At 38.3% G+C, this 71,826-nt stretch overlaps 3 protein-coding genes across 8 annotated transcripts; 2 read left to right on the top strand and 1 right to left on the bottom strand.

Annotated features, from left to right (window-relative positions):
• The first annotated feature begins 18,182 nt into the window (after positions 1–18,182).
• LOC129776510 (sulfide:quinone oxidoreductase, mitochondrial) lies at positions 18,183–35,041 on the top strand. Of its 3 annotated transcripts, none has more exons than XM_055782194.1 (6): positions 18,183–18,421; positions 18,560–18,665; positions 33,339–33,764; positions 33,819–34,028; positions 34,085–34,271; positions 34,580–35,041. In XM_055782194.1, the coding sequence occupies exons 1-6, from the start codon at positions 18,327–18,329 to the stop codon at positions 34,879–34,881; spliced, it is 1,326 nt and encodes a 441-aa protein (XP_055638169.1). In that variant the 5' UTR covers positions 18,183–18,326; the 3' UTR covers positions 34,882–35,041. The 3 variants fall into 3 exon arrangements, with proteins under 3 accessions (XP_055638169.1, XP_055638171.1, XP_055638170.1); XM_055782196.1 differs by lacking the exons at positions 18,183–18,421; positions 18,560–18,665 and adding exons at positions 28,264–28,493; positions 28,593–28,685; XM_055782195.1 differs by lacking the exons at positions 18,183–18,421; positions 18,560–18,665 and adding an exon at positions 30,080–30,351.
• LOC129776511 (uncharacterized) lies at positions 23,087–30,421 on the bottom strand. Of its 4 annotated transcripts, none has more exons than XR_008743110.1 (3): positions 30,090–30,421; positions 29,379–29,814; positions 23,087–26,307 (listed from the first exon to the last, which is right to left on the bottom strand). XR_008743110.1 is itself a non-coding variant. In XM_055782197.1 (2 exons), the coding sequence occupies exon 2, from the start codon at positions 29,413–29,415 to the stop codon at positions 28,411–28,413; it is 1,005 nt and encodes a 334-aa protein (XP_055638172.1). In that variant the 5' UTR covers positions 29,416–29,814; positions 30,090–30,421; the 3' UTR covers positions 26,316–28,410. The 4 variants fall into 4 exon arrangements, 1 of the variants encoding a protein (XP_055638172.1); XR_008743112.1 differs by having other exon boundaries at positions 29,453–29,814; XR_008743111.1 differs by having other exon boundaries at positions 29,572–29,814.
• A 5,623-nt stretch (positions 35,042–40,664) lies between the features above and the next one.
• LOC129776512 (seipin) lies at positions 40,665–44,412 on the top strand. The gene is made up of 4 exons (XM_055782198.1): positions 40,665–41,147; positions 43,435–43,580; positions 43,671–44,012; positions 44,069–44,412. The coding sequence occupies exons 1-4, from the start codon at positions 40,867–40,869 to the stop codon at positions 44,296–44,298; spliced, it is 999 nt and encodes a 332-aa protein (XP_055638173.1). The 5' UTR covers positions 40,665–40,866; the 3' UTR covers positions 44,299–44,412.
• The last annotated feature ends 27,414 nt before the right edge of the window (positions 44,413–71,826 follow it).

Genomic DNA, 71,826 nt, shown 5'->3' with positions numbered 1-71,826 from the left:
CAATTCAGCTACTCTACGGACGGCAACGGCTGGAACCAATACTATCGATGCCACTGACTGCACAGATATTCTCTGTTCCTGCTTCGAGTAACGTAAAACTGCGGTCCAATCACTTTGATCACATTGTTATTTTTTGTACATGCAAACTGAATGAAATCCAAGTTGAAAAATAGATTAAACTTTCCTTTTATGAACTTGAACATTATTTCCTAGCGGAAACATGCTTAAAAGATTGTATCAATTAACATGCTCATACTACCCCGCAAGTGGCCTATTTTGCCCCGTAGTGCTTTCGATCGACGGAAATGGAACATATTTTTTAAAGTGTACATTTTCCACATAAATCTTTTTCAAAGCATATTCATACAATGTACATCGATCGATAAGGTTTCGAATCGTGAGTTTTTAACATGTAGCATAATTTATAAACGTTCCTACATGATTTAGGACGTTTCGCTCTTAGGGGGACCATATTGCCCCTATCTACCCTACATGTTTTTCCACTCACCATGTCAGAAAATGTCTCTACACCTCGATCAGCGTGTCCGGCAGCCTGTCACAACTTTCAAATACTTAGGGTTACATTCAGATTCGTGTCTTTCATGGGATTCTCATATAGAGCATGTGTTGGAAAAAATTTCGACTCTATGTTATTAATTTTCCACCATCAGTGGTCTCTTTGTCTGAGCCTGCTGACAGGAGGATAAAAAAAAATTTGGGTTCTCAAATGAGATCGGCAAGGGAGCCTGCCCGTTGATCTCAAAAGCCCCTACCAAACGCCTCCACGTAGATCATATGATGACGTTTTGTTTGATCGGGTATGAACTGGAAACACACACTTGGTCTTGACTTCGAGATCAGGTGTCGGAAGTGGGTAACTGAGGGGGTGCGAGTGAATCAGACCTATCCCGGGGAAGGCTTACCGGGTCACTGGTGACTTAGGGGTGCGTCTGTTCTTCATGTTAGGGGTAGCTCCCCGAAAACGTCCTCTAGGTGCCTGAGGAGCTGGGCAGCACCGAGCCCCAATAGTGTTTGTAACTTCTGCCACAAGAAACTGACCGTAGTACATCCAAAGATAGTTGAGTGCTTCATCAAGGTTCTAGGTTTCTTTTATTATAGGGGTGAGGAACGCTCTACCAGCCTTATCTGGGAAGAGTTAACCCAGACGTCAAATGGGGCTCTCACCCACTAAAACCAAGCCCTCTACTCGTTGCCTCATTCCCCCTGGGACCACATCTAGGCGACTACTTAAGGTGCGGTTGTGCTTATGCTCTTTACGAGTCTTCAACGCTGACTAGCGTTGATCCTTCCTTTTTTCTTTATATTCATTATTCATCATTCGTTGTTCTCCACTGCGCGTCTGTCCATTTCGCAGGCGTCCATTTGCCCATCTAGACGTGAACCGATTAGGAATTGCCCTCCAACTTGACGCGCAACCCGTCACACCCACTCTCGCGAGCACCGATTAGTTAGTACGCGGGATTTCTCACCTGTCGAGACGTGAACCGATTAGGGAGCGCCCTCGAAACGTTCGCAGTGTTACTACTTCCAGACCACGATCGTCATTTTGCTGTTCTCCGCGACAGTATCCGTTTACCTGTCGAGACGTGCACCAATCTCAAGGTACTACGTGGTCCACACAATCTCTCTGAACAGGCCACCTGTGGCGTCACCTTCCTCTTGCCGAAAGACAGCAAACACGTTGACCCATCAAAGTTCTAACCGACAACGTGCCTATTGAGTCGGTGCAAAATACTAAAGTTTTTGCTCACTGCGAACATCACATCCTCGCAAATGAGCAGAAAGAATGACAGAGAAATACGCATGGCTGCAAAGACCCAACCATCATCGACGCAACTATAGTCGGGAAAGCGGAATACAATCAGCGGAACCTCAGTATAGCCTATATCGACTATCAGAAGGCTTATGACTCCATACCTCACTCACTAAATTTCTCGTCCGGGTATTGAAGCTCTATGAAATTATGCCGTCGTCGTTAGGGTTCCTGCAACATGCGATGAAGCAGTGGAGCACATCTTTGTTCCTCATTAATGTTGAAAATGTGTTGCAGTCTAGAACGCTGCAGGTGAAGAGGGGTATATTCCACAGCGACTCTTTCATCCCACTTCGGTTTTGTGACGAGAGCATCGCAAGGAAGCCTGGCTCTGATGGTCCGTCAGTGCTGCGCAACACAAAAGTGCAGCAAAAGCTGAAGAGGGAGACGGAGGCAAGGTAGCCTCATCGCCACAACGCCCGCTTGACCATCAACGGTTTGTCGCAGGTCAAAAACGTCTACTACTATGAAATATTTCCTGATGAACCTGATGTTGATCGCTGCCAAAATAAACTTCAAGATTCATCAGTTGGATGTGGTAACGACATTCCAGCAGATATATCTTGGCAAAGATGACAGTTACTCTGATCAGCCGGAAGAATTCGTGGAATATTCTTCGATTGAGGAAAGTACTCTACAGTCTAAAGCAAGCCAGTAGTTTGTGGAACCAGATGCTGAGTTGAAGCGCATCGGTTCGATCCGCCTATAACACGTGCGTGTGCTACAATGTTGAATGCAACATGATGCTCATTATGACTGTGTACGTGGACGATGTATTGGTGTTTTCAAACAACCAGCAATGGGTGGACATGGTGAAGGTTTGGCTAGTAAAATCTATGAAATGCGAGTGACCGTTTGACACAAAGGAAGGTTACATCAACTATTTGCTGCTGCAGATGTGCAATTTCGAGAGCCCGAAGGACGTTTACAGTACCTGAGGCCGTCTACAAGTCCTGACTTTTGTTTTGCAGGCAACATGCTAGATTCCATGCTGTTCACACCATGATCTATCTGTTCATTAGTTTTAAACTGAGACGAGACTAGACAATAGAGGGGTCGATTCCAGACTAGTTTTTGGACCTGTCAGATTGGTCAATTCTAAAGGGTTGCCAATATTCCAACTAGGGGAAATCAGGGTAAAACTGACACCCAAAGTGTCCCACATATTTTCAAGATCTCCCATGTTTCTCTGCCTTCAAATCGTTTCAAAACCTCTCTTAAACTTTTGTTGATCATTTATTGAGCAGAAATCGATTTTTTATAGAATACAAAAAGTGGTAAACAGTGGTAAAAGTAGTGAAGTGTATTATCCATATTTAATGCATTATAGGCATTTATAAACAACAAAACCACCCGCCAACTCACAGAAAATAGCGAACAATTATCTAAGATTGATTACGCTTACAAAATGTTTACTAAATTTTCCGGAATTTTTAAAATTTCACTAGTGAAATTTTACACGGACTGCTTCCATTTTGCTGATCGGTTTTGTTTTGTTGTTTGTTTTGACAGAAACGCAACATCAACAACTGTACGGTAACTCGAAACGTAAGAAATAGCAAGTGTATACAAATGACTTCTGAAAAATTGCAAAAAAATTGCTTTCAACTAGAAAAGTCAGAGGGTGTCGGTCTTACCTGAATTTCGCCTACTTGTTACATTCACCCCGATTCTAAATTTCGCCGGATTCGGCCTCGAAACCATTATTTCGTTCGAGTTATGATTTCGCAATCCTTATTTCGAACATTTTGACCATTTAGTGTTCAAGGAGAAGCAGTTCGAACGAAATTGAAAAACAACTCGAACGGAATACAGAATGGAAATTTATGAATTCGATCGAAATATTTCGAGTCGATCGAAATGTAGAATCAAGGTGATTAATATTATATGAGGGGCTCAGAATGAAAGGCGAGTAAGTGAGTTGATCTATTTCTCTTCGTCAACTTTTTCTTCAGTTAAAAACTCAACTGCAAAAACGTTCAAATTTGAGTTTGCTGTAGAGTCGGATAGATGAGGTTCTGACCTATCTTCCACATTGTCTAATACAGCTGTTTGCAGCTAAGGTATGACCCAAAAGAGAGAGTCGTTGTAGAGAAATCGATGATGTTACTTACACCCCTTTCATTTTTAGCTCCTCATATATAATTCCATTTACACTTCACAAAGCGGTTAAAAGCCTCGGTGTTTGGTATCCTAGATATATGAAATAAACTATATTTGTTTCCAATGTTCCAGAAATGATTCTACACAGAAGACGAGCACTGCGGCTCAACTTTAAACTCTGAAAATAACAAATGTATGTATGCATTAACCGTTGAATATCAACATCAAGCACTTGAGCAAGCAGTAAGGTCACGGACAACGACGACATAAGTCCAAAGGAGCATAAATGTAATGATTCTGAGCATGGAAATAATTTTTTTTCTGGAATTTTTTCAAATAAATGTATAAATTTTCAAGAGTCGACTAAATTCTAAGCTCGATTTTTGTTGAAATGTTAAGAGATATGACGCTTTCTTTTCGATCATAAAAATTAGAATCCCATACGAAAGTCCAAAGTAAGGACAAGTGTTAATACAGACCACTATAGTGGCAACGATAGTTTACATATTCAATTATTATTCAAATGTACGAATAAATACGATACAGTTTATCGATTGGCATGTGCATGCAAATTTAACAGATCGACTTTTGTTCTGGTCGGCAACTATTAACAGATTTTTTTCTTCTATCTGTTCTTTAGATGCTCATTTAGCTGATTTCTTTTCCGATTTGTTACGTGAATGTGTTTCAGTTAAGATTCATTAGTAACAACTTTTAATGTACGTTGAAAACAGGAGGTTTTCCAGATTAAAATGCATTTCTAGTTTTATATTTTTGAAATAAAAAATCTATAGTCAACCAGTCATATACTACTATCCCCTAGGGCACATATTCCATTCCAACACATACAGAACACGACAAAGGTCGCACTGAATGTCCAAAGACGTCATCTATTTTATTTCAATATGAAAGTATCTATAAGCAAGCAGTCGAAACACCTCCGTTTATCTCCGTATTTTCGTGAAGATCCTCCGCTTCATTCAAAATGGAAAAAGACACCGAATTGAAACATAGGAAATTCAAATTGCGTGTGGTCGTAAGATATGTTGATTGAACTCTTTCTATTGTTACAACGTTACAAATTGAAATGGTTGATGTACTTTTGTAGAAACTTTGTCTTCCGCAACCTTTTTGTTTTCATTGGTACTCGAGATAGATTAATAAGAAACATGAAGATAAGGAGCTATCCTGTTGCATGCGAACTTTTAAGAAAACCGCTTTGTACTTGATTAAACGATGAAATATGGCTTCACACTAAAAGCGATGCTATGTTTGTAGTTTTCGAGTTTGAAGGGTTTCTATCGTTCATTACTAGATATATTCCAATCTCTCCCAGATATTGTATTGAACGCAGCCCGTGACAGAATTGAAACGTATGATAGAAGATGGTGTCCGCGGACGACATCTACTGCGTCTTGCGGGATGGATAATCGCTTTCCTGCTGACTAGCAATTGACTAAAATAAGTCAAATGCTAACGAATCGAATATCGCTGGGATGAGTTAAGTATAAACAGTGCAAAGTGGAGAAATTCATAAAAGCGGTTACCGGTTGGAGACCGAAGACAGATTTTAGATTCATTGGAAAATGACATACATTCTCATCGACAACTTCTCATGTTTTATTCAGATAAGGTGAAAAAGTACACATTCCACTTATCAATTCTCAATAAACTCAAGTAACGCATTTTGATGTCATTAAATAGTTTTCAGATTAACGCATCGGGTCAATTCGTTCCTACCTGTAATTCCATGTTTTTCAGCAACGTTTTTTATTAGGTTAATGAGCCTTTCACATTTATTTGCTATATTATTAAGAAATATTATTTTGGAAGAGCTTATAAAGCTAAAGTATTTTTGTTTAATCGAATGTTGTATTGTAGCGTTAGATATGATTCTTTTGAAAATTGGTACAAATATGGTACCATAAATTGGTGTACCGGTAAATTTCTTCGGTTTTACAACGCATTTTTGGTGGAAGTTTATGGTGACCATGGTCCAACTGAGCGAACGTGTCAGACGAGGTTTGCACGGATTGAAAGTGGTAATTTTGACTTAAAAGACGAAGAACGTTCCGGACCTCCAAAAAAGTTTGAAGATGAAGAATTGGAGGCTTTACTTGATCAAGATGCATCACAAACGCAACAAGAACTTCCAGATACACTTGGAGTAGCTCAGCAAACCATTACCGATCGTTTAAAAGCAATGAGAATGATCCGAAAGATAGAGCATTAGGTGCCGTATGAATTGAAGCCACGAGACGTCGAACGCCGTTTTTTCATGTGAGAACAACTTCTCCAACGGCATGAAAGAAAGTGTTTATTTTCATCGAATCGTTACTGACGATGAAAAGTGAGTCCATCACGACAATACTAAACGTCGGGCAACGTATGGATACCCTGGCCATGCTTCAACATCGACGGCGGCGCGGAATATCCACGGTCAGAAGGTTATGCTGTCTATTTCGTGGGACCAGCTGGGTGTGGTGTGCTATGAGCTGCTAAAACCGAATAAAACCATTACGGGGGACCTCTATCGACGACAATTGATGCGTTTGAGCCGTGCACTGAAGGAAAAACGGCCACAATACGAGCAAAGACACGATAAAGCTATATTGCAGCACGACAATGCTCGACCGCATGTCGCGAAACCGATCAAAAAAATACATGGAAACGCTGAAAAGGGGAGTCCTATCCCACCCGCCGTATTCTCCAGACATTGCACCGTCCGATTACCATCTTTTTCGATTGATGCAACATGGCCTGGTTGACCAGTACTTCTCCAATTTAGATGAAGTCAAAAATTGGATCGTTTCGTGGTTAGCCAACAAACCGGACGATTATTTCCGCAAAGGGATCCCTGAATTGCCAGAAAGATGGGAAAAAGTTGTGACTATCGATGAGCAATACTTTGAATATTAAAATTGTAACCATTTTTGCAGAATAAAGCATTAATTTTTGAAAAATAAAAACAAAAATCACATATAATCAATACGAGATACGAGTGCCAAATAATCATTTGGTGATTGATTGAAGGTTAGCTCAAATGAGAGGCGTATTGACACCAATAGAAGGTGGATTTTATAATCCTTTAAAACATTTGAATCCGTAAAAATGTACTATAAAACTACAGTAAGTCAGGAAAAAAAACTTATTTGCTTATTTTGAAACATTCGAGTACCTGATTTGACACCGGTGCGCTGAATTAGAACATTCAAAAAAGTGAACAAACCATGATCATATTTTCGACTGGACAAACCAAAATCATTTACCTTAATTTAGTGATATTTTTCATTCTGTTGGCCAAATTTAAACTTCCGCCAGAATGCAGAATTGTGTACGTCGATGACCTCCGAACTGCAGAATTTGATCGATGTTTTCTACAAATGGTGTACATGTGTACATGGCTTAGCGTCAGCATTGCGAAGTGCGCAGTGATCAGTTACAGTAAAAAACTCCGATACAAAATTCAATGAGTGAGGATCTTCAAGGATCTAGGCGTCCTTTTGGATAGTGGACTTACCTTCCAAAATCACTACAGTAATATCATTGCTAAAGCGAACAAACATGTGGATTTTATGATTGTTTGGCTTATTTACTCAGATTCCTAAAATTAACTTAAATACCGTTCTGAATCATATTTCGGACGCTTAAGGCATATGATGCAGAAAACAGGTCTAAACTTTAGGCACAGGTATTATTTGGTTGATATTTTTAATAAATTAGTTCAATATGCTTTTGAACTTTTTACTTTGGTACCTATTCGATTGAAAACATAAAAAAAATCATCCAGTTTTATGGGCCTACCGCAAGGCTCCTGTACAGTTTTTACGTCAATGATATGGATGATTGTCTAACTAGAGACTGCACGCTGAGACCACTTGCAAACGATGGAGTCATTTCCATCACGGGTACTAATCCCGTTGTACTGCAAAAGTCGTTGCAAGATACCCTGAACAATCTGTTCACGTGAGCCCTTAAGCTGGGTATCGAATTCTCTACGGAGAAAACTGAAATGGTCGTTTTTTCTAGGAAGCACGAACCCTCCCAATTCCAGCTTCACCTATCCGGCAAAACGATCATGCACTCTAAGTTTTTCAAATACCTGGGTGTATATTTTAATTCTAAATGTACCTGGGGAAGACACATTGCGTATCTGAAACAGAAATGCCAGCAAAGAATCAATTTTCTCCAAACAATTCCAACCAAGTTTGGTTCCCATACTTTTGCAATTCTTCTGTCATTTTTTATCTGTCCATGCGACAAAACAATCCATGGAATCCCAGATCACCTACGCTCCGATTCTATTCTGCCGATATTTCCGGCAGAATATGGGAAAGTTAGATCTGATAAAATGTTCTTTACTGACGGTTCATACATAAACGGGTCCACTGGCTTCGGTATCTTCAATGAAAATTCCAGTGCCTCTTTCAAACTCAAAGATCCTTGTTCCGTGTATGTCGCTGAACTGGGTGCGATATACTACGCACTAGGGATCATTGAAACATTGCCCATCGACCATTATTTTATTTTTTCAGACAGTCTCAGCTCAATAGAGGCAATCCGTTCAATGAAAGTTGATAAACGCTCATCTTATTTCCTAACAAGAATAAGACATCTATTGAGTGTTTTGGTCGAAAAATTATTCAAGATTACCTTAGCATGGGTTCCCTCTCATTGCTCGATTCCGGGGAATGAGAAAGCGGACTCGCTAGCTAAGGTGGGCGCTTCAGAAGGTACATTTTTTAAAAGGCAAATTGCTTATAATGAATTTTTCCACATTCCTCGTCAGCACACGCCCGTAAATTGGAAGCGCATGTGGAGTGAAGATGAGTTCGGTCGTTGGTTACACACGATTATCCCTAAGGTCTCGACGAGTGCATGGTTCAAGGGAATGAATGTAAGTCGTGATTTCATTCGCGCGATATCTCGGCTTATGTCCAATCACTACAACCTAAACGCGCATCTTTATCGCATTGGGCTCGCAGCAAGCAATCTATGTGATTGTGGCGATGGCTACCACGACATCGAGCATGTTGTCTGGTCGTCTATCCGGTTCCATGCTGCCCGCTCTCAGCTCTCCAGAGCATTGAGGGCACAAGGCAGACAATCGGATATCCCCGTCCGGGATATCTTAGATTACCGGCAGACAATCGGATATCCCCGTCCGGGATATCTTAGGTAGCCGTGATCTTGATCTTCTGCTTCATCTATACCTGTTCCTCAGAAACGCCGATGTCAACGTTTAATGATGTTTCCTTCGTTGTGTCCCTGTTTCATATCCCTCCTATCCGATCTATAAACTTTTACTTAGTCGCGGCAATACATACACAAACTCTTTACAGATACACGGGCCGAAGGTTGTGCAGTCCACTGATGATTCAACAAGAGCCAAAGGTTGTACCGCTCATGACAACTCTACACGAGCTGATGATTGCGCCGGCTAGTGATCATTCTATCCTGGATTCCTCGAGTCGAGAAAGACACACCACGCTAGATATGGGATGCAGACTAGGGGGGCGTTGCTAATTAACGGTCAGCTGCATCCCAATAGGAAGTATCCCATGTCGGGCACACGTACAGAGCACTGAAGACTGCAACATCCCAATTATGAGAACACTTGTAATACTAACCTCGAGCCAACCGCGAGTAATCGGTTACATATTACTAACATAGTTGTAAGCAAACATTGTCAAAATATTGAACTCCCGGCCCCGTTAGGCTGACGCCATATGAGCCTTAATAAAAATATATATTTTTGGATAAAAAAAAATAAAATAAAAAAATCATCGAATAAAATGCTTTTCAAATGAAGCGAATAAGAATAAAATTTCGGACAGATTGAATTCAAATTTCGGACACTTTATTTTGTAATTTTTTGGATGAAGATAACATTACAGTTGATTATATTTTATAGTCAACTGCGAAACACTTACCAAGACATTCACAGTAAACTGTTGACGATGGTGAGAACTGATGAAACACGGGAGAAATTTAAATATTTATGAACGGGTAAACTCTACCCGCTCCCGCTAAAGAAACGTCAAACACAAACGATAATGAGTAGTGTTGTAAAATTTCTGCCGATTATGTTATAATTTAAATGTAGTTCTCATGTGAAATGATAGAGAAACCAAGGGATTACTCTAAAGAAGCAATTGTGATATTAATTTCATAGTTATATCATCAGTGCATTAAGCATTTCAAGATATTAGAACAAAGTTTTTTTTAAATTTTAATGATGTACAAGCTTGCAGTGTATCAACATCTTTGATAATATCTTACTGTGTATACCTAGCTGGCCTTCTGTTTAAATTGTAAATAAAAACAAAAAAGAGATCTACAAAGAGCAGCTTGATATAAATTTTCGTCTGCAGGAAATAAGGTTCTCATTGTTATCGAGTAATTTTTTGGGGTAGTTTTCGTTACGTGAAAGTTTTGCCATAACTTTTCTTCCAGTTTATCGAATCAGCGGTGAAGTTTTCTCATTTTTACTACAGAAAAATTTACGAAAAAAATACTAATCAAGTCGGATAAGACGGACACCCCACCGAAGGGAAAGTCAAACAATGATTATCTCCTCCTTCTTTTTTAACAGATGCCCCCTAACTACGTGTGCAAGAGCAATCAGATATCATGGACGAATCAGCAGAGCGGTTTATGAAATGTAATCCGAATTTGTCATTCCAAATGCCGGAAGCTTTTTTAAACATGAAAAGAAGAAAAAAAATTACAAGCCCTTTTAGGTGATTTTAGTCAAGCTTTTTTGTTCGATCATTTTTAAGGCCTATTTGAAGACCTCCAAAACTTATCGAGTACATAAACTTGAATTTTCAGTTAGCGTCCATTTTTCCCGTCAAGAGTCCGTCTTTCCCGACTCAGTCGAGAATATGATCATGGTTTGTCCACTTTTTTGAATGCTCTGATACAGCACACATTTGTCAAATCAGGTATTCGAAACATCATGCTTGCACACCATTTGTATCAGATTTACATAGCTAAATCATTAAATTAACGCATTATGATGAACTCAATTCTGATCATGAGTTGTCCAATTCAATAATGTTGTTTTGTCCAAGGCACCTAGAAGTATGCAGTTTGTTCATTGTCTCCTCCGCGCATAGCAGAAATAAAGTTTCTCTGTGTAGAGCGTGTTGAGGAGAACACTTTTAAAATACCCAAAAAATGCAATATTCTGAAGAAAAGCCTAAAGAAAGCCTACTTGAGAGTTCGAATGTTTTCATTAAAAAATGGTGATTTCTAAAGCCGGAAAAATCATGATCATTTTTTGGACAAACCATGATCAGAGATGGTCAAACCATGATCATAATTTCTCTTTGAGGAAAATCGTTAAAAAACATAAAAATTTGAATAATTTCAACGCCTTACGGTAGTATTAGCAGCTAGAGACTTAGAGCTTTTTAACAAACCCAAACGTATCGATTATATGTGATTTTGATGAAGAAAAATTGATTTGCATTTACTAGTTGCGTAAAAACACCCCAAATCAGACAAGATCATTTACCCTACTATATCATGTACCAAATTTTCTCATCTTTCAAGTGAAAGCAACAGAATCGACTTCCGTAGCGTACTTTTCTATGTAGAGCCAGTTTGAGGCAACATAGTTCGAAACAAGAGAAAAAGTTCTATAACTCTGTCATTGTTGAAATTCGAACATATGCGTAGAAGGATTTTGTTCATCAAATATGAACGTCTGTTACATCCTGAGAGAATCTAGATTAATTTATTGTTACCATGTGAGAGAGGTGTTTTCTGACTTTAAGGAATCAAAAATCAAATTCTTCTTTTTTAATCAAAAAACGAATAATACATGCATTAAAAACGAATAAGAAAAAAAAATTGTTTGACTCGATTATATACAGTGAAAAGGAATCAGAGACTGTATATAATCGTGTCCGCGCTGTATATGTTTTTGTGAAATTACTTAAGGTGTCCGTTTTCACCGCCCTTCCTCTAACAAATGTGTATTCTATGTAACCAAGGTAGCCTCACACGACGGCATTAAATTTCATACAGTTGATGTTGAAAGTTGATGGGTCTGAGCCTAGGGGCACTGACGGGATCTTGAAACAGGACTGTGATTGTGTGTAGTAAAAGCATTTGAATTGTGTTTTTTCATTTTCAAAGTTTGTATTTTTTTTCTTTTTTGATACATCAAATGGAAGCCCTGAGAGAAGCCGTTTCCTGTATCCTTGAACGGGTTAGATGAGATAACGTGGTAGAATCCGGAACCACATTCCGTTCAAAAATGTAAACAAAAATACCATAAACCCTTTCACGTACAAGATCGAGTCTCACTCGATGTGGAATGATTGTGCCATAACGTACAACATCGAGTCTCTCTCGTGGTGCGCTTTCATATCGCAAGCGACTAAAGGCTGATTTAGACGATGCCAGTCAGCGCTCTAGTTGAAGTATTCAGTGAACAGAGAACAGACAATCTGTTCAAGTTACTTGTACCAGTATCGAACAAGTTATTGGCCTCTAACCTGAACAGAGTGTCTGTTCTCTATTCACTTCAACTTCAACTAGTTCAACTACTTCAACTGGAGCGCTGACTGGCATCGTCTAAATCAGCCTTAAGACGCTCAGTAGAGAAGTGAAATTAATCGATGCGTGACCCATCGAAGCGTTCGCATTTGGTTCGCTTTTTCGAGAATTAAATCGTACGAGATGGGGTTAAAACCATTACTACTCTTTTCTTCTGTTTATTCAATTATGCAGAAAAAGACTAAAAGTCATCGTGTATCATTTTTAAACACAAGTCTAAATAGTTAAGATTTACTTATGTGTATGTATAAGCTTAAATCAAATAGATATATGACTACAGAAATATGTTATAGATAAAAATAGCATTTTCTCCTTCGTCGCCACATTGTCCGGAACATTGTTCGTAATAATATTATAGGCCGGTGATGTATATTGAGTATTCTATGATCATGAGTACTCTCTTGGGAAGTTCGTGTAGCTGCTGTCGTGAATTGATCTCATTGGGCGCTAAGTTTTGCTTATGTGTAGGAAAGGGAAAGGAGAATGGGCAAGTTCATTCGAGGAAGTGAGAATAATTCATCATACGCATCAACTCATATTGTGAGCTAACGCCCAAATTTAAGCAAAAAGATCGCTGTGTAAATTCATGTTTTAAGCAAAAAAGATCGCCGTGTAAATTTCCTGTCTAATAGTATATAACACAACATATATCGCAATAACAATTTTACATTTTTCGTAGAGTGACCCCTCTATATAGAAATAGAGACAGAGACATAGTCCTATTAGGGATTGCATTACCGTGCCAAAATTTCAATAACCGGTTATTCGGTAATGAAAATTTCATTACCGGTAAAACCGGTAAATTACCGTTAAAAACATACTTTAAAATACCCAATTTTCTTGAAGAAACGGCTTCTATTTAGAACAATTAGTTTTTCAAAAAACAGTCTGCATGTTTTTGTTGGTTTAAATATTACTTAAGGACACAGAGAATGTTATTTATGTCGTTTTCTAATCTAGATAGGATCTCATAATGTTGGGCGTACAGTACGAAGAGTACCAAACACCATTGTCATGCATTTGCCTCTGAAGGACCATTTATATGTTGCTTGTAGCTGACTTGACAGTAAGCAGCTACTGAGTGAACTCGCTTGACAATCGGTTGACTCGCCTTGTCTGTTCACACAGTGTGAGTTGCTGGCATATAACTAGATACAACAGCACGGGGATGCCAGATGAGTTTTCAAATGTCCATCAAATAATCAAAAACAGCAATCAGGCCCGAATTTGATAGATAATTGATCCGAAATCGACTTCTCTATTGGCAGTTTTCGTCCCAGGTTTTCAGTTGCATTTATTATTACACAGTTTTATAGCGAAATACACATTTTATAGTGCTAAGTTTAGTGGAAATATAAAAAATATATAGGAAAACAGTCAAACGAAGGTCAGGGCCACGTGCTTTAAGAAGTCAAAAAACAAGAAGTATGAAATTTTCATTCAAATTTTAACAGTTTAAAACTGCCTTCGAACTTACTGATCTGGTAGAGAAATCAAAAATGCTTTTTATATTCTTTATATTCCTCACAATCACGGATGCCGCCATTTAATATAAATATTCTATTTTCGATTAGATATGCCAGGTATCTTTCTCAAATATCCTCGCACGGTATCTCTTGTGATGTCTACACTCATGGATGACTTATGTTCTTGTTTCCAAGAAAACTATCTCAAAAAGAAAGCATACTACGCCAGCGTTCAAAAAAATTAACAACGATTTCGTTTAGAAATTATTTATTTTTTCCAATATTTGTCAAGTGTGTTAATATCTTCGCATACTTTTAAATATCTTCAAAATGAAGACATTTCTTTACATTTGGCATCCCTGATTCGAACGCTAAATGCAGTTTTTGAGGGATGCGAGTGCGAGTAAAATAAAAAAAAACTTTGATGAAAACTTTGAAAACCTCCCAGCCGAATAACACATGACACTAACTGGCATGATGCGTTCGCACTTTGTGAGTAGCTATACAGCAACCAGAACTGGCATCATCCAATTCCCTTATCGCTGTCAGTTCTTCATTGCTGAAGTTTATCTTGCATTTCGTTTTCAGATCGAGCAGCGATTTTTTGAACTGAAGTTCGAAGTTCGTAGGTCGGAACTTATAGATCTTATTTGATTCTCGAGTAATATTTCAAAGCGGCATAAAGGCAAATATTATTTATGGCGTAAAAAAAATTACCGAAATTATCGGTTATTGATTGTAAAATTACCGGTAATTCGGTAATGAAAAATGACCCGATATTACCGGTAAAACCGGTAACGGTAAAACCGGTTAACAATCCCTAAGTTGTATGCCAATAATCCTCGGTAGAAAACAACCAAATACCATTGGTAATGCAAATATACAAATGTTTTGTGTATATTGTCACATCCTTATCAGAAGTTAGTATATTTCACTCGATAACATGTAATCGAATGTAAACTTGAATGTTGTTATATCTGAAGACTGATGAGAAAAGCGCATATTACCCAATTTTATTGGTGCCATAAGGCAATATAGAGGTAAGAGTTTTGATATACCGTCGATGGAGTGAAAATGGGTTATTTGGGTGAAATTGGGTCAAAAATTGAGAAAGTTACTATTAGTAGAGGAACTGGTACAAATTCGGTACCCCTTGGGTAATTTGGTGCACCCCCGGATCTCCGGCGGTAATGAGCGCACTCTGGTGGTGAATAAAAAAAGTGTTCTAGTAATCTAGTAACAAACGTCAGATGCCAAAAACCCAAAATATCTGTGTTTAAAAAAAAAATCAAGTTTTGTTGTTTTTGGAATCTCGAAAATTTTTCATGTGCGTCTTGAAAAATCATTAGCTGATTTCAAATATTAAAGCTGATTTGGATCAAGAAATTGATGTTCTTCAACGAATTCGAGTAAGTGTATCGAGATTTTAATCACAAATTTCATAGATTTCATTCCAAAGTGAAAATTTTGTATGCGGGTAATTTGGCACCCCAGGTAAAAATAGTGTTGATGATACACTATGCTAAGTATTGCATGCCCATGCAGCAAAATTTTACTTTACTTTTTTAGTTAGAAATAAATCGAGATGAAATTTGTTCACTTTTTCTTGAAAAAATCGTTTTTTTGTTCCTCTTCGTTTTGTAAAATTGCATGCTTTTCGTCAAAGTTGTGTTAATTTACGTAAGATAGTGTATTTCACTTCTATTTTGTATGAAAATGTCAAAAAATACATTTTTCAGTGATTTCCGGACGATTCTTCTAATTTGAAAAAATAAAAAAATGGGGTGCCAAATTTATACCCAGATATCTCGGATACTCGAATTTGAGTTGTTTCACTTCTATGTTCATAGATCCCTTCATAAGCTGACGTAATATGTAGAAATTCCGAGCATTGGCCAAGAGCTAAGTCCAAAAAAACAAAATGGGGTACCGAATTTGTACCAGTTTCTCTAATATCTTGACAAATATTGCGAATATTTTTGAGCCGTTTATTAGCAGACATATTTCCACAACTTCCAATGCTTAATACTTAATACTTAATACTGTAGTACAAATAGTTATCATTTAATAATTCATGAAAGTTTGATATGTAAATAGCCATAAAATAATACCCCAGAAAAAATCTCATGCCCAGCATTATACAGAAATACTAAATCTGTAAATATTGGATAGAATTGTTCTTTAAAGCCTTGCCAGATGAGTCATTACTGATTTTGAACATATTTTTTTTCCATTCGAATTTCAATGTTTTCGAAATAATCTCTTATTTACACTGAATGGGGTGAGAATGGGTCAAGCACAAAATTGAATTCCAAGCCAAACCGATATAGTGATTGTCGTATTGTCGTATTTTTTATTTTTTTCATCGGGGTGGCCATTTCCACTCTATGATGGTCCGAAAAATCAACATTTCCCCCTTTTTTCCAAAAATGACAATTCTTAATAATTGATAACTTTTGAGCTACTGGACTGATTTAGATAATCGATATATCAAATTGAATCCAATGAGCTAGTTTTGTTTGAAAAATATCACACTTGGAAAAAAACATATTTTGTTTTCGTAATTATTGATTGTAATTGTTTTTCATAGTTTACATGGTTTCGGAACTAAGATCACCATATTTATTATATTTTTCCTTGAAAGCTGAGGTTCTTTTTGCATAACATATGCGAATATCAGAGAGGTGTTTTTTTTCGTTTTAGAGTGATTTTGCAAAGTTAACATGTTTTCAATTTTCGTTCAATATTAGGAATTCGAGAATCGAACCCGAACTTCCGACATGTTGACATGTTAGGTGTGACGCTAACAACTCGGCCACAGGAGCACCTAGTTCAAAAGTTATTAATCTAAAAAAAATGGAAAACAAGGGAAAAATTATTTTTCGGACCATCGGTTAATTTTGAAAAATCATAACTCAACAACACAAAATAACGCATCTCTGAATTTTGGATATGTTATCTGAAAAAAATCTTAGCTTTGAAGAAAAAATATGAAAAAATATAGTACCCTTGGTCCCAAGATAATGTAAACTATAAAAAAATACAATCAATAATTATATGACCAAAACAAAAATTTCTGCAAAAGAGACCAGCTAATCGGCTTCAATTTGATATGTCGATCATCTGAATCGATGCAGTAGTTCAAAAGTTATAAGCTTTTAAAAAAAGTAATTTTTGGAAAAAAATGAGAAAAAAATTATCTTTCGGACCACCCTAAAATGGAAATGGTCACTTATTGAATTTGATATGAAGATCATCCGAATCGGTACAGTAGTTCAAAAGTTATGAATGAAAAAAAATCATTTTTTGGAAAAAATGGGAAAAATTTGATTTTTTGGGCAATTCTAAAATGGAAATGATTTCACATTGATAAATAATATGGGTCTAATGTTTTGCGATAAAGAACAAAATTACCACGGCTCTACAAGAACCGCTATATCGGTTTGACATGGAATGGCTGTATATAAACATTTACATCGCACTTCTAGGTGTATTGACACTATTTTCGTAGCCAAGTAGTCAAGACACCTATATGTTGTTAAATTATCTTGAAATTATTGAGAAATTGATTTCTAAACACAATTCTTAATAGAATGTAATATTCACTACTTTAACCCATTGTCATCCCCTCTGAGGGGTGAGATTGGGTCAACTTTCATTTAATCGTAGTGAAAAATTCTGTGAAAAATTAATATTATTCAACAATTCCTTGAACACTTACGAGTGTTCATCATTAGAGACAATTTCTACGTAATCAGAATTGTGTTTTACTTTAATTTATGATAGTTATTCAACAAAAAGTTCGAAAACCACGTTTTTTGACCTATTTTCACCCCCACCGACGGTAACTCAAATACGTACATTTTCGCCGGGAAACGGGCTTGGGCTTACGAATTATGGTTCTACTTGACATATATGTTTAATAGTACGGCAGAAAATGAATATCACGTCAATTGTCAATGAGATTGTTTTTCAACTGGGATGACGACCAGTTAAAGTAGGTCCAGTTATCGAACGATCACTGTACTAGAAATATTATGAACTTGTTGCAATACATACCATCTGGCGGAGAAAAAAACAAACAGCTGAAACACACAAATTATGAACAGCGCTATCTATGGAGCTAAATGAAACGATCAAACCAAAGCTCCCAAATTCACCACGATTTATATACTTTGAAGGTCAGCTGTGATTTTCGTAATGTTTTCATAAAGAGTTCGCAAGAAGCAAAACCCAAAAACATACACTTGAGGATTAGTTCTTCTGTGTTGTTGCACGATATCGAAGTGTTTTCTCAAATTGTCAGGTCGCTCTCTCTGTTTCTGGCTGTCCAAGTATCTTTCAGGTTCAAAATGAATGCAGTCAGAATTCAAGTTGTTTTGAGAAGTGGAGTTCACAATTCGATAAGAGCATTCGGCACAACCAGTGTGACAAACGATATCCACAGGTGTGTATTAAACACATTGCAATTACACGTAGATAAATGCTGTTTTGAAATTCATACTAACGAATAGATCGTAAAAATCTACGTTTTTCTATTTTGTAAATGGTTGCAATGGTTGGTTTTATCCGTACAATTTCTTAGATGCAAAGTTCTTGTGGTTGGGGGCGGTGCCGGTGGTTGTTCGGTAGCGGCCAAGCTTTCCAGCAAATTAGGACAAGGGAAGGTCATTATCCTGGAACCATCCGAGGTGAGTATTGTGTCTAACTAGAAAGATCAATCCGAACGATTAATTATTCATAGAAGATTGGGAACAAATGGGACACATTAAACATAAATGCAATTTAATGGGACTCATTTCGATGTGTTTGTAACAGCACAGAGGTCATAAATTCTCTGTTTGCTAATGAATTTGTGGATGGAGATATTTGCAGCGACTATTATCAGGAACAGAGGATGAATTATTAAGCTATTCACCACGCAATATCTCTTGGATGCATTTTTAATCGGCCTTTCGAATGAGAACCAAAAAAAAAGCACTTATTTGCTTAAACATTTTGGGGAGCAGGTGTGAAGGTATACCGTTTTTGCTGAATCATGCTTACTTTTCGTTGTCCGAAAGAAGTGGGAAGTGATACAACAAATATATCTGCTTCACGATCTATTTTGTCTTGCCATTCGTGACACTTCGTTCATTATTATTGCTTGAATATAGCAAATTACTCTCACAATTTTAATTTCATATGAAACACGTTCGTGAATTCAATTCATTATTATTTTGCTCTTGCTTTTTTTCTTTTTCTCTTGTGATTTGTACATTCTATTGTCGGTGCACGTGCAGTACCACTGTTGAACCGTCCAGAGCTAAGGAGACAGGCACATTCACGAATCGCTGCCCGTAAAAACCCCGTCCCGTTGTACCGCCTGGAGAGCTCCCGTTAACCTAAAATTCACCTAAGAATCATGATAAGGTGCGGCACTTATTTCCTTCATAAGCGCTAAGCTCCGTTACAAGCACTAATTACCGTAATATGCTCTAAGGGAGCATAAGAAAGAAATATGAGCTGAGTGATATTACATTGGTATTTTTTACGCGCGTACCCCGCGTAAAAACCACCTAAATTGGAAAATCGGCGTTTGACTGTTTAAAATTGCAATTTATTCCATTTTTCATAGGCTCAGTTACATAAGTTTAAAGAAGTCTAAATCCTAACTGTATTGTTACTTGAATATATAAACATTTTTTCCTGAATTCTAATGTTGAAAAGGTAGGAAACCGACTACTCGCGGTCGTCTCGAACATAAGTCGAAACATAAGAATATTGTAACAATGTCACCCAATTCAGTCACATTCAATACTGAAACCAATTCAATAATTTATCCTGCTGTTTATTGGAAGGGAACTAATTTCTCGCGAAGAAAGGAATGGAGGGTATAATAATATGAGGTCTATCACAAACGAAGATCGATAGCTTTAAGGGAAACATATATTTTGAACATGTAATCAAGGTCTAACCGAGCCAACACATACCTCACCGGCACATGTCTTCCTCGGGTCCGAAGGGAGTTTTCTATATTCTATCTGGCGACAAGATACACCTCGCACGACCAAACGGCCACAAACGTAGAGGTTATTGCCGGCGTTATTGATACGAAAGAGTAGAGCATCGACCAACAAACGGTGATTGGGCATGAATTGAGAAAAGATGCGAATAACCTCTGCTAATGAATCACTCCTCACATTACCCCGAATTGAGCAATATGAAGGGACCCAGACAAAGGGTATGACATTACAGCGGCTGGATAAAGCACTCAAAATTTCTAGTATCTTCTCAAGGAAATACGGCGAGTGCTTTTCCGGCCTCATTGAACGGATAGTTTCGACAGAGCTAAGACTATCTATTTAATGTAATAGTGTTCAACAGGTCGTGAGGCGACGCTGTCTGAGGCGACTGAAGACTGTGAGAAGTGCTAAAAATTTCGTTGAACACCCCAAATCCTGTGGACTCGTTCATAGAGAACACATCAGTAGAGTACATTTTATTACAATTGATAATCTGGAATTCCATGCATTTCCTGCTTCATGGACAGATCAGAATGCACAGAGGAATTGAGGTTATCAGGAAAACAGACACGGTTGGGAATATACGAAGAAGGATCAACCTGCATGGAGATAAATTCATGATATGAACTCATGAATCCAGCGTGAAAATTTAGCTCGATTAGCTGCTCAAAATTTCCGATCACCATTGGGTTCTTAACCTTACACCGGATGAGGAACCGAAGAGATAACAAATTCAAACGATATTTTAGTGGGAGACTTCGAGACTCATGGTATGCGTTGAGGGCATACATCCCAACGCATTACGGACACAAAGATATTGAATTCGCTCGAGTTTAATGCTGTGTGTTTTGGCAGCTGATTGAAAAGAGAAACTACCATACTCCATCACTGAGAGAATAGTTGTTCGATACAACATGATAAGATCTTCTGGATGGGCTCCCCACCAGATGTCGGTATTTGTACGGAGAAAGTTTATTCTTTGTTGATATTTTTTTACTCCGATACCCAATGTGGGCCCCCAATAATATTTGAAGTCGAACCAGACTCCAAGATACTTGAATGACATAGCATGAGTGATCGGTTTACCCAAAAGCTGATGCTTTGGTTTTGCTGGACCATGCTTCCTAGAAAAGACGACCATCTTTATTTTCTCCGTGGAGAACTCAATCCCTAGACCAATGGCCCAGGTTGGTCAGATTCGTTTGATCCTACGCCAGACACCACTCCATCATCTGCAAGTTGTCTTAGGAGGCAATTGTCAATATCGCGTACGTAGCAGTTGTACAAAAGGGGTCTTAAACATGAGCCCTGAGGGAGGCCCATGTAAGAGACCCTACTCACTGGGAGAAAAAATCAAGTGTTTCTCACAAAGCTATTATTGAATAGAGGTGGCGAGCCCCGAGATTCTCGAAAACGATCGCGTTAGCAGACCGTTACCTGGTATCTAGTAAAACGGGAATTCCTTTGTAAATTCATGGCTAATGCTGATATAGGTATTGGGTTCAATTCCTGATCGGTCGAGGATTTTTTCGGGTTGAAAATTTTCTTGACATACATTGGGATATGTAAAGTAATGGGCCTGAAGAATCGGCTAGAATTAGGCTTGGGTTTGCTCAGTTGCTAGAACTCGGAAACGATCGCAATTACAGGCCGTGGCAGGGGATCTGATAAAGCGGGATTTCCTTTGTAAATTCATGGCTAATGCTGACATAGGCATTGGTTCATTTCCCGATCGGTCTAGGATCTTCCCGGGTTAAAAATTCTCTCAACATGCCATGGAATGAATACTTTAGATAAAGGCTTAAATTGTTCTTTCGATTAGTAATCTATGCCTGCTGGATAACCAATCCGTTTTTTTTCTATTTAGTGTGCTCACTGATTAGTATGATGTAATAAAGAAATACAGTAATTCAAATATTATCCAAAAGATAACTCGTCCTACTTAAACCTTTGTAGGGGAATGAGGTGGGACCATCATCATCTTAGAGTGCAATTTTTATGATAAAACCTCTATGAAACAGAATCAAAGACCCCCTTCATGTCCAAGAATACTGAAGCCATTGGTTTTTTTTGGGCGTAAGCCATTCGAATTTCTGAAGATAGCAACGCAAGACAATCATTCGTCCCCTTGTCCCTGCGGAATTCATATTGTGTATCTGAGAGTAGGCCATTCATTTCAACCCATCGATCAAGATCATTTTCTCCAACAATTTCCGTACTCAAGACAGTTTTGCTATTGGGCGGTACGACTTGAAGACGGGTGCTTGTTTCCGGGCTATAACTTGTACTTGTCTCCAATCATCTGGAACAATATTATGCTCCAGAAACTGATTAGATAAATTCAACAAGCGATGTTCCGCCACGTCGGGGAGGTTTCTCAACAAGTTGAACTTAACTTTATCTGATCCTGGAGCCAAATTGTTACAAGAAAGGAGAGCAAGAGAGAATTCTACCATCGAAAACTCGGAATCAAGTTCGCACCTATCTTGTGGTATATCTCAAACAATTTTTTGAACGGGAACGGAATCGGGACAAACTCATGTTTCGAGCCACTTTCCATATTTTTTTTTATTGACGTTTCTTGTGACAAACCTTCCACGAAATTTCGCACATAAGCACATTTTTACTTTTGATCAACTTTTTAAATTAATTCTCGAGGGCGTTCCAAAAAAACTTCAAATGCATTCGATATTCAACATAAAGTTTGAAAAACTGGCTATTTCACCATGAATTAGGACGCCTTTGACGAAAAGTAGAACCTGTATGGGTTTCGTTTGAGCGCTGTCGTAGATCAAACGAAAGACGAAGTTATATTCTTCCAAAGGTGGTAAACTATTTCTGAAATTGATGGCTAGATAAATCGTCTCCGCATATTCTTTCCAATCAATGTGGCTTGTGAAGTCATATGCCATGTGTATAGATTCAGAAGAATTCAACCAATCGGTAATAGGCAGTGGTAATAGGCCACATTTTTATCTGTAACAGAGGGATTAAAAATCTTTCTCATCTGTACTTGTTCTTCTAAAAATATGTACCAAACATCTGTACCATCGAAAATATTCGTTGTAGAGAAAAACATATTTCAGTAGCATGAACAAATACTCATTTATTTACTACAAATACTACATTTAATTTGCAAGTCATTTTCAAGTGTTTGATGATGCTTATACATAGTTTTTATGAATCTAGATTGCATACTATAATATATTAAAATTTTTGAGCTTCCACCATGATGTTTAATCAAATCTTTTGATCTCAAAATAGCGTTTATCGTATCGTTGCTGAGCCGATTTCGAAACTTATGTTTGTTCTGATTATATTTAGAAAAAATCACTCGACAATTGCCGAGGAGTGAGGCATAGTGAGAGTGTTACAAACAAGGCATATAAGCGCCGAAAATTCGAGTCGTCAATTCTTTTTTAGGCATAAAATTTTTATCCACCAAACCTGCACATGCTCGTTTTCTGAAACTGTGATTTCCTTTCGGAGTAATTTCATTTTATTTTTTATTATCTGGGGTTTTACATTGTCGCAGCCTTGAGCGTCGAATCATCAAATTCGAATCCTTTTCTCATTTGTATGATCAGCTCCACGAAATAACTGCGACAAATATCCCTTGAAATGATCTACCTTTCGCTGTCCATTGTTTTGATAGTTTCTTCTGCTGCCATTCCAACCTGAAAATTCTTATTCTTACATTCTTACTGAATGACCTTTAAATTTAATAGCATCGGACATTAAAACAGCGTAAGATTCTTCACAGATATTAGTGAGAATAATCAAATGAGAATCTCACAGCTTTTCATGTAGCATCGTGAATTTAGGTTTTTCAGCCTGGAACAAACGATTCCTTCTGTTGATCTGGGGCAAAACATAATCCAAAAAAGCAACTGCGGCGAAAAAGTCGTCATGTACATTAATGTTGCTTTGTTCAAATGTAAGACATTTCACACGCGGAAAAAATCTGTACCAGTGTGTACTTTTTGACGAAAATCCGTACTCTGTACCGTACAGTATCTGTACAAAAAATAACAAAAAAAAATCTGTACCTTCCCAGATAAATATGTACGTGTGGCAACACTGGTGATAGGTATTTTAATTGGCAAATCATCACTACCGTTGGGATCCTGGATTATATTTCATTTGCAATCTAACGAGCAAAGCAAAAGGTCAAGTGCACTTAAGTTGGCTGGAGGTTTAGGTACACGTGGTTTTTATGCAGTGTTCAAAACTGTCATAGTTTAATAATAATACAATACAAGTTAACAATACAGAGGTCTTTGCCTCTGATGTTTACATGACAAGCAACAGCTTCGAGTCGTTAGCTGGCAGCGAAGAGAAGACATTGTTTGTAGTTAATGGTTGTTGTTGTTGTTGTTGAACCAGTGGAGAAACGCCTTTCAAAATTTCCGCGCTTCGAACGTTTCTTCAAAGAGCGACTTCCCTGCGAAGTTTCACAAACTGAGAGAACGTATGGGAACACTTTTGCAATGTGAACACTTTTGCTCAGTCGCACTGCAGGGTTCGCCCATATGTTGCACTTCGCAAGCGGCACAACCCTGCTTGTTGGTACAATAAGCTGCTGTGTGACCAACTAACTTGCATTTTTGGCGAATCATGGGCTTCGACACGAAGAGTCGCACCGGTAGCCTCAGTTTGTCCACCATAAAGTAGTGACACGGGCATAGAACACAACTACAGAAGGGGAAGACGAGGTCGATGGTTGAGCGGGAGAGAGAACAGCAGGGTTAGGAATCAAGATCAGGGGTTGAGCGGGAGCGGAAGATGGAGGGGTGAAGAGGAAAGGTTATCGAATTTTCTTGAGGAACGCTTACTGAGATGGGTTGACTCTTTCTCTGAAGAGACATCTTCCAAGGTGGGAACGCGTTTAAGCGAATTTCCAGCTCCCATAGCTAGGGAGGGGAAGACAGTTGATACAATTTCCATGTCCACGGTTTCTCTCCCTTTTGTCATTCTTGAATGTCGCAGATATACACTTTATCGTAATTTTTCGAAAGTTTGTTTTTTTTTCTTAACCATAACATAATAAACTTTACTATACTTATCGCGCACACCAGTAATGATGATTTGTAATTTGTAACGGTAACCCAATTCGAACCGCGTGTCGATCGTTCGGCACAGCTGCAACGGTATATCGCACAACTAAGCCTGCAAATGACGGATCTCTATAGTAGCATGTCCGAAAAAGAACCTAAAACTATTGAGAACCAGTGGCTCCAAAGCCCCAAAAAAGGAGGATGGTTGTATGTAACGCCAATGCCCATATAGTTATCATTCCAAACTTCAGGAGAATATTTTGATATTAGTAGAAAGTATTTCTTCCACTAAACAGCTTGAAATATTTTCATCAGAATTTGAAATCAATATTAAATCAACCTTCGAAGAAAACTGTCCACTGAAGCAAAAAACTTCAAGTAAGGATGCATCTTGGTGGAACAAAAAACTTGAAAGGCTTAGAAAATTGTTTAGAAAACTCTTCAACAAAGCAAAAATTACCTCTGATTGGACAGATTACAAAAACTGTCTGACAGAATATAATAAAGAAATCCGTAAATCTAAGAGAAGGGATTGGAAGTTCACCTGTGAGCAGGTAGAAAATTTACCTGTTGTAGCAAGACTTCATAAAGCCCTTTCTAAGGATCACACTTTTATGTTTTCACACTTCACGGTATACTTCGGAGTTTGATATAGATTTATAGAATAAATATACGTGTGTTGGCTTCCAGATCACTAATAGTTATGACCCTAATTTATTATTTATCTTCCGATACATTTCATCGTTAATTCGTATAACGGCTTATGGGATTGCTCATTTTACCGAGCGCATTAGGAACACCGGTAAGTATGCGGTACGCTACAGTCCTTCCTGCTCAAGTACCTTGCTATATACATGACAAAATTCTAATCCGAGAATAGCTTTAACTAATTTTATTTTTAAATTTACTAACTACATTTTCGAATGTATTATTTACACAAAATTCACTGAGAATCGAACGCGCTGCGCGCTTGTTTATCATCAAACTCAGAATGCTCAAATTTACGTCGAACTTTTCGAGCGCGACTCCTGGTCATGATCAGGCTATCGCTCGTTTCCTGTTGTTTCGTTCTGGTTGTGTTCAGATCATTCATCACCTCTGGGAAACCCAGGAAAGGCTCCTCTTCGGCCTCGGATACCGTATAGCCGTGAAAATCTCCTGACTCTGTCCGACGGCGTTTCCTCGGATTGACTTCCGGAAGTAGCACTAACGAGCCTCGGACCTGAGAATGAGCCAGTTTTAATTGATTTCGGTGTGCCATGATCGTCGTCCTGTGGAGGGAAATTTGAAAAATGTTCTTAGATATTTGTTTAACAAATTTCACCTCAATCCATCTTTGAGGATCAGTCTTCTTATAATTTTTGTAGTAAAGTAGATCTCCTGCGACTAATTTACTAAATGGATCTGGTTTAGAAGGAGATACGATAGGAATGTCAGTATGAATCTTGTTTTCTAAAAATTGTTTGTATTCCTTTTTTGGATTCATCAAATCAAGCAGTATTTTGGGTTTGTAAGATAAAACTTTATGTGACGGCGGACCTCCATCTGCAGTGGCAATTTGACCGCGATAATTAATAAGGAAAAAAATAATTTTGCTGTTCAAATCTAATTGTCGCAACTGAGGATCCAACAAATACTTTTTAAAAGCATCTTTGACAACCCTCACAAGGCGTTCAGCTTGACCGTTGCTACTTGGATTGTACGGTGGACTCTTCATCACCTTTACTCCGTGTTTTTCCAGAAGTGATGCGAACTCCCTCGAGTTGAAGGGTGGACCCCCGTCAGTAACCATTATATCGGGAAGCCCGAACCTAGCGAAAAGAGTCATAAGTGAATTAATCACTCGTTTTGCTTCCGTCCCATGCAACATGACCTCTATTTCCACCCACTTTGAGTAGCTGTCTACGATTAACAGGAATGTTTTACCTTCAAAATGAAAAAAATCAGCATGCAAACGGCTAAAAGGTCTAGACGTAGGTATCCATTTGCTATGTTCAGGCTTGACTGGAACTGTACCCATTTTTATACACGCCTCACATTTCTTCACAAAGTTTTCAATGTCCATATTCATTCCCGACCAAAACACTGTTTGGCGCGCCAATTGCTTCATCTTAACTATACCGATGTGGTTCGCGTGCAAAAGCTTCACAACATCTGTTCTCAAGATTTTCGGTATGATGACCCTGTCTTGATAAAGAAGGCAACCCTTGACCACCTCTAGATCAGTTCTTATAGAATAGAAATCCTTATACAAACTGGGAATATTTTCAGGCCACTCATTCCCAACAAACCGCATCACTTCTGCCAAACGAAAATCTTTTTCAGATTCTCTAGATATCAAGGCAAAATCCAAAGGAAAGGCGTCCGTGAAATTCAAACTCTTTATGTTACCAATATCTAGACTCTTAGGAACTGTTTGCTTTAATGGAAAACGCGAACAAAAATCAGCGTTACCCATGTGTGTCGATGCTCTATAAGCAATTTCAAAGTCGTAGATAGACAATTCCATGATGTACCTCTGGAGTCTAGTTACAAACAACGAATTGCTACCAGATTTACCAAATATTCCTACCAAAGGTTTGTGATCGGTGTATACTTTAAACTTTTGGCCAAAAAGAAATTTGTGGAATTTCTTAATCGTACACACTAATGCTAAAGCTTCAAAATGAAGGATGGGGTAACGCTTTTGTGCAGAGTTTAGTGAAAACGATGTGAAGCATATGGGTTTTTCTATCTCATTAACTTCATGGGCTAGAACACCACCTAATCCGTAAGAACTAGCATCCGAGACTACAATTAGCGGCTTATTTGGATCGTAAAATTCCAATAAATCTGCATTCAACAATGCATTTTTGCTGAATTGTAAAGCTTCGTCACAATCATCTGTCCAATCAAAATTCGCATTATTGGCTAGCAGAGCATACAGACTCCTTAACCTAGATGATAGGTTGGGAACAAATTTATTATAAAAATTAATCGAGCCCAGAAAGGCTCTGAGTTCAGCAACATTTGTAGGAGCTTTTGCTTGACTAATCGTAGAAATTTTTTCTGGAGATGGTGAAAGTCCCTTGTCTGTAACAAGATGTCCTAAATAGGGCAGCTGTGTAACGAAAAATTTGCATTTCTTGAAATTCACTTTGATATTTGCCTGAGAAAGTCGCTCCAGAACCGAGCCTAAAATATTTACACATTTTCCTACAGTTTCAGCCGCGATAAGGACGTCATCTAGATAACAACTAACACCTTCCAGTGCACGCAGGACCTGGTCCATAATCTGTTGAAAAATTGCCGCAGAGCTTGAAGCTCCTTGCGGAAGTCGATTATAAGTAAATAATCCTTTCATAGTGTTGATGACTGTGAACTTTTTGGACCGCTCAGAAAGTATATGCCCCCGCCAAATCTAGGCAACAAAATACCTTACAGCCTGCCAACGAAGCGAATATATCCTGAGCTAAAGGTAGTGGATATGTATTAGGCACTATTGCTTTATTGATAGATACTTTACAGTCTATTACCAACCGTATATCTTGATCCTTTTTTACTACCACTATTACAGGCGATGCCCATTCGCTAGCCTTTATGGGTGTGATTACCTTCTGCTGTTCCAACATCTCCAAGTGTTGTTCCAGTTTGTCCTTCAATTTGTAAGGTACCGTATATGCTTTTTTAAAAATTGCATTAGTGTAACCACTACTATCCCTCGCTTCAGACGGAGATCTATTTCTAAAACTAACTCGCCTATCATTCCCGTAAGTTATTCTGCCTCTGTACCGCTTATCACGACTATATTCTCTGCTACTTTCTCCATACTTTTTCCCTAGTCTGTTTTTAACCGAATGCACTTCTTCTTTTCTGTATTCACTACTCATTGCCTTAGTTTGTTTCTTTGCTAATTCACTGCTAAGCAACTTCTTTTCTATCACGTCCAGTGTCAAAATTTCAGACATAAGTAAGGATTTCTGCAACTCCCGATCATGCAATCCCATAATTAAACGATCCCTAATTGCCGTTTCCTTAAATTGTTGAAAATTGCAAAGCTCTGCTTGCATCTTCACCGACAAAATAAAACTTTCAGCAGATTCTTCCACTTTCTGAAACCGATTGTAGAAATAGAACCGCTGCATCATATCGGGGTCAACTTTGTCAAAACGTTCCTTCAATTTTTTTACCATATCTTCATATTTCAAAGTCGCGAGCTCAACAGTCGGAAAAATAAGTTTAAGTTCATCGTAAACAACAGAGCCGTTAAGAGCTATCAAAACCGATTTCTTGTTCTCTTCCGTCCATCCGTTAAAAGAGCTAAGATGCTCCAAACGCTCCACATAATTCGTAAAGGACGTACCTTGCACGTAATGGTCTAGCGTTCCGAATGAAGGCATGTTGCAAAATTTGCAAACAACGGAAAACAAAACTCACTTGATACACTCTTTTTGTTTTATCGATATTAGAACCCAAACAGTTGCACTTATCCACTAACTGTTGTTGTTTACATTGGTGAGTGAGACACAGCCAGTGAAGCCTTTCTCACAACTCACTCAGTCACAGCGAGAAATATTTTCTCCAGCCTGACGTTTCTCCCGTTTCTCCCAACACTAGCTCACGCTCTGAAGTTCTCTGCTCACACGAATGGTAACACACTCTCCGCTGATCACTTGTCAAATGGTATCTCAGTGTTGTGAGTAGCCAATTCTCGCGAATGATGACAATTATTGCGATTTCGAACAATGGTCCCACGGCAGAATGTAAAATGGCCAAATCGGTGGGAGCGGGGAAGATTTCTGTGAATAATGGAAATAAATAAAATGGCCAAAGCCAATTAATTAAACAATCAAACAAAAGAAATCTTATGTTTTAAATATGGCTATAGAAACGAATTTCACTTATTGAATTACACGTCACACTGGACGCTAAATATATATTACGCAATTGCTCGCAACAGGGCTCTTATTTGCTCAAGGGTTTTTTTTGCCCTTTACAAAAATACTCAAGCACACTGTCTTTGTACAAGTTTTCTAGAGTTTACCACTCTCTACAAAAACTCTGCTCTACTTACTCAGCTCACTCTGAAATTTCCTTGCTACAGGGATTATTCCGTATGAGAGACACTTTTCCTCGTCGCCAGTTTTTATGTTTTCACACTTCACGGTATGCTTCGGAGTTTGATATAGATTTATAGAATAAATATACGTGTGTTGGCTTCCAGATCACTAATAGTTATGACCCTAATTTATTATTTATCTTCCGATACATTTCATCGTTAATTCGTATAACGGCTTATGGGATTGCTCATTTTACCGAGCGCATTAGGAACACCGGTAAGTATGCGGTACGCTACACACACCAACAGACTTGGCAGTCTGAAAAAATAGAAACGGTCAATATAAAGCCGACTCCCAAGAAACACTTAGCATCATGATGGGAACACACTTCCCAGGCTCAATCCAATTGACTTCCGGACACGCACAGGTCTTCAATACAGCTCAATCTTGTCCAATCAGAGACAAGAATAGAGCTAATGAAATGGCTAGGGCGGTCTTTACGAAGTCGAGGGTTGAGTTGCAGCAGAAGGTTCCTGGAAGCCCGAAATCTACAGGACCAAACGGAATTTATCCGGTGCTGTTACAAAAAAGCAAGGATATTACATCCCTCTTCTAAAGGAAATGTTTAGAGCTAGTATGATACTAAGCTATATTCCTAGTAAATGGCGAGAACTCCGGGTTATATTTATTACCAAGGCTGGTAAACGTGACAGGACGACTCCCAAAGCGTATAGACCAATTAGTCTAACATCTGTCATCTTAAAAATGATGGAAAAGGTCATTGATCTCCATATCAAATCATCATATTTGAACAGGAAACCATTGAACTAATTTCAATTTGCCTACCATCAAATAAATCAACTGAAACAACGCTTCACACGTTAATTTAAACAGTAGAGAAATATTTTGATGCTAAAGAAATCTCACTTACAGTTTTTCTTGATATTGAGGGAGCATTTGACAACGGATCTACTCTAACAACGAAACCAACTAGAGGTTGCCCTCAAGGAGGAGTTCTGTCTCCTCTGTCGTGGTCCCTAGGTTCCGACGATCTTCTTAATAACCTAGCTAATTTAGCATACGAAGTCATTGGTTTCGCTGATAACATAATCATCTTAGTGAGGGGTAAATGTGAGTATACTATTTCCAATAGAATGCAAACAGCTTTCAACTACACACTCAAATGGTGCCACTTATAAGGACTTAGTGTTAATCCTTCAAAAACAGTCATAATTTCATTTACCAGAAAAAGAAAGTATAAGATTCCACCTCTTAGATTGGGAGGTGTACAATTGGAGCTTTCAAAACGAACCAAATATTTAGGTGTCATACTTGACCAAAAACTAAATTGGAACGATCAACTGGATTATGCAATATCTAAAGTCCAAACTGCGCTCTGGAGCTGTAGTAGTATATTCGGAAAAAAGTGGGGACTAAACCGAGAATGATTCACTGGACTTACTCGGCAATTGTGGCCTAAACTACACAAATATCAGCTCAGGAAAAGCTCGATAAACTATAACGTCTGGCATGCTTATCAATAACTGGAGCAATGCCCAGCGCATCCTCCAAAGTTCTAGATGCTCTTTTATACCTTCTACCCTTGCACCAATATGTGCAACTTGAAGCGGAAAATGTGCTCTTAGGCTGAAACGTATAAAACATTTTCTAGAAGGAGATCTCACAGGGCATTTACAAATCCTGAAAGATTTTCAACTGAACACCATAGTAAGCATGAACGAAGACTGGATGGAAACAAAGACTAACTTCAGTGTTCTCTTCAAAGTGATTGAATTCAATCGCAACGAATGGGAAGAAGGTGGTCCCAAAACTCGTCTAGGATCACTCGCGTTTTATACCGATGGATCTAAAATTGGTAAATCTGCGGGAACCGGGGTTACTGGACCAGGAATCGACATGCCAATTCCAATGGGACAGTGGCCTACAGTTTTTCAAGCAGAAATACAAGCTCTTCTAACATGTTCAAATATACTAGAAAGTACAGGTATGCCAATATCTGTATCTTCTCAGATAGCCAAGCAGCTCTTGATGCAGTAAAAGCTAGTTTGGGAATGTATTCTATCCTTAAAACAACTAGCTGCTACTAACGTAGTTAATCTATACAGGGAAACTTCGATATAACGTACCCTCGTTATAACGTACCCTCGATATAACGTCACTCGATATAACGTACATTTTACCTCGATATAACGTACACATATCCAAAGTGTAAAGGAAAAAAATATCAATATTTTTTCCCTGATAGAACAATGAATTATCTGTATTGTGATGCTAAAACAAGTTTTGTACATTCAATCAATCCCGAAATACAGCTGGTTTTGTGATTCCGGATTCTAAATGAATCAAGCTTTAATCAACAGTACGAAAGGAAGCATCATGAGAAAGACTGGCTTCATCTTCTGATTGAAGTTATTCATTAACTTTAATAAAACAGCAACACAATAATGTATTACAGACTACGTTTGTGAGTACTTTATTATGCTTCGATATAACGTACAATTCGATACAACGTACAATTTTGAAAGTGAAATGTACGTTATATCGAAGTTTACCTGTACTAGGTGCCTGGTCACTGCGGTATAGATGGTAATGAAAAAGCCGATCTCTTAGCAAGATTAGGATCTTCTACTAAATTCGTCGGGCCTGAGCCATTCTGTGGATTATCTACATCATGCATGAAATCTGAGCTTAAAACCTGGGAAATATCAATGATTGAAGCCAACTAGAGGGCTCTATCAATACCAAGACAAGCCAGATTATTCATTACACCTTGTAACAGAATTACACGCAACCTACTCAGCTTGAATAAGGCAGATTTGAGTAATGTACCGGTTTATTAACAGGCCACTGTCCGAGCAGGTATCACCTAAAAAAAATCGAAAAAGTGATAGATGATAACTGTCGTTTCTGCAATTTCGAAGCTGCAACTTTGGAACATTTATTGTGTCAATGTACACTAATTCGGCGAAGACTGCGGATTCTTGGAAAGGGCCGTTAGGTTGAAACAATTACTTCACCAGCCACGAAACCGGTAACGGAATTACTTCGACGATATAACAGACGTGAACAACATGACGTCCGGCGGCTTCGGACTGTCGAAGACGAATGAAATTTATTCCTTAATCATTGTTGTTGAATACAACGATAGTTTGCAGTTGATTATCAATTCAAGCTAAATTACCGAAATAATTCAACCTACATCAACGAACGTATTGATCAATGATAATTATTCTTCATTTTAGCGACATTATTACCAACCAATGTTTACATTAATCGGTGGTGGAATTAAGAGCCTTGAGGACAGCTTCCGCCCTATGTCGAAGGTTTTGCCTGCACTTGCGAAATGGCTTAAAGACTCAGCCGCGAAGTTCGAGCCGGAGAAAAACACAGTCTTGACGGCAAATGGCGATAAAATAGAGTATGAGTTTTTGTTGGTAGCCATGGGATTACAGTTAAATTACGACAAAATACCTGGTCTCGTTGATGCCCTAGCGATACCGAAGGGCAAAGTTTGTTCAAATTACTCCCCCAAGTATGTCAATCGAACCTTCGAAGCACTGAAGGCCTTCAGGACGGGCAATGCCATTTTCACATTTCCTAATAGTCCGGTTAAATGTCCTGGAGCGCCACAGAAGATCCTTTACATAGCTGAACACTATATGCGAAAGGTAATGTTTTATTTCACAACAAGAACACTTTGTACTAAAAGTTGTGTTTTGTAGTCCAAAAAGAGGCAAAATGCAAATATGGTTTACAATACATCACTCCCGGTACTGTTTGGAGTTAAACACTACGCGGACGCCTTATGGAAAGTTGTAGAGGGACGAAACATAAAAGTAAACCTGCGCACCACTCTTGTTGAAGTTTACCCCGAAAGAAATCAAGCCTTGTTCCAGAATTTAGATAAACCCGAGGAAACCTTCACGACCGATGTAATTGAGTAGGTAGTTAAGCACATATACGACATTAATGATCAAATGTATTTCAGTACGAATTTTTACACGTTACCCCACCAATGAGTGCTCCTGACGTCCTGAAATCGTGTGAACCCCTAGTGACGGAAACAGGGTTTGTGGATGTGAACAAGGATACACTTCAACACGTGAGGTTCGAAAATGTTTTCGCAATCGGCGATTGCTCGGCGTCACCAAACTCCAAAACGGCCGCGTCTGTTGGTAAGTGTCCGAGAGTGTTAGCATGTGTTCTCTAGCGGAATATGCTCTATAGAACTAGCCACGACATTTGCATATACGATAAGACGATTTGATAAATTCATTGCATATATGTAGTCTGACAATAAGGTGACGAAATTGAGTTTCGTCTGAACGATAATTTGAGTCAATAGTTCCTCTGGGGTTCCTCTAGTTCGAATATGTGAAAAAATATAAAAAATTCTAACGATCGCTAATATTGACTACCGAGACTGTGATTCAATGCGCAATCGATTTTAACCAACAATCATTACATTGAATTTTCATTATAGCTGCCCAATCGCAAGTTGTTTATAAAAACATGGTTTCGGTGATGAATGGCCACAAACCAACGAGGGTTTTCGATGGATATGCTTCCTGCCCGCTAGTTACCGGTTACAACTCATGTATATTGGCTGAATTCGATTATAATCTGAACCCGTTGGAGACGTTTCCTGTCGATCAGAGCAAAGAGCGCTACTCTATGTTTTTGATGAAAAAAGATGTGATGCCGCCACTCTATTGGCACCTTTTGCTGAACGGATTGTGGAATGGGCCAGGACTCGCCAGAAAGCTGATGCATTTTAAACTGTGAATCGTGAATTTAATGTTAAGTTATGAAAGTGAAAATCAAGAGGAAGCAATTATTTTAGTCATTTGAGAGAGAAAATATTTTATCTATTACGTGTCGAACAGATAAGAGATATTTTGAATATGATATAAGAATGTCGTCCACATTATTTCGAACTATTCAATCAGGCTGTTTTCAGTGTGCAGATATCACATCCATAAAATATTAAAGTTATCTATTACTGTTCATAGTGCTCTAGATATGAACTGTTTGGCAGAATCGATCTAATTAAATTTTTGTACTGTTATAAATCACATGGAGAATCAAAGAAATATAGTAATCGTTCGCTAGCTGGTCCTGGTTTAACAGGTCTGCTTTTTAACTGGGTGAACGTTAACTAAAATGGAAGATTTGCTGTGAGGGGCATTCGTATGTAATTTGGAATGTTATGATGTTAGCGTCTCACATTGTCATGCCGGGTGTTCGGGTTCGATTCCCGTTCTGGCCGGAGGATTTTTCGTCAAAGAAATTTCTTTCGACTTGCACTGTGGTCACGCGTATTCAAGAGCTTGCCCCTCGGAATACATTCAAGGCGTGTTATTTGGCTTAAGAAATCTCAACTAAGTATTAATAAATGACGCTAATTAATGCATACGTTGAGACGGCAAAAGTTCCACAGGGAACGTTAACGCCATTCAAGAAGAAGATGAGGTTAACATTTTCGAACCTCACGTGTTGAAGTGTATCCTTGTTCACATCCACATCTGTTTCCGTCACTAGGGGTTCACACGATTTCAGGACGTCAGGAGCCCTCTTTGGTGGGGTAACGTGTAAAAACTCGTACTGAAATACATTTGATCATTAATGTTGTATAGGTGCTTAACAACCTACTCAATTACATCGGTCGTGAAGGTATCCTCGGGTTTATCTAAATTCTGGAACAAGGCTTGATTTCTTTCGGGGTAAACTTCAACAAGAGTGGTGCGCAGGTTTACTTTTATGGTTCGTCCCTCTACAACTTTCCATAAGGCGTCCGCGTAGTGTTTAACTCCAAACAGTACCGGGAGTGATGTATTGTAAACCATGTTTGCATGTTGCCTCTTTTTGGACTACAAAACACAACTTTTAGTGCAAAGTGTTCTGGACATTATTTTCGCATGACAAAAACATTGATTAAATTACAGAAAAATAATTTCCTCAAATTATATTTCATACCTGTTACCAACAGTGTTTACATTTTTTTTTCATGCCATCATAGGTCTCAAACTATCACGAAAACCTTCCCCGGCCCCAAAAACCCCTACATACCAATTTTTATGTTGATCGGTTCAGTAGTTTCCGAGTCCGTAAGAATCAGACAGACAGACAGAAATTCATTTTTATATTTACAGGGGGAAGGGGGCTAAAGGGTGTGTCACATCAAATTGCATCACGAAAAAAACGCTGTAGAAATTTAATTTTTAGGAATTATATCTTCAGCTTTCGCTTATAATCAGATAAGAGTGTATAGATCACGTTGGCCATGCTTCACTGTAAATTTTTCGTAAATTTGGAAAAATGTCGTCGAACGAAAAAGAGCGTCGTGAATTAATCCTGTGCACTCATTTCGAGAATCCGGAGTTGTCACATCGGGACATCGGTAAGATGCTGGGAATCGTCCAATCCACGGTCAGCAGAGTACTAAAACGATACTTCGAGAACCTAACCATCGACCGGAAGGTGAAGAGCGGCAAAAATGGATGCTCCGTCAGTGAAAAAGATCACAAGCGCGTAGTTAAGCAGTTTAGACGTGATCCGAGAAGTTCGGTCCGGGATGTCGCCAATAAGCTGAATTTGTCAAGTTGATTCGTCCAGCGGACCAAGCAGCGGGAGGGCCTGCGTACATACAAGGTTCAGAAGGCTCCTAACCGCGACGAAAGGCAAAACATGGTGGCGCGAGCCCAGAAGCTGTACACCGAAATGCTGACGAAGCCGCATTGCCTGGTAATGGACGACGAAACCTACGTCAACAACGTCGACAAATTCAGCGTTCCAAAGGAGATTCGCAAGCAGAAACTATCCAAGTTTGCCAAAAAGTACATGTCCGAAAGTGCCCGAGGACTGTCCGAAACCGCCCCACACATGGGGCACATTCGAACAAAAAGGCAATTTTCAAAAATCCGAATAAACCATTCGTAATCGTACCAACGCATACATCTACCACGCTCATATGGCACATTGATGTCCAAATGACAACCAGGATGAATTGAGGATTTTTTTTTAAGTTTACAAAAAATATTAAAAATCATGGAAAAAAAAAGGTCCAAATGTGCCCCCCTCTCCCCTAGATATTGTTCGATAGCATTGTACAATGGTCCAGGATGTGCATTTAAGTGGAAATTTGCATTTTGTGCTCGACATTTATTCTCTAGACAAAAACTGTTTTTGACAAAGTTTTTACATTTCGTTTTACAAAACAGCGCCCATTTTTATGTTATCGAAATAGGGTGACCAAAATTGTCGATGAAGTAAAAAAAAACTTTATTAGCTTTATAGATATAGGTAAACATAGTTCGACAATATAAGTTAATGATGAGTTTTCGCCTATATACATGATTTTTTTACTCAAACACAAAAAATAACATACAAGGTCTTCCAGATTAAACGCTCCCGCAACAAATTTTCATAACTTCTACAAAAGTGAACCGATTTTTATTTAAAAAAACAAAAATAAAACTTATTTTAGGACATTTTCGATGTGACCACCCTCGAGAACGCGTTTTTTTTAAAAGGTGAACAAAATTCATCATGCACAACTCTAACATTACGACTTCGATGCCGTTGAAAATCCGAGTTATTTCATCTTCAAGTTCCTCCAAATTTTGTGGCTTAATTAACATAGTGACGGCCCTTCACGTACCCCCAGAGGAAGTAATCGACGACAAGAAATGTTGAAATTCTTACCCTAGGAGGACAAAGTTTCATTAAGTCTTCGGTTGCTCGATTAATACGATTTCAATAAAAATACACGTTCTTGTGAATTCTACATCTTGACACTAAAAACCATCCAATCAGACTGAACGAGTAGCCGAATATTATCGTCCCGAAGTGGGGAATGCAGTGTTACCATCGACGGAGCGAAAGAAAATATAAGGAGTTATTCGTTTTTTTTGCGAGAGCGTTTAATCTGAAAGACCTTGTAGTTTTGAAAATCACATATTATATAGAATGAAATATGTTCTTTCAAATTCTGTCAACGAACATTTTTTATGTTTGCCCCAGAAAGATTGACAAACAAATGAAAAGAGCATATTTTTTAGGAAGAAATATCAATAACTTTGAGTGAATTTGAGATATTGACAAGTTCTGAAGAAATGTCAATAACTTTGAGTGAATTTGAGATATTGACAAGTTCTGCATCACAAAATATTTGTATTAGTATGTTCTAAAAGTCTTTCGAAGATAGTTTGTATGTAGAATTTGAAGTATAAAAATTAAAGAAATAAACCAGTTTTTTACATGGTGACCCTAACGCAACTTAGAAAAGAGGTGCTAGATCAGTTATATCAAGAGATAGTAAAAAACCTTGTTCTACAAAGATGTCTCAAATAACTGGGGATACAACATTGTCGAACTATGTTTACTTCTATCTATAAAGATAACAAAGTTATATGTTTTATTTCATCGACAATTTTGGTCACCCTATTTTTGATAACATAAAAATGAGCCGTCTATCGTATGTAACAACTCTGTCGAAGACAGTTTTTGTCTAGAGAACAACTGTCGAGCTCTAAATGCTAATTTCCAAATGCATCTCCATTGTGCCATTGTGCATTGGTAGCCAGGAGGATATCCGTTCCCGAAGCAACTGATGTATGTTTGCGCGCATTCTTCACGTGCTCCTTATGCAAAGATGTAGGTCAACTAATAGGCTTGCAACTTCGGAACGGAGCATCGGGTAGATTTGCTGGGAAAACTACAGTAAAGTATACATCCCAGAGAACATTGTAAGCCAAAAATATTTTTGACGTAGAACTACGTCTTTCATTAAGGGTGCCAAATCAGAAAACAGGTCACGTTTTTATGAAATAAAGTTAACGTTAATAACTATTTTTGCCGCGAACGGATTTTGGCGATTTACATACCAAACGAATCGGAAATTCTCTAAGATTTGTTTAATATACTAGACATTAGAATCCCCTGGTTTGTAAATGGTTAAAATTCATGGAAACTTTAGGCGTTTCCATTTTCCCATACATTTGTTCTGTCCATTTGTGTGCTGCCCCGAACAGAGCTGTAAATAACGAGCAACTTATCGACGAACAACGAAGGGGAAATCGTAGGAGTTAAAGTCTCTGTGAACAAAGGAAAAGTAGAAGAATGAAGTGGAATACTTGCCTAGAGTATAAACAATGGATCTCGCTGAGGCAAACTTTCATTCGGCATCGGACTGTTGAGCTCTCAGTTCACTTTGATTTCGCTGCGCTACGATCTAAGATTGGACCCCACCAGTGGTAATCCAACTTGGATATCGTCGTTTAGCTTTTCTGTTCGTTTTTCGCGTTATTCATATCGTGTTTTCCTTTCCGCGTCATAAATTGGACACTTCGCGTAGTGTGTGATGAGCAAGAAGAGGAAAGCTGACGTTATGACGAAGCAGGCGTTAAGGTTGTGCGCTAAAAAATATTTGGGGAATACCAAGCATCTTGAATGTCTTACTAGAATATTATAAGTTATTTGGGTTCGCGTGCCAGTCGCAAAACTGCCTTCAACTAGGATTGCAATTGCGCTAATCTCGATCACAATGAAGCAATGCTTCTCTTTTCGAGGTTATTGTGGTTAACAGAAAGAGTTCGTTTCATTTATTGAATCCACTGGAATAGCGTTCGAGGTAAATTTTCAATGCATTGACATGAAATTAATTGCGACATACGATCAGCTAGTGTATTGTTTTGCGAGGACAAGAATGAATGATCAATCAATTATCGTGAACTGATTCTACAATGAAAAAACCATTTCAGAGATTTTTTTATTAAGCAGTTGTCTCTAATGTTTCACAGCATTATAGAATAATATCCGAAGGTATAAACAAGCGACTTATATACAATAACAGCGTAGTTCTACGTCAAAAATGCGGTCGTATCTTGGGCACAACCTCCTATAATTTTTTAGGTTTTTTTTAACCATAGTGTACTACCCACTTAAGTTTGATTCATATCTCTGAGTGACTCTTGTGTATTTGGCCAGAGCATAGTGTTGTTTTGAATAAAAAATGTCCCTGGATATATTTTATAATCCATGGTTCCAGGTTAGTAGGATCTAGTCTCCACTACCAGCTCCATTGGGTGATTACAAATTGTTAGGAATTTTCCCAAGATTGAAGGTCACAGCAAAAAAAAAATTGGGAAGCTGCAAGATTTGTAAAATTTGACCGTGTTTTTTTTTGTGCACGTGGTATATACAGCCCCTAACGCAATTAGTTTTATTCGTGAATTTGGTATGATAAAACTATTTTAAAAATTAGTATGAAAGACATAGTGTAAATTATATTCAGTTACAGTCCGCGAATAAAAAAAAAGATATTTGTAACATCCTTTGAATGGCTCAGTAATATTGTTTTCATTATTCATGATTCACGAACAGAAAGTACCATCCTCCTCATGTTGTGAATGTTGACGTTGTTGTAAAAACTTTTGAACTAACGAAGATAACCGTATATTTCCATATCTTTCTCTAACATATCGCAACTGTTGATTATCCTATTGTTAAGTCGGCTAACGTATTGATACGTATAGCTTATCGATAATGTTAAACTGTATGAGTGCAATCGCAATTTCAGTTTACCTTTAGACTTCGAACATAACTGAAGTGCGTCGGTTGTCGTTGTCAACTTGCACGCTGTGGAATGTTGCGTAGATTATCAGCTGTTTATGTTTGAAACAGATCTGTATAGTGACGACATCCATTGGAGCACCATTGCAACAAAACACAATTTTCGGTGAAACGCGACGAGTTCGATAGTGTTCAGCGATGAAGATCGGCAACTTAATACTAAGTATATTGGATCCCTTCAAAATAATTCGAAATTATCTGCTAAAACCCTTAGCGGTTACTGGAATAGTATTCGCTGAAGAGTACCGACGAAAAACAAGTGCTGGTGCGAAGTTGACAAAAAATGTAGTCTTGAAATTGATAGTGCTAGTGTTGCTCGGACTATCGGTAGTGTGGGCCTCGATATTCATGTACGCGTACTTCTACTACACATACATGCCAACCGTGTCGCATATCCAAGATGTGCACCTCAGCTATAGGTATGATCGAAAAAATATCGAAGTGAAATATTTCATTCAAGATGTTTCTACACTGGGTGGACACTAGGCGTAAACAGTAAACTATATAAGGGGCACAGAATGCAAGGGATGTAAGTGACATGACCGTTTTCTCTTCATCAACTTTTCATTTAGTTAATAACTCAACTGCAAAAACTTTCCAATTTAAGTTTGCTATAGAATCCGATAGATGAGGTTCTGACTTATTTTCCAGGTTGGTAACTACAGCGGGGAATGTTTTTGCAGCCAAGTTATGACCCAAAGAGATAGTCGATGTAGAGAAATCGATCAAATCACTTACACCCCTTTCATTCTAAGCCCCTCATATGTTAACTAGCTGACCCGGCGAACTTCGTCCCTTCAAACATTCACGTTTTCTTACTAAGCGTAAGTTCATGAGTCCAATCGCAGAACTGTTCATTGATTGATTTTCTAATCTACCCTTTCAAATTACCTTTTACTATAAAATTCCTAGTACTTCTAGCAAAACTCGTCATTATAAAATCAGATTATTTTCAGACACAATTCTCGTTCAAGATCAGACCCCCTCGGAGAGACGGGTGGAGTGTCTATTCGCCATAGAAACGTTTTGTGTCCCCTAAAACCTTCGCATGCCAAATTTGGTATTTTCTTGATTAGTTTTCGAGTCATGCAGAAATTTGTCTTTCATTTGTATGGCAGCACCCCCTTAGAGAGGGGGTGGAGTGTCTAAGCACCGTGAAAATATTTATTGCGCCCTAAAACCTCCATATACCTAATCTGGCTTCGTTTGCTTGATTAATTATCGAGCAATGCAGAAATTTGTATTTCATTGTATTTGTATTTTTGAAATGTTATGAAAATTGACATTATTTTCGCATGACAAAAACATTGATTTAATTACAGGAATATAATGTCCTCAAATTATATTTCATATCTGTTGTCACACTCAACGCGAAACTTCCATTGGAATCCTTTTGTTTAACCAATTTCATGATCAACGCGAATCAAACAATTCATTGAAGTTCCCCTCGATTTTATTTGGACCAGTTAAAACGCAAATGTCGATAACAGGCCTTTTCGCCCAATTAGTGAATGTTTACTGTATATTGGCGGAATTCGCATATTTCACTCTATTGTCTGATTGTCCGTGAGATTTTTAAAATTATGTTATTCTTTGTACATGAGTAAAACAAAATTGTAAAAAAGTAAATCAAGAGCTTTTGGGTGAAAACCCATCAATAACTTTGAGTAGGATTAAGATAGGATTAAGTTCTGCATCACAAAATGTGGGTCTTGATAAACTCTAAAAGTCTTATGAAGTTATGAAGTTAGAGCAAAAAATACCTATCTATAAAGATAAGAAAGTCAGATTTTTTATAGAAATAGATAGAAAAAATCTTTGTTGCGCAAAGTTGTTAAGAATAAATGGGACTACAACATTGTTAAATTATATTTTTCTCTATCTATAAAGATGAAAAAAAATAGATTTTTTATTTCATCGACAATTTTGGTGACATATGAGCGCTCTGTCATATGTAACAACTTTGTAGAAGACAGTTTTTGTCTAGAAAATATCTGTCGAGCTCTAGATGCTAATTTCTACCTCAATCCACCTCCTGGACCATTGTGCAATGCTTCATAAATATGTTAGGCTGTTGTTGTTGACTTTTTTATATGTTCATTGACTTGAACATTTCATTAGAAAAAGTGGGTGCGTTATATCTATGGTATAACCGCAAGGTTGGGGTGCGACTACCGTTGGCTTAGTAATCATTTATTTGTATTGATTAAATTATTGATTGAATGAAAAAAATGGAACCCGATTGAACTCAACATATTTGCTGTGTAAGTAAAGAATTTGAACAAACGCCATGTAATGTAAGGCTCCTTGATTTTGATGATTGTGTTACGGAACACACTTCGGTGGGAACAAAAGTTGCTCCAACTTGCTTGTATTTGTAATGCCAATTTCCTCAAGCACCTTGGTTTAGAAGTCTGTGTTGGGGATACCGTAAATCGGGCCAATCAAAACATGGCAGTTAGGGCGTTTGGATAGCCCTTGACGTTTTACAGTTATTCAATTGCTTATCTCAGTAAAAATAACATTTTATTAATTGTGATAGATGCGTAGAAATATTTCCTATCAATTGATGCTAACATCTTTCCAATCTATTAAGAAATGTTCGAGTTATAAGCATCCGAAATATTAAATTTTTTCCTAATTTTACATTTATTGATATATAAAGTATAAACATTCTTGTATTTCACATCAATTGTATTATTTCAGGGATTGTTCCTCAGAAAAGGAATGCTTGCAATATCCAACAGATACTGTGATACTAACGAAAAATCAACAGCTTCTGATGGTGGGCCAACCATATCGAGTGATACTACACATCGAAATGCCAGAATCGGAGCAAAACGATAAGACAGGTAATATTTTCTTGTAAGAATATTAAATTCAATTTTGAAATGTTAAGTTAAAGAAATTATGTTCAACCATTCAACCATCGAAATTTCAAGGTATGTTCACCGTCTGTGGAACAATGCACGACCATTTGTATGAGTTCTCCATGAAGTCCTGTCGACTCACAATGATACACTACAAATCGGGCCTGCTCAAAATGCTCTCGACGATCTTTTTGACTCCCTTCCTCATTCTGGGATACCGAGAGGAAAAACAAACGGTATCGGTTGAGCTCTTCACCCATTTCGAAGACAGTCAGGCACATCCAGCTACCAGCGTGGATATAAGAATTCTCTCGCGGGACATTCAGTTCTACTCAGCGCAGTTACACATTACAGCAAATTTTTCTGGATTACGGTACCTAATGTTCAATTGGCCAGTTTTATCAGCTTTGATTGGTAATATTCGTAAGCATTCATTGTAGATAATTTATTGATGGTTCCTTTTCCCACAGGAATTATTTCTAACTTGTTTTTCATCGTGATAGTTTGTATTCTTAGCTGGTATCATTGGGACGATACTGAATGGATAGTCGAAATCAAAGGCAAATATCAGCAAATCGTGGGGAGAGCAAAAGCCATAGAAGGACCAAAACAACCGGAAAAACTACTCGGAGACGACAAAAAAATCTATGAAATTGATGAAATTTCGGGTTTCAAAGAAGATATAGACTTAACGAATTAACGCAGAGGATTTTTCTTCGCAGTTTATATATTAGTTTTTGTATTAAATGTTGCTCCCTCAAATATACGCATGCCAGGTGGAAGCAGATCTATACATATATGAGTTTGATATGCACTTCTTCTCGGACATACAATACCTAACACATAGTTATACAGTTATCTGCCGTACGGTTTATTTTTTTCTGACTCATGGTGATAAGGTAAAGCAAAACTGATAAACGAACCGAGCGGAAACAACAGAAAAATATTCAGCAATTCTTTTCCATTAATTACATCGATTAACATCCTTTCTCAGGATCGGAATACATGTTATAGATTGCGATTTCTTCCTTCCTTTCGCTGCCAATTCGCCTGTCTCTTCACTGCCAGGTAACCCGGATTGTTCAGAAACCTATCAACTTGCCTGTTGGCCTGCGGTGCCAAAATTCCTCCGAGCGTTGAGTTCACGGGTGATGAATTCCATGCTCCGACGCCCTCATTTAGACAATTTCTTCATATAAATTAGGTTCATTCTGCACCCCTAAAATCGTGCACCCGGGGGCGGTCCGCCCCCTCCGCACTCTACAGTCGACGCCACTGCGAATTAGTGAAGATCATCGTTGGTTCACTCGGATCAACCATTTGAAGCGTCTTCCAGATCGCAAACGCTTCGGCAGAGAAAGCCGAGCATTCATCCGGTAGACGATACGCTTCACTCTTCTTTTTACTCCAGTAAGCACAATTGGCTTCTCCCTTATCTTTCGATCCATCCGTGTAAATATTCCTTTAGTCTCAGAAAACTTCGAAGTGAACAAGAAACACTTGTGGTGCCACAGACGAGCTTGTTCCGGAAATTGTTGGGCCGGTGGTGAAACGCGTTTCAAAATTTTCGCAAAAGTGCACTTTGAGCGTTCCTTCAAAGAGCACTTCTGTTTCTCCCAGCGACTCTTGCAATTTTCACCTGCTGAGAGCTCGTATGGGGTTCCTCAGCAATATGGACACTTTTGCTTAGTCGCACTGCAGAGTTCGCCCAAAAAGTAACACGGTGACCTTCAATTTGTCCACCATGACATAATCAGGCAGAGCGAAGCCAGTAAAAGTGACACGAAACGAGCCGGACGGAGTAAATTTAATTTTTGACGTGAACTACGTCATTTCTATAGTGGGTGTGTTACAACCCCTCGGTGTTGTGTCGCTCCTCAGATATCTGTGCCTCCAATCAAAGCCGCACGCCAATGCCATACAAATCTGTATATAAGCTGGCGCCCTAAAACATACTTCAAAACCATGGAGCCTGGGGAAATCGACATTGCATAATAGATGCAAGCTGCGGGTACTTTTGTACTCGCTTTTGTTTTTGTAAAGCGGAGTGTGTCTCATCACAGACTTCAAAACCATGGTGCAGACACCCCAGAGGGGGCGATGACCCACTGGAGCGCCAATATCCCAGAATTTCCAATAACAATTTTTTCCCATATTATATTTCATCTTTCAATTGAGTAAAAAAAACATTCGTCATGAGTAGCCGCTTCTGTCCGTACATGAAACTAATAATCAATAACAACATTATGATCCAGAAGTGAACGACGCGCAAGATACGCTCCAGGAATGTAGGGGAAGGGTGGTAAAGCCGGACACATTTAGTGAAAATTGATTTTTGTTCTTGAATGTCACAGAAGGTATATAGCTATTTCACTACGAATCGATAGTCTATGTCTCTGTTAATAATATAAATTGTTTCTGAGATAAAAAAAAATCGCTAAATTGATGTGCCCAGCATGGAAAATATAAGAAAGATTCGAGAAAGACGGACACTTGAAGGGAAATACCGTAACCGTTTCTTCCATCCGCTGGTTCGTCCATGATTTCTGGTTGCTCTTGCGAACGTAGTTAGTGAGCAACTGTCAAAGAAGGAGAGTATATTCAAATTGTTTTCGAAACAACATGGTCGTCTTTCCCTTCGGTGGAGTGACCGTCTTTCCCGACTTGATTAGTATTTTTTAACATCAATATTTCTGGAGTAGAAGCGAGAAACTTTACCGCTGATTCGATAAAAAGAAAGGAAAATGACAGTAAAACACTCAAGTAACGAAAAATACCCCAAAAAATTACTTGTGAAAAATAAGAACCTTATTTTTTGCAGACGCAAATTTATGTTTTTATATTTATTTTTATGTTTTTATTTACGATTTTAATAAACAACCATGTGTAGCATGTGTCAAGTTGAATAGATGGAATTCCGCCTTAACGAGTGAAGATAGTTTTCGGCTGGTGCTTATCTCTGCATTCGAGAAAATAATATTGCAGTTGGAACAGCGTGAATAAGCTATATTTTTCATTTATAACGGGAGACGACTAACATCTATGAGCATAGATAAATTAAAGCGTCAAATTTCGGATGTTGTATCAGAGGTTGAAGTGTTCAAGACGTAGATGAACGACCTATTCCTTGACCTGAGCTCTTCGACGCCTGCAGGCATCTTGAACTTTATTCCCAGATATTCTCTTGAAGCAGTTTATCCTAATATCGAAACGGCGCTACGAATCTCCTGACGCTTCCTGTTACAGTGTCATCTTGCGGACGCCGTTTCAGCTAGCTTGAATTGATTAAAAATTATCTTCGTTCTAAAATGAACTAAAACCGACACAATGACTTGGCAATTATTTCGATCGAGAATGAATCGCAGGCAGACCATGATTTACATGCAATTGACGAATAAGCGAAGCTGGTTATGATTTTTCTAGCCTACTGAATACGAATAAACAGCTCAAAGTGAACATTGTTATAAGTGAGTAGTTTTCTTAAAATAACACTATCTCAAAAACAGTGAAGAAAAGTGATATTTTCAAGGCGCCGTTTTCAGAGTTTGCTGCGGGCGCTGTCTACCCTCACCACGCCGCTGGTCTGGGGAAATCTGCATTGAAAATAGATGCAAGCTGCACTTTTGCACTCAGGAGCGCGGGTACAAATACCGTTCTGAATCATATTTCGGATGCTTAAGGCATATGATGCAGAAAACAGGTCTAAACTTCATGCATAGGTATTATTTGGTTGATATCTTTAATAAATTAGTTCAATATGCTCTTAAGTTTTCTACTTTGGTACCTATTTGATTGAAAACATAAAAAAATCATCGAACAAAATGCATTTCAAATGAAGGGAATAAAAAACAAACTTCGGACACTAAATCAAATTTCGGACAGATTGAATTCAAATTTCGGACACTTTATTGTGTAATTTTTTGAACGAAAATTACATTACACTTGGTTATATTTTATATTCCACTGGGAAACACTTACCAAGCAATCACAGTAAACTGTTAACGGTGATGAGAACTGGTGAAACAAGGGAGAAATTTAAATATTGATTAACTGGTAAATTTTACGTGCTCACGCTAAGCAAACGTCAAACACAAACGATAGTGAGTAGTGTTGATAGATTTTTGTATGATATTTTGATATGAAATGATAGTGAAACCAAGGGATTACTCTAAAGAAGCAATTGTGATACTAATTTTATAGTTATATCATCAGTGCATTGAGTATTTCAAGATATTAGAACAAAGTGTTATTCAAGATAGCATAGGAAGATAAAGCCCCCGGGTGCATGATTTAAGGGGTGCAGAATGAATCGAATTTATATGAAGAAATTAGATAAATATGATTGATTCCTTTTCTGGCGGGGGAGTGTGGGTGCAAATCGACTCTTCCGCCCGGGTGCGAAATCTTCCCTCGTTCACTCTTCACTCGTTTGTATAACCCCTTCATAGTTTTTCTTCTTCATGGGAGAAGTCCGAGTTGGCAACAGTTCAAGACTTTGACTTCCATCTAGGGGAGCTTCTTGAACTCGCCAACTCCTTTACTCTGTATAGTTTCGCACGTCAAACCCATTTCAATTATCAACCAACCACTAAATCTAAATCTCTCACTCTTTCTTCCTTTCTTTCTCTCTCTCTCTCTCTCTCTCTCTCTCTCGCTCCGTCTCTCGATACCTTGAGAAAAGCCATTACACTTGTTTTCCTTATTTACACCTTCCTCTCTTCTTTGTTTTATTTAATTCCTCACTTTAATTCTTTCTTATTTTTAAGCTATCATTTTCTTATAATTATTTTGATTAGGGTACACCGGAGCAAGTTGAAATTCGGAGTAAGTTAAAACAGCCATAAATTTTACTAAAAATGATGGATTGATGTGATATATTTTTTCAGTAAACATCACCTTTCAACCCACCTTATGAGAGCCATTACCAAAATATTGGAATGCCTCAACGCAATCCGTGCCTCTGGTAACTTTTTCTCGTTCGTGAAATCTAAACAAAAATTTTTGCGTGCTGACTCAATCAGTCCGAAAACAATGGTTTTTTGCTCAAATATTGGGAGAACTGCACGTCGAGTAATATATCAGATTATCAGATTATTTTCATACACAATTCGCGTTCAAGATTTTTCAACCACTTGCAAATAACATGTTTCTCCTTTACATGAAATTAATGTTTGAGGGGAAGGGAGAGGGGAAGAGTGTCTATTCACCATAAAAACGTTTCGTGCTCCCTAAAATCTTCACATGCTAAATTTGGCTCCATTTGCTTAATTAGTTTTCGAGTTATGCAGAAATTTGTTTTTCATTTGTATGGCAGTCTACCCTAAGAGAGGGGAAGGAGTATCTGATCACCGTAAAAACATTTATTGTACCCTAGAACCTTCACATGCTAAATTCGGTTTCGTTTGCTTGATTAATCTCGAGTAATGCAGAAATTTGTGTTTCATTTATGATATGTTTTTTTCTTTTTTCGATATTGAATGTTGATCATTTCGAATTATTTTTAAAATTATTAAAATAAACTACCTACTTAACCTAACCTTAACCTAAATCTATGAAATTACTAAACTCCGAACAATCATATGCTCAGAATAGGAGCACCTCTCTCCAAATTTCTGAATATATTTGTGGAACTTCACTTTCAGAATATCCAGGCAGGCCCTTTCGTGAGATCTAAAAATAAGATGGCTCTCTAGAGTGAGTGACTTCTCTGCACCATTCGATAAGTGAGTCACCGAACCGAATTCTTACGTTATCAGCCGGAATAAGTCTAGGAGATCGCGAATGCGGGAATAGAAAAGCCTGAGTCTTCGCCGCATCGATAACAATTTTCCAACTGATATAATACTCTGATAGAGCATCCAGTGCACCTTGCAATTTGCGGGTCAGACCACCGATGACGCGACCTCGAAACAAAATCGCAGTGTCATCGGAAAATTGGGACAATATCCCATCACCGGGAAACGATGGGATGTCCGCAGTATATATGTTGGTTGTATCAGGCTATTCTCACACATCTCACGTGTACCAAAACCCCTATTTCATATGTAATTCCTTCAATTTAATGTTTCATAAATCAGTTGTAGATAGTGAAACCGCACATTAAACTCATGATAGTTCGCGTTTCAACTTACACCCCCTTGCGGGACAAGTTGAAACAATGAATATGAAAACAAAACATCTTAAAAATTTATATTTTTTGAAACATCCAGTGTGAATCTCTATTTTTTATCGAAAGTTATGTATATGCTGCAAATAGATTTCAATTTATTGATTCAGTTATTTTTAAAGAAAACTTTCAAGTTCAACTTCAAAAAAACCGTTGTAACTTGCCCCTGTGTACTTTATACATATATATATTTCGGTGCGTTGTTTGGGATGTAAAATAACAGTATTACGATAGTCGTCTTGTGGGATAGCGGGGTTGCTCCCAGGATCTGCAAACCGCACCATAAAAAAACAAGCAACGCACGATACAAATTCAAACCGGACTACTCGGCATATACCCAAGCGTCGAAAATGGACTAATGGTTGGAAACTCGGACATGGAATCGTCGATTTATCAATTTCATTGGATGTACTCGTGTGCTTTCCGAGCAATTGAAGAACTGTTAGATTGACATGTACCTACGTTACGTGATGGTCATATCCATCTACCAGAACTGAGGAATCACAAATGAGCTTGGCACAGCTTTCATTGTGATCGGCGATACGCAGAAGTGGGTTATTATCGGTTTCGCCACCACTAAGAATATATGACCGTACGTAGTATCTTCTCCCATCACAACTTCCCCCATACGATACGATGGTAAGCACTTCTCAGACTTAGCTGACGTCAGAACCTATCGAGATGCTAACATCGATTTGGGCCACAACTTAGAGATGGTGAAGATGCGTCCGAAATTCTCCGTTGTAAACAACATTCGGTATCGATATCAGCGACGGTAAAATCTCACGTGATTGAAGAAAGCAGATGACTCCGAAAACATCGGAAATTCACTCAAAACTACGCTGCCGCTAGAAGACAAACCTCACTATGCCCCTCTTAAGGACTGTGTACCAGCAGTACCAGCAGGTGTTACACGAGTTGAACGCTGCACGGGAGCTAATGCGGCATCAAGCCACCCGTCATAACGTGGAGCGATATAAACTAATAGCAAACTCAGCTCTTCCTGGAGAAAATGAGACCCCAGGAAGGGATGGAGTGAGAAGAACCAAAACAGCTACACGGATCTAATGACACGCGAAATTTCTACTGGAAACCCAGTGTATCCCGTCTACGGGTTAAGTTGAGAAAACCATCAAACAGTCAAAGAACGATAAATTGACTGAAAAGGAAAGGAGCGGAACTTATTTACAATAAATGGGCCCAGAAAAGTTGGCTAATTGTCTACATCGACTGGTTGCCAGAATTTGAGAAACAGAAGAGCTACCGGAGGAGTAGAAAGAAATAGGAGTTATTTCTTCTATCTTCAAGGAAAGCGGAAAATTAGACTGTGAAAACTTTCGTGTAATCGCCGTCTTGAATGCCACCTACAAAGTGCTTTCCACAATTATCTTCAAATCTTGTTCCTCTAGAATAGAAATATAGGATACAGTGCTCTTCCCTGCTAATAAAAATTGCACTAGAGCAAGGATTCTCAAACTACTTTGGGCAAGAGACCCCTTTTCCAGAATGAAGTGATACCATCGACCCCTACAGTCAAATTTCTTAAGGGAAATTTTCTTTGTCATATTCATACAAAATACTTACCAATTCAAAAACATTGCGGTTAGTTGAGTGAGTAAACTTGACATCATTTTCTCGTCAATAAATAGACATAATGTTTATAGTTTATGGAATTAAGTATGCATTAAAATTGTCTATTTGCGGATGGCGATGGAAAAATACTACGAAAGATATTTGAATGTAACGAATTGTCCTCAAATTCTACGTTTATTATTCTACAGAAATGCCCCAACACCCTGCCGGGCAGGCTTGCGAGGGTTCGGCGGACTCTCAGCCATGGTCGATGAAAATATGGATGTCGGAATATTATTCAACTCTTTCGTGGCCTTGGCGCTCAATTGTTTCTCCGTTTTGTTCACAATATTGTTGGAGTAGACCCTTGGTTTGAGATTCGCCCAGAAACTTTCTACCGGTGGATGCAGGTAGACTATCCATATTAGCCAGGATTTTTGCTGGTTACTCCAATCACCCGGTCCAAGGAGCGAAATGATGAGACCGCTTTGTCTTCGGTGTTCTTCTTCAGCACAGTCGGGCGGCCGGAACCTGGTATCCGTTCAACACTTTCGCCTTTCTTCAGGAGGGAGAAGATGTTGTAAATGCATTACAAGGAAGAGGATATTATGAATTGCTACGATTGGCGATGCATAGGTGGATTCATCACCAGGTTGCAGAGAAATATCGTTAAAATCAGTCCATTTCTTCAAGGCATCCTTACTTGAGCAACGACTGATGGTACGATATATTTTGCTAGAAGACATATATTTTGCCGCTAGAAGACAAACCTCACTATGCCCCTCTTAAGGACTGTGTACCAGCAGTACCAGCAGGTGTTACACGAGTTGAACGCTGCACGGGAGCTAATGCGGCATCAAGCCACCCGTCATAACGTGGAGCGATATAAACTAATAGCAAACTCAGCTCTTCCTGGAGAAAATGAGACCCCAGGAAGGGATGGAGTGAGAAGAACCAAAACAGCTACACGGATCTAATGACACGCGAAATTTCTACTGGAAACCCAGTGTATCCCGTCTACGGGTTAAGTTGAGAAAACCATCAAACAGTCAAAGAACGATAAATTGACTGAAAAGGAAAGGAGCGGAACTTATTTACAATAAATGGGCCCAGAAAAGTTGGCTAATTGTCTACATCGACTGGTTGCCAGAATTTGAGAAACAGAAGAGCTACCGGAGGAGTAGAAAGAAATAGGAGTTATTTCTTCTATCTTCAAGGAAAGCGGAAAATTAGACTGTGAAAACTTTCGTGTAATCGCCGTCTTGAATGCCACCTACAAAGTGCTTTCCACAATTATCTTCAAATCTTGTTCCTCTAGAATAGAAATATAGGATACAGTGCTCTTCCCTGCTAATAAAAATTGCACTAGAGCAAGGATTCTCAAACTACTTTGGGCAAGAGACCCCTTTTCCAGAATGAAGTGATACCATCGACCCCTACAGTCAAATTTCTTAAGGGAAATTTTCTTTGTCATATTCATACAAAATACTTACCAATTCAAAAACATTGCGGTTAGTTGAGTGAGTAAACTTGACATCATTTTCTCGTCAATAAATAGACATAATGTTTATAGTTTATGGAATTAAGTATGCATTAAAATTGTCTATTTGCGGATGGCGATGGAAAAATACTACGAAAGATATTTGAATGTAACGAATTGTCCTCAAATTCTACGTTTATTATTCTACAGAAATGCCCCAACACCCTGCCGGGCAGGCTTGCGAGGGTTCGGCGGACTCTCAGCCATGGTCGATGAAAATATGGATGTCGGAATATTATTCAACTCTTTCGTGGCCTTGGCGCTCAATTGTTTCTCCGTTTTGTTCACAATATTGTTGGAGTAGACCCTTGGTTTGAGATTCGCCCAGAAACTTTCTACCGGTGGATGCAGGTAGACTATCCATATTAGCCAGGATTTTTGCTGGTTACTCCAATCACCCGGTCCAAGGAGCGAAATGATGAGACCGCTTTGTCTTCGGTGTTCTTCTTCAGCACAGTCGGGCGGCCGGAACCTGGTATCCGTTCAACACTTTCGCCTTTCTTCAGGAGGGAGAAGATGTTGTAAATGCATTACAAGGAAGAGGATATTATGAATTGCTACGATTGGCGATGCATAGGTGGATTCATCACCAGGTTGCAGAGAAATATCGTTAAAATCAGTCCATTTCTTCAAGGCATCCTTACTTGAGCAACGACTGATGGTACGATATATTTTTTTTCCAAAATATGTATTTTAATCAAGGCTCACATGGCGGTAGCCTGACGGGGCCGGAAGTTCAATATTTTGACAGTTTTTCTTATTATCTATGTTAGTAATATGTAACCGATTACTCGCGGTCGGCTCGAGGTTAGTATTAGAAGTTTTCTCGTAATTGAAATGGTTCTGTCTCCAATACTCTGTACGTGTGCCCGACACGGGATACTTCCTGTTGGGATGATGAAGCTGACCATTAATCAGCAACGTCCCCTTGGCTTTACCCCATATTTGGCGTGGTGCGTCTTCTCGACTCGAGGAATCCAGGCGCAGTCATCAGCTCGTGTAGAGTTGTCATGAGCGGTACAACCTTTGGCTCTTGTTGAATGATCAGTGGATTGCACAACCTTCGACCCATGTGTCTGTAAAAAGTGTGTGTATGTATTGCCGCGACTAAGTAAAAGTTTATAGATCGGATAGGAGGAATATGAAACAGGGACACAACGAAGGAAACATCATTAAACGTTGACATCGGCGTTTCTGAGGAACAGGTATTGATGAAGCAGAAGATCAGGATCACGGCTACCTAAGATATCCCGGACGTGGATATCCGATTATCTGCCTTATGCTCTCAGTGCTCTAGAGAACTGAGAGCGAGCAGCATGGAACCGGATACACGATCAACCATTATGCTCGATGTCGTTGTAGCCATCGCCACAATCACAAAGATTGTTTGCTGCGAGCCCAATGCGATAGAGATGCGCGTTTAGGTTGTAGTGATTGGACATAAGCCGAGATATCACGCGAATGAAATCACGACCTACATTTAATCCCTTGAACCATGCACTCGTCGAGACCTTAGGGATAATCGTGTGTAACCAACGACCGAACTCATCTTCACTCCACATGCGCTGCCAACTAACGAGTGTGTGCTGACGAGGAATGTGAAAAAATTCGTTATAAGCAATTTGCCTTTCAAAAGGTGTGCCTTTCGAAGCGCCCACCTTAGCTAGCGAGTCCGCTTTCTCATCCCCCGGAATCGAGCAATGAGAGGGAACCCATGCTAAGGTTATCTTGAATAATTTTTCGACCATGCACTCAATAGTTGTCTTATTCTTGTTAGGAAATAGGATGAGCGTTTATCAACTTTCATTGATCGGATTGTCTCTATTGAGCTGAGACTGTCTGACAAAATAAATAATGGCAGTGTTTCAATGATCTCTAGAGCATAGTATATCGCACCCATTTCAGCGGAACACGGAACAAGGATTTTTGAGTTTGAAAGAGGCACTGGAATTTTCTTGAAGATGCCGAAGCCAGTGGACCTGTTTATGAATGAACCGTCAGTAAAGAACATTTTATCAGATCTAACTTTCCCATATTTTTCGGAAAATATCGACGGAATAGCATTGGATCGTAGATACGATATATTTATTCAGCTATGTTGTATTGAAATTGCCATGCGTCTATTAACAATTTTATAGTATTAGCGGAAGTTACTAATGTAAACAAATGTTTCGGTATTAACACTCCTATACTCGCGCATTGGTCTGTCAGACCGAGAAATCAATAATTCGTTCATTTCTCAGAGAATATCAACACTACGACTTGGCGATTCTCTCTAGCTTCGTTATTCGTCGTTCGTCATCGTTTAGCGTATCGCATGTGTTGGTACAAAGGAGACGTCTTTCACTTTTTTAACAATTTCGGTCTGACACACCGACGCGAGTATAGGAGTAACTTTTTTGGACAAGTGCCTTTTTCATATTCTAGAATATTGATGAATGAAATGTATAAATTATTGTTAGTGGCGTGGAATATTTTTGAATATACGGCATAAGATCATTACCGAACTATTATTATTTGATTTCAGTCACTTTTGTAACTGGATTGAACGGATCCATATATTAACTATTCGTCGATATATTCGTCGTTAGATTCATACATTCAAAACCAGAATATAAATGTTTGACTTTCGTATATTCGCTGAATATAATGATCATACATACCCAAACACTTGTGGAAGAATTGTAAACAGTAAACTAAAGGGTGTGTCACATCAAATTGCATCACGGAAAAAACGCTGTAGAAATTCGCCCAGTAGACCGATCCTTTTGAAAATTTTAGACAGTAAAATAAAAACTATTAAACAACTTTTGGCATTTTCTTTTTATTCATACTTCGAGCCCAAGCCCATATGCTCGCATCTTCCTCTTTACCCCGTCCATTAGGTTCTGTACAACGTCAGGTTGTAGTTTTTTTTGAACAGAAATCCATTTTCTCTTGAAGTCCGCAGGTCCGGAGGACCTGCTTCATAATCGCCCAATATTTCTCTATTGGGCGAAGCTCCGGCGCGTTGGGCGGGTTCATTTCTTTTGGCACGAAGGTGACTCCGTTGGCTTCGTACCACTCCAACACGTCCTTTGAATAGAGGCACGAAGCGAGATCCGGCCAGAAGATGGTCGGGCCTTCGTGCTGCTTCAATAGTGGTAGTTAGCGCTTCTGTAGGCACTCCTTAAGGTAAACCTGCCCGTTTACCGTGCCGGTCATCACGAAGGAGGCGCTCCGCTTTCCGCAAGAGCAGATCGCTTGCCACACCATGTACTTTTTGGCAAACTTGGATAGTTTCTGCTTGCGAATCTCCTCCGGAACGCTGAATTTGTCCTCTGCGGAGAAGAACAACAGGCCCGGCAGCTGACGAAAGTCCGCTTTGACGTAGGTTTCGTCGTCCATTACCAGGCAATGCGGCTTCGTCAGCATTTCGGTGTACAGCTTCCGGGCTCGCGTCTTCCCCACCATGTTTTGCCTTTCGTCGCGGTGAGGAGCCTTCTGAACCTTGTATGTACGCAGGCCCTCCCGCTGCTTGGTCCGCTGGACGAATGAACTTGACAAATTCAGCTTATTGGCGACATCCCGGACCGAACTTCTCGGATCACGTCTATACTGCTTAACTACGCGCTTGTGATCTTTTTCACTGACGGAGCATCCATTTTTGCCGTTCTTCACCTTCCGGTCGATGGTTAGGTTCTCGAAGTATCGTTTTAGTACTCTGCTGACCGTGGATTGGACGATTCCCAGCATCTTACCGATGTCCCGATGTGACAACTCCGGATTCTCGAAATGAGTGCACAGGAATAATTCACGACGCTCTTTTTCGTTCGACGACATTTTTCCAAATTTACGAAAAATTGACAGTGAAGCATGGCCAACGTGATCTATACACTCTTATCTGATTATAAGCGAAAGCTGAAGATATAATTCCTAAAAATTAAATTTCTTCAGCGTTTTTTCCGTGATGCAATTTGATGTGACACACCCTTTATAAACTAATCAGTAGCTTATGGAAATTTTTAACAATTACAGTTTCGGGGATATAATTTTATAATAATCGACAAGAAAACAAGAAAAAGAGAAGGAAGCTCCTAGGAATCCTTTTATATCATCTTTTTATGTCCCATCTAAAAAAGGCATTAATTATTAGTTTACCAAGAAAACAGAGACAAAGAATATTAGAAATATGCAAACTTTATATTCCAGAATCTTTATCGTCTGGTAATTATCTAGAAGGTCGTTATACATTCTTCTATTCGATAAAAGACCCGAAAAACACACAACTGCATGAAATGTAAAAAATAAGTTTGTTTCGAGCATGCAGTTATGCTATGTTCTGATTCCTACTCCAATGAAACCACAATCGACTAATACGTTTTTATGTTATTTTATAGCTGTTTATACTTCCATGAATCATATTCAGTTGCATACTTTTCCTTAATAACAGTGAAAAATTCGAATTTCGTTATTTGTGTTGGAGTATCAAAAAATACTCAACTTTAAAGGAGACTGAATTATATGACTATTAGAACATAATAAAGACGAAGAAAACATGTTTTTTTGAGTTTTTTCATTCAATCATGCCCGCTTCTTCAAATAAATGCCAATATAGCCTGAAAAATACACAATGGCAACATTACAGAGAAGTTCAATTTTTGGTCTGTAACATCGTGCGCGAGTATACGTGTTATGATTTTGCACGCGAGTACAGGAGGGTTAAAGTTATTACAAGATGACATTGAAATCTTTTGTGTAATCATTTACAATATGCACTGCAAAAAGTTACTGTCACTAATATTGCAATCGGCAGTGTTTGTGGAAAAAAAACTAATTACACTTCCTGTGGATATTACTGCAGAAAATGTTATATCCAGTAGGACCGTAAATAGTACATCCTGTGGTCCGGGAGAAAGTGAGAGAGAGATTCGAAATGTACACAAGCTTACAAAATATAATCAATGTGAAACCCGAACAGATCAGCCGACAGTAATACGGAAGTGTGCCAACCGTTTAAAAATAGAACTTTTCTTCTACTCTGTCATTGCTGCCGCCCAGACGGAGCTTGGTGTCAGTGGCGTGGTGTTGATTTTGAACTAAGAACAATTTTTGATTGTCTGTGCGATTTTTCTTACATGCCTCTATTCACCAGTGAATCCGTGTTCGAAATTTTTCAAGCCTCTCTGGTAGTTTTTTCGTGCTTGTATGCGAATTTATAATGTAGAAATAGACGATATGAATATGACGATGATGACGAACGTCTTACAAAGATTATATCACTTGTCCACTGAACACGTGTTTCAATTTTATTATTTTTACTTTATTTTATACGTGTGATGGTTTGCTCGTAGTTTTATTGATTATTTTTGTTTTATCTTCTATTCTGTTCAATTTAACGACGGGAAATTTATTACATATACGAACACGTTATATTAATGTTCTCAATCGTGATTTTAGAATATGTGCCTATTATGAGGCTCGAATATAAATAACACATTCGCGCACACTCCAAAATAACATTGCGATAAATGTGAGATGCTCCGCATTTCCTTGAAAAATAAATGTTCTCTTACACTGTATTTGTGTTCACTTAGAGAAAATACTGTCACATTTGAAACGTAATGGAATATGTTATCACGCAGTCTATGATTAGTTAGGAGCAGGAGGTCAAATTCAAAATCAACAAGACTTTTCAGATTCTGCTCGAGGCTGAACTATCCGAGACGACGCGACTAATTTGTGTGTCAGGAAAGGGCTGGAGAATTTTCCCCTTTTCAGTTGCGTCTTGGCTAATCATGGTGTCTAGAAAGGTGGTAAATTTAGCATTCATGGATACATGTCTGCGTGACTGTCTATTTCACTATTACCTCAAATTGACCGGATGTCGCATATGTTCGCGATTTCCCGACGCGTTGTTGGCATCATCGTATGATAAATTAACTAACCTTATGTATCTCTTTAACATGTATTAGATAACGTGCTTTCTAAAAGCGTCCAGTACCCTCGTATCGTAGTAATGATGATCAATACATATTTTTCCGATTAATTTATTTGCAAGGCTCATTCGCATAAGCTTTTACGGAGCCGCTAATTCAAGATTTGTTTATACAGAATTTCAACTTAATTCTATGTTCACTAGGATTCGACCGATTACTCTCGGTTTACTCGAAGTTAGAGGGGTAACAATTTTTGTGGGACTGAAATATGGATATGAGGTATCGTTGTCTCAACCGAGGGCTGCCACACGCACTGTAGCTTTGTGCATGATGACCATGGATAGCACCTGGTGTTCGACTAGCTGGCGAGGGTGGGCGACGGTGAGATGAGGGGACAAGACAAACAAACTAATAACGAAAAAGAAAAACACAAAAGCGTTATATTTTTATACTAGACCGTTTCACAAACATATAGATCAACTACATATAACAGATGTCGTGAGTTCCCTACACGTTTCTAACAGAACCATAGGGTTGTCTTCCATGGGCCTCATGGACATTCAAAAGGTACTCTTTGGATGCGTAACTATCCGTACCTTACCAAACTGCGTGATCGATGTCATCGTAACCGTTTTCACACCGACAGACATTGCTTTGAACATGATTTATTTATTGGAGATGCACATATAGCGAGTAGTGGTTGGACATAAGTCTACTCATTACACGAATGAAGTCACGGCTTACGTCCAAACCTTTGAACCACGCTTTCGAAGAAACATTTGGAATAGTGATATTTAACCACCGCCCAAGACTTCCAGCGTCCCAATCGGTTTGCCAACTTAAGAGGGAACCCTGACGCAGTAATAGGAAAAAATCATCGTATGAAATCTGTCTATCAAACAATTCGCTTTCCTGGGCACCCATCTTTGCCCAGTGTTCGCCTTCTTATTTCCAGGAATTGAGTAATAAGAGGGTACCCATCAAGGTGCCAATGAAAGTGGTGATCTTTAATTTCAAAAAGTTACCTCATAAGAAATGTTCACCACCTCGAAAAAACACCCTATGCCAAATATCTGCTCAATCGGCCTTAAGAGAGAGTGGCGCAAAGCGAGAGTGGCATAAAACGTCGAGATCTAAGGTCATCTCGAAAAAAATTTTTTTGTCAAAAATCGGCACTCTGGGACTGCAAAATCGTGCAAACCCCGATTTCCGGATAAAAAAATTAAAATTTTAACGTCTGCGACACCAGTAAATGAAGTGAATGAGCTAATATTTTGCCTAGGGTATGTTATCGTGCAAATCAACATTTCGTAGCAAGTTCCGAAACCAAACCTTTAGTTTCGCATGCCAAAAAAAGTCCGAGAGTGCCGATTTTTGACATTTTTTTTCGAGATGACACTAGATCTGCCATTTTTCATGCCATTTTAAGACATTTGGCATCAAAAAATTTTTTTTCGAAAACCCCGATTTCCTTTACTCCCCACTTGGGTGATTTTTCGATTTTCAAAAAAACTCAAACTTTGACCGCTATGCGCACTCTTCCTTAAGCCCGATTGAGCTGAAATTTGGCATAGGGTGTTTTTTCGAGGTAGTGAACATTTTGTATAGGGTAAGTTTTTGAAATTTTAGTGTCGATTATTTCCCATACATTCATTGGCACCCTAGTATCCATACAGAGGATATCTTATAAAATCTTTCGATCAGTGCGCTCATCTGCTGCCTCACTTTTATTAGGAAATAAGATGGGAACCCCCGGCATGTTAGGTGTGACGCTAACCATTCGGCTACGGGAGTACTCAAATCTGACGAAATATAGTGGTGATAAATTCTCATAAACCGAGATTGTATATTTAGATGAATAATTTTTTCGAAGTTTCCAATTACAAGTGTGTTCGTGATTCCGCATTTCACCAGTATTGGTTCTGTAGAGGTGTTACTCCTACCACAACCTCGAGACCAGGGTTGCCAACTATAATTTTCAAATATCAGGGAAAATGAAAATAAAAATCAGGATAGATCAGAATAGCTCATTTTGGAATGCCCGGAGAGTTGTTTTTAGGAGAACAAAGGCATCATTTTTTTAGGCGGGCATACATTTATTCAATTTTATGTGTACAGTTTTGTTCCACAATCTTTCGCCATGTTTCATATAGCTTTAAAATTCTATCCTATCAGATCATGTTCGCTTTCTCGTCGAAAACTGTTCAAGGTATTTTATGCTATCCACAGACTCCAAAATAATTTATTGTGTGATTCGTTAAAGTTAATTTTAACGTTTCGTTTTAATGCCGCAGATTGAAATACAATCCATTGAAGGCATTTCATTCAAATTGTGTGGAACCCACATTTATTCATCATCAGTGGCGGCACAAATTTGCTGCTCAAACATAAGGGAACCTTTGTCTTCTTTTTTCAATTCTACATAATTCTTAGTGGCTAATATTCTTTCCATTATTTCCGTATCCAGTCTATTAATAATCTTTGTTTTATTGATTTTATTACTTTGTTTTATACTTGAGCAAACTTTCACTTGAGTATTTCCACAACTATGCATTATTAGTATTGTGGTTTGAGATACTATGACTACGACAATAAATGTCAGACATTTTTTACGGTTCTTGAATAATTTATAATTATATGCTTTACAAATAAAATCTATTAAATCTATATATATATATATATATAAATGGAGTGATGTCTGTCTGTCTGTCTGATTCTTATAGACTCGGAAACTACTGAACCGATCGACATGAAAATTGGTATGTAGGGGTTTTTGGGGCCGGGGAAGGTTTTCGTGATATTTTGAGACCCCTCCCCCCTCTCTAAGGGGGGGCTGCCATACAAATGAAACACAAATTTCTGCATTACTCGGAAATTAACCAAGCAAACGAAACCAAAGTTGGCATGTGAAAGTTTTAGGGTGCAATAAATGTTTCTATGATGGTTAGACAGTCCTTCCCCCACTCAAAGGGGGGGAATTAATCAAGCAAATGAAACCAAATTTGGCATGTGGAGGTTTTAGGATGCAATAAATGTTTCTATGGTGATAAGATACTCCTTCCCCCTCTCTTAGAGGGGGCTGCCATACAAATGAAACACAATTTTTTGCATTACTCGGAAATTAATCAATCAAACGAAACCAAAGTTGGCATGTGAAAGTTTTAGGGTGCAATAAATGTTTCTATGATGGTTAGACAGTCCTTCCCCCACTCAAAGGGGGGGCTGCCATACAAATGAAACACAAATTTCTGCATTACTCGAGAATTAATCAAGCAAATGAAACCAAATTTGGCATGTGGAGGTTTTAGGATGCAATAAATGTTTCTATGGTGTTAAGATACTCCTTCCCCCTCTCTTAGAGGGGGCTGCCGTACAAATGAAACACAAATTTTTGCATTACCCGAGAATTAATCAAGCAAATTAAACCAAATTAGGCATATGGAAACTTTAGGGTGCAATGAATGTTTCTATGGTGGTTAGATACCCCTCCCCCCTCTCTTAGGGGTGGCTGCCATACAAATAAAACACAAATTTCTGCATTACTCGAGAATTAATCAAGTAAATGGGCGGGACGAAGTTTGCCGGGTTAGCTAGTATATATATAAATATGTGATCCTTGATATAAGAGAAAAACAGATCTCGCAAAATTATCCTCAATGTTCATTTATTCAATTGGCGTTGACGGTTTCATTTTCTGTCATTGTGAAGCGGAAAATTTCATAATTTCATAATGGATTTCCAGGTAGAATAAACGCACTATGTGCTTTAAAACTTCAAATGAATATTAATACGCAATAATAAATTTCAAACGAAAGAAAAAGCAATCACTATACAAGGCGGAACCGGAGAACCAACCAACCAGTAAAACTTTGACAGGAATTTCGGTAATACGGTAATACGGATTCATTTTATTGTGATAAAAAACTAAAAAATCAGGAATAATCAGGATCACTTTAGAAAAATCAGGCAAAATCGAGTGTTTGTCAGGATGTCAGGATACGAGCCGAAAAGTCTGGGAAATCCTGCCCAAAATGGCCCAAAAGCTTAAGTTGCAATTGGGATGGGAACCGCTTTCGAGTAAACACTTCCAATTCCGTTTTCTGCGGCGAAATCCCAATCCCTTGCCCAAGAAGACAAGTTCTCTAAGAAAGTTTGCAATAGTCGTTGCAAGTTTTCGGCTTGTGGACCCTTTACAGAAACCACACCATCATCTGCGAGCTGTCTTAGCGTGCATTGTTCTGCTAAACAACTGTCAATATCTTTCACATAAAAATTATAAAGAAGGGGGCTTAGACATGAGCTTTGGGGCCGACCCATATAACTATTCCAGGAAGTTGTCAGTTGCCCTAGAGTGAAGTTCATTCGAATTTCTAACAACAAATTGTACAAGAAATGATTCAAAATTCCTGGAAGTCCACATCTGTGCAGATTATCTGACAGAATTTTTATAGGAACCGAATCAAAAGCTCCCTTAATGTCCAAGAATACTGAAGCCAGTTGTTCCTTGTGCGCAAAGGTCAGTTGTATATCTGTGGAAAGCAACGTGTCTCGATCCATTGATCGAGTCTTCGAAGGATCATTTTCTCCAACAACTTTCTAATGCACAAGAGCATAATAATCGGCCAGGCTTTTACTTTGACTGTCTTCATTACCTTCATTACCTGTCTTCATTCTAGTCTAGTAGGGAATTAAATAAGTCTAACAAGCATCTTTTTGCGATATCGGGAAGATTTTTTAGAAGAACGAATTTAATCATATCGCTTCTGGGTGAAGAATTGTTCGATGAGAGAAGAACAAATTCCAAATTTCAGCATTGTGAATGGACTGTCCAGAGGACCACCGCTCGGAGACGTTTCTCGAAGAATTTGTTGGGCTGGAACTGAATCTGGACATACCTCGAATATCAATCGGTTGGAGCATTCTTCATTCTCGTTGGTGAATGCGCGGTTACGCATGTTGCGAGTAGTGATCCCCGATAATCGTTCGATTAATCGATTAATCGAATACTTCCTACAGAAATCGATTATTAATCGAACGAATACTGCACAACCAATAATCGAAGCGAACGAATAATTTACGTCGATTAATCGATCCAAACGCTGAGAGAAAAAAACGTACGGCCGTTGCAGTTTTAAGTGCGATTCACATACAACATACACGTCACGTTCACGTCCCGTCACGTCACGATACGTCAATGATTCTACCATGCAATTCTCATGAAAACATTCACATACACCAGCAACGTAACCACCCGTCAGCATACGTTCAACGAAAACGACCGGCAGGGTTTATACAAAAGAATAATGACGGAGACGGACGGCTCGTTTGGTTTTTGTCTGGGCTTTGTGTCTCGGCTTTTGTTTTGATTTGATTGTAAAGTAATTTACATCTACATCGACATTAAGCTAATTGAACAGATCTGTGATGCAACACGTTTAATTAGACATTTTTACCTCTAGTTGGACATTTTTGTAAACATTGTGTTCGGGGCCCAAATTATGGCCCCACATTGAAAGTCGCCACCAGTCGCAAAGGTCCTATTACTGGTCAAAACCGACTCCAATGCGACACTGAGTGGCGCCTCAGCATATCGCTTTACAAGTAACTTACTGTACTTTTTATGCCAACATATCTCTTAGTTCCAAATTTCGGAGTGAAAATCATTCGCGACTAGTTGAAAGAATTATTCTATTTATTATTATTATTGCATAAGGGTCGGACTACGGGGTATAAGCATTTAAATAATTGAATTGAATAATTGAATTTTGAAAAATTCAATGAGAATCATTCATTGAATTTTTTAAAATTTAGAACTGATTCTAGGCATGCTGATTTGAAAGAGGGCATTGCAATTTAAAATTGTTGTAGGTGGCGACACCATGAATAAAATTAAATAAATCATTCGTTTAGCATTTGACGTGACGGTGCTGGTGGAAGCATTGACTGCATGTGTGAATTGGTGGAGACGTTGACGGAACGTAGACGTTCTTCTCCGTAACGTGCTATGTGAATCGCACATTATCCTGAAAATCAATCATTATCTTTGACGCTCCCTTAAGTTCATAAACGAAGCTCAATGCCGTCAACGCGAATTGAGCATTCTTTACGACTTTAGGGGAGCGTAAAGGATAATAATTGATTTTCAGGTGGAATTAACATATTTTTGATTCCATATGGCTTTCTAGCAAATGAGAAATATTAGTCTGACGGATTATTTCTCTCAGTATTGCGATTAATCGATTAATCGATTATTTGGGTCGATTAATCGTATCGAATAACGAACTGCTGAAAACTATTCGATTAGCTGATGAACGATTAATTTCAAAAATCGGGGATCACTAGTTCCGAGCTCCCCTCCACAATGTGCGTATTGAGGTTTCACGAGAAAGACCCTCAATAAAATTGTGCCTGTAACCGCGTTTTTTTGCTTTAACTAATTGAGGGGCTCAAAATGAAAGGGGTGTGAGTGACATCATCGATTTCTCTACATCGACTCTCTCTTTTGGTCATAACTTAGCTGCAAACCCATCCCCAGCTGTATTTGACAATGTGGAAGATAGGTCAGAACCTCATCTATCGGATTCTATAGCAAACTCGAATTGGAACGTTTTTGCAGTTGAGTTATTAACTAAAGAAAAAGTTGATGAAGAGAAATCGATCAAATCATTTATATCACGTTCCTCCTAAGCCCCTCAATTGTTCAGCTGTATTTCAACCTTTGAACACTTCTCGAAGTGTGTGGTTATTCCATGTCTACAAAAAGCTTTGAATGCATCAGATTTTTTGAAATACAATTTTGTGCATTTATCGTGATTTATCATCCCAGTCTTTTAAACGGAGCACTTGGAACTTTTCTGTTTTGTGCTTCCAGTAAGCTTTTATACATCAAATCGACGAAGAATCGATACTCTTCCTATGATGGAAGTATATCATTTGATTCGAAGCTGAATGTTACCGCCTGAGCCCTCCAGGTGGAAAATCATTTGTTTATTTTTTTTATTTGTTTATCGCGATGGATTTGGTGCAAGAACGACAGTGAATGATTCTGAAGCATATCATTGTACTTCTGGCTGTTCATTTGTGTTGACGAACCAGGCCTTGTTGAGAAAATCTCCAAAGTTGTGGGCCGAAATACTAACTTTATTGTAATTCTATCGGGTTCACTATTTCAGATGATCTTCTGATGGTGATTCGGAGTATCCTAACTCAGTTTTGTGCCATGGCATCCTTAGTCCCCTTGCTGGATATGTGTACGCTAGAGCAGGGGATTCAATTTTTCTCAGATCAGCGTTCGACACCGATTCGATTGGAGCCTTCTCGACCGAACGCATCAGCGGGGCGTTGGAACAGTGACCTCTTTTCAACTCTATATTGAACTCGTCCACAAAGACGTGTGGGTTTACTAATGAGGAGGATTCGTTGATGCTACCTAAGTGTACTGAAAACAGAGAGATGCAAGATACGACTTAAAGTCAACGTTTTGCTCTACGGATACTGTACGAACAGCCATAAAATCGTCAATAAGATCCGGAGTTCACTACCGCTAAACATGGAAAAGCTTTAGATAGGGGTAAATTTTGCGCTGATGGAGAAAAATATGATGGTTACCATCATAGCATGTAAAATCGACGATTTTTTTTTTCCAATGTTTCATTCCGGCAGGAACTAGTGGATCGGTTGCCTTAACTATTGTGACTATACTGGCAATGCAAGCACTTTTGGTACCTTAGATATCGATAGTGATGAAGTGTAACAGATTCGAGGAGTTGAATAACGATTCTAAATAGGTGATGGTGAAAGAATGCAAGGTAGGGTATTCGAAAACATAACGGTTCCTACAAGTAACAGAAGATGCAGTACGAATCGATGTACACTAGGGTGCCAAAAAAAATCGACCCTAAAATTTCAAAAAGTTACCCTATGCAAAATGTCCGCCAACTCGAAAAAACACTCTATGCCAAATTTCAGATCAATCGGACTTAAGGGAGAGTGGCACAAAGCGGTCAAGGTTTGAGTTTTTTTGGGATCGAAAAATCACCCAAGGGGGAGAGTAAAAGAAATCTGGGTTTTCGAAAAAAAAATTTGATGCCGAATGTATTCAAATTGCATGAAACGTCGAGATCTAGTGTCATCTCGAAAAAAAATTTCCGTCAAAAATCGGCACTCTGAGACTTTCTTTGGCATACGAAACGAAAAGTATGGTTTTGGGTGCCAATAAAAATAGTGATCTCGATTTTTTTTATTCGTAACTTGCTACGAAATGTTGATTTGCACGATAATATACCCTATGCAAAATATAAGCTCATTCGGCTTTCATTTACTGGTGTCGCAGACGTTAAAAATTGAGTTTTTTGAAAACCGAAAAATCACCGGAAATCGGGGTTTTTAAAATTTCTTTTAGTTTTTAGTTTTTTTTTTTAAATTGCATGACACGTAGAGATTTACAGTTATCTCAAAAAAATCCAAGAAAAACGACCCCAAGTGCCAAAAAAACATTTTTTTCACGAAAAAAAAAATCGAGATAACTGTAAATCTCGACAAGTAATGCATTTTCAAGACATTTGACATCATTTTTTTTTCGAAAACCCAGATTTCCTTTGAATGATTTTTCGATTCTCAAAAAACTCAAACTTTGACCGCTTTGCGCCACTCTCCCTTATGCCCGGCGCTGCCATACACATGAAACACAAATTTCTGCATTACTCGAGAATTAATCAAGCAAATGAAACCAAGTTAGGCATATGGAGATTGTAGGGTGTAATAAATGATTCTATGATCGTTAGACTATCCCCCCCCCCTTTCTAAGGGGCACTGCCATACAAATGAAAACGTTTCTGCATAATTCAAGAACTAATCAAGCAAACTGAACCAAATTTGGCATGTGGAGGTTCTAGGGGGCAAGAAACATTTCTAAAGTGGTTCAACGGGGGTCTCCGTAGCCACATTGGTTGCACGTTCGCATAGTAAGCGATCGATCGTGAGTTCAAAACTCAGGGTCCTCATTGACCATCTTTGTGTTGTTACAGAATAACTACGTCCAGCAATAATAATCAGCGATGGAGATCGATCCACGGTCGAAATGAGATCGATTCATCCATACAACATGGCTACTGTGTATAGAAGGAAATACTCTTACGCCAAAAATGGCAACTGTGTAATGTGCTAATTATAGATATGATAAACATGAGACATGTACACGATTACAATTCGGCTCTGTTACATGTTATCATGTTATCTGAAAGTGGTTAGAAATACTAGGAATTTTATAGTAAAAGGTAAATTCAACGGGGTCGATTAGAAGATCAATCAATGAACAGTTCTGCGATTGGACCCATGAACTTGCTCATAGTAAGAAAACGTGAATGAAGTTTGAAGGTATTGATAACAAAAAAACAATTTTGGGTGGGACGAAGTTTGGCGGGTTAGCTAATATCTTAATAAATGAAAATAAATTGATGTAAGAATGCATTACACTTGGTTCGTTGTGGTTGAACGAAATTTTGAAAAATGCAGATCAGCCTCTTAACACGCTTTTACACTTCATGGCAGCCCTTTGGCTGTCTTACTTACCAGATCCCGACAACATCTGATTCCAGGAGCTGTCTGAAACAGAAAAATCTGATAACCCCGTTTTGGCAGAGCCCCGACCATATCAAAGTTGAAGAAAAATCACTATTAATCAAACCGTCCCGACAGAAATACTATTCGCCTGTTTTCTTTGTTTATTGAATTTGGCTGAATAGGAGAAAAGCCATCGTCTTTCAGTACATTCTTAAACTTAAGTATAAATAGCTAGCTTGCCTGTGATGAGTCATAATAATTATATCGCCAGGTGACGCAGATCTTATGACCGTGAGTGTTCTCTTGTGAAGTTTGTTAGGCTGATTTAAACAAGAATAATTCAATATCTACATTTTCATTATTATCACGATGCACTGATGTGAAAATGTGTAGTTTAGAACAACTGATAACTTCATTCTGCTCCAACTTAATAAATATATATATATATATATATATATATATATATATATATATATATATATATATATATATATATATCTCGACGAATTATTCTTTCCTTGATTCCTTGATTTCCTTTCTGCAAATCGAATTAATTTTACGATTTAGTACCTGAAACTGAACCTGAATAAGAGGTCATTTTAATTGTGTTTGAATGTAAAACAGATATTTTTGTATAGTCTGAAATAAATAATTGAGCAATAATACATTTGGAAGGTATATGTTAGGCCTAAATATTAAACAATCGAAAGACGTAACCAATTACATTGATTTGGCACTATGTCAGGAATACATTAATATTAACATTTTAAACCGAACTGCCTATCACAGCTGAAAGTAGTGGTATAAATAAATTTTCTGACTCATTACTTAAGTACTTTGCATGTTATGCTATTCTGCTGTTTTGTAGAATGTAACTCTCCAGGAAAATGTTAGTTGAACGACAAGTTGTTCATTGATAGCTAGTCTTATTTTCTGACCATTGCTACATCTCAAACTTCCCTTTCTCTAGCATGAGAAAAACAATTACCATCGTGTCAACTAAATTCACACTGAGGATCGAAATACATTTCAATAATGACATATCATAAGATGAAGATCGTCGCGGTGTGTTTTCAACCCTTTCCAAACATGTCCACGGTTTGGTTACGTCGAGGTAGGTTTTGATTTTTAACTTGTAAATTTTCAATGTCTCTTCTCCACATCATGCTGTGCTTTTTTTTCTCTCTCTCTCCATACTTCGGCCTTTTACACAAGAAGAACCACGTTGTTCATATAACGAATGAAATGTTGTCTGGCTTTTTTCCACCAACTTTTATCTTCATCTCTTTTTTAACATGCCTGCTTGGAAGCTGTATGGCGGCGAAATCATCAATCGGAAAGCACTATGCCAATGGAATGCTTGGGAATTTTTCGAGAAAGGAATGTGTGGTGATCAACTGTGGAAGAGGCTATACCTTTTCACTCCTTTCTTCTGATGGGTTCAACAATTTTCTTGCTCTCTCTTTTTCTTGTGTTTTCACTGGTGGTTTATTACTGCGTCTTTCTCTCTCCGGCCTGCATACAACCTAATCCGCTTTTCTGAAATTATTCCGTTCATCATTACTCGTTTTTCTCGTTATTCGCCGCAGTCGCCACCAACTTTTCCTTCTCTTTTTACACTGGATTTGACCTTATAGTTTAATACATAGCTGGAATTCGGAAGAATTTGTTTGTTGTTGTTTCTTCTTCGCAAATGTGTTTCACGGTGATAAGTGGCTCAACCGGAGTGGGTACTGGAAGCTTCATGTGGGCTATGAATGTACATCATGAGTGCCAAGTAGCTTTTTTTGCGTGTGCGATTTATTCTATGCGAACATTTTTCATTAATAATGGTAATAATTATCTATGATTTTGGGTTACCCTACTTAGTAGGGTTTATATATCAATACAGTTCCGATCTCCTTAAATTGTAATTATAGAACTATACATAACAGACTGTCTTTCACAGTGACATAATCTAACATGAACACATGCAGTATGCTATCGAAAACATAGGCGAAAGGAATAGTTGTGGAATAATCATACTTAAAGTAAAATTTAATGTATGAATTTTGCGGAAATTTCTATAAAATTAATGCGCTATCATTTTGCATATCTACTGCTCCAAACACGAATTCGCTTGACTGTCGTTTATACTACGAGCCCAACACAAATGTTATTTAATGATTATTGGTAACGCTAATTTCGTTCTTTCCAAATAAGTCCTACGAAATAAATGTCTTAGGCTAATGCCTTTTTCAGTTTACTTAAGTACTTCTGAAACTTGTGGCACAATCCTAATGGCGATCTCGCAATTTTTCTGTTTTTATGTTATCAAAATATGAGGAAATGGTGGGTATACGGACATGTTAAGAAGAACTTCGATTGTATTCTTGGAATCTCATGTTTCCCAAAACATAAATGGACTTTCTTGCAGTTCAATATACTGTTTTTCGAATCATTCAAAAAAATTGGCTTCCAATGTTTTTTTTACTGAAATTAAGAACCGAAAAGCCGCACTTTTTTTGTGATGCGGGTGAAACGGACATATAGTAGGGGTGAAATGGTCAAATCTTATATATAAAACAAGGTTTTCCCCACGTACGTACAACTCAAGAGAACGGCTAATCATATTTGAGTCGTCTGTGTATTATTGAGTTTGTCTTCATCCAAATTAGAATGATAGAATACTTTGAAGAATATTAAAGATAAATAGAAAAAATAGAAAACGTCGACTACTTATTATGCAACGTTCTGCAATGGAAAGTTTGTCCAATTGGAATTAATTTGACGGCATTAAAATTCATGTTCCGTTATTGTGAAAATATTATTGGATTGGCACATCTTATACAAATATAAATTATTCAGTGTCCTCATGGCACGATTAAACTCGAGAACGGATCAACAAATTTCAAAAATTATTGTCAGGTTTGACGCGTTTTGTTCTGGTTGGTTTGTATCCCCTAAAGTTATTGAAATAAATCGGGAAATTGATACAAAATATAATATGAAAATTTTATTTATGTAGTGAATTTTGCCCATTTATATTAATAAAAATGATTTGGTGTTCGTATGTCCGTATTTTACTCGAGAACGGATCAACGGATCTGAATAATTTACTGTTTTTTTTTGCTATTATCAATCTACTGATTCAAACAACATTTTGGATTGAAGTTTGATATCCCTTTCAATTTTGGGGACCTAAATTTGACGTTCATGATTTCTTATAATGCCGTCAGCTAGCTGAACTTCTACGGATATCATTTAATGATAAGGCAGGATGTTGATAACTATTTACTCCGATAACGGTATCGATTGTTCAAACAGTATGTGTTCAACGTGTATGTCGAGATCGAGACTGAGTTCCTAAAATTCATCAGATTCAACCAAGCAAATCCGAGGAATACATACACCTAAGAGATGAAATATGTTCGGAGGGAAATGTAAAATGTTATTTCATCTATTTATGCCAGTCTAAAATACATGAGAAAT

The sequence above is a fragment of the Toxorhynchites rutilus genome, chromosome 3 (assembly GCF_029784135.1).
Source record: "Toxorhynchites rutilus septentrionalis strain SRP chromosome 3, ASM2978413v1, whole genome shotgun sequence".
Lineage (NCBI taxonomy): Eukaryota > Metazoa > Arthropoda > Insecta > Diptera > Culicidae > Toxorhynchites > Toxorhynchites rutilus.
The sequence above is the reverse complement of the archived record's forward strand: the minus strand, read 5'-3'. Positions and strand labels throughout refer to the sequence as shown.

Coding starts and splice junctions, on each gene's coding strand:
- LOC129776510 (XM_055782194.1), top strand. CDS start 18,327: ATGAATGCAGTCAGAATTCAAGTTGTTTTGAGAAGTGGAGTTCACAAT. Junction 18,422..18,559: donor GTGACAAACGATATCCACAG/GTGTGTATTAAA, acceptor ACAATTTCTTAG/ATGCAAAGTTCTTGTGGTTG. Junction 33,765..33,818: donor CTGAACACTATATGCGAAAG/GTAATGTTTTAT, acceptor TGTGTTTTGTAG/TCCAAAAAGAGGCAAAATGC.
- LOC129776512 (XM_055782198.1), top strand. CDS start 40,867: ATGAAGATCGGCAACTTAATACTAAGTATATTGGATCCCTTCAAAATA. Junction 41,148..43,434: donor GATGTGCACCTCAGCTATAG/GTATGATCGAAA, acceptor GTATTATTTCAG/GGATTGTTCCTCAGAAAAGG. Junction 43,581..43,670: donor GGAGCAAAACGATAAGACAG/GTAATATTTTCT, acceptor CGAAATTTCAAG/GTATGTTCACCGTCTGTGGA.
- LOC129776511 (XM_055782197.1), bottom strand. CDS start 29,415: ATGCCTTCATTCGGAACGCTAGACCATTACGTGCAAGGTACGTCCTTT.